The sequence below is a fragment of the Nicotiana tomentosiformis genome, chromosome 2 (assembly GCF_000390325.3).
Source record: "Nicotiana tomentosiformis chromosome 2, ASM39032v3, whole genome shotgun sequence".
In the NCBI taxonomy this organism is placed as follows: domain Eukaryota; kingdom Viridiplantae; phylum Streptophyta; class Magnoliopsida; order Solanales; family Solanaceae; genus Nicotiana; species Nicotiana tomentosiformis.
The window spans coordinates 109,858,329-109,930,417 of NC_090813.1; the positions used below are offsets into that span (position 1 = coordinate 109,858,329).

General features: G+C 38.1%; 2 protein-coding genes, 1 long non-coding RNA gene and 1 other non-coding gene across 5 annotated transcripts in view; 2 read left to right on the top strand and 2 right to left on the bottom strand.

The window, feature by feature from the left end:
* LOC104109215 (uncharacterized) overlaps positions 1-913 on the bottom strand; it is a 2,232-nt gene extending 1,319 nt beyond the window's left edge. Inside the window, exon 1 of the long non-coding RNA XR_011414153.1 lies at positions 439-913. This is a non-coding gene — a long non-coding RNA (uncharacterized lncRNA). The remainder of the gene's footprint in view (positions 1-438) is intronic.
* Positions 914-28,099: 27,186 nt separating this feature from the next.
* Positions 28,100-33,022, top strand: LOC104109216 (uncharacterized). The gene is made up of 7 exons (XM_009618441.4): positions 28,100-28,324; positions 28,598-28,741; positions 29,889-29,987; positions 30,830-30,906; positions 31,031-31,139; positions 31,235-31,563; positions 32,648-33,022. Exons 1-7 carry the CDS (start codon positions 28,255-28,257, stop codon positions 32,738-32,740), a joined length of 921 nt encoding a protein of 306 aa, XP_009616736.1. The 5' UTR covers positions 28,100-28,254; the 3' UTR covers positions 32,741-33,022.
* Positions 33,023-33,157: 135 nt separating this feature from the next.
* On the bottom strand, positions 33,158-37,382 carry LOC104109217 (uncharacterized). 2 transcript variants are annotated; one of them, XM_009618442.4, is made up of 7 exons: positions 36,883-37,382; positions 35,434-35,671; positions 35,157-35,347; positions 34,638-34,873; positions 34,023-34,266; positions 33,770-33,877; positions 33,158-33,496 (listed from the first exon to the last, which is right to left on the bottom strand). In XM_009618442.4, the coding sequence occupies exons 1-7, from the start codon at positions 37,099-37,101 to the stop codon at positions 33,377-33,379; spliced, it is 1,356 nt and encodes a 451-aa protein (XP_009616737.1). In that variant the 5' UTR covers positions 37,102-37,382; the 3' UTR covers positions 33,158-33,376. The 2 variants fall into 2 exon arrangements, with proteins under 2 accessions (XP_009616737.1, XP_009616738.1); XM_009618443.4 differs by lacking the exon at positions 36,883-37,382 and adding an exon at positions 35,809-36,860.
* Positions 37,383-63,229: 25,847 nt separating this feature from the next.
* On the top strand, positions 63,230-63,336 carry LOC117279829 (small nucleolar RNA R71). The gene has a single exon (XR_004510244.1). It is a non-coding gene; the product is annotated as a small nucleolar RNA R71 (small nucleolar RNA).
* Positions 63,337-72,089: the final 8,753 nt, after the last annotated feature.

Sequence of the window (72,089 nt, forward strand, 5' to 3'; positions counted from 1 at the left end):
ATAGCAAGAAAAGACATTGTTGTATAATACAAAAGGTCGAGCTTGATAAGTTTCATTTAAGTGGTACACCTCTGTCCTGATGTTGAAGGACTGCTCAAACTAAATCAGAAGGCAGTACTTGACGAGTAACGCTCACATAATTAGGCCAAAAACCATCTCAAATGATCTCTTCTATGTTCAATACCTTCTCTTTGTTCCTTGCACCAGTGGAACCTCCCATCTTCCACTGTCCCCTCATCTACCCCAGTGAGTTACTTATCCATAAACTGGAGGAAACAGCAATAAGAACAACTATTTCTCAATCTCAATAACACTAGAAAGAAACATACCTCAAAATTCATTTATAACAAATTTTAATTCTCTCTCTCTCTCTCTCTCACACACGCGCGCACATACACATACACACACAAAAAAAAACATATGTACAAGAATAGACACCTGGTCTCAGACTGCTGCCAAGGATAAATCCAGCACACAAGCTTATCTGAGTTAATAATTAAACAAACTTATCAATCTGTGGAAGCACAGTGTTTTCAACAATCCACCCCTCCAAAAAAAAAAAACAATTGTAGATCCTACAGTTGCAAAGCATGCCTCCTTCAATTTCCAGGAATGATTTTTCTCTGTTTATCCAGATGATGACTCCGAATGCAGATACTGCAGAGCTACAAGAAACCTAGGAACCAAATATGAAAGTAGAAGGACAAATATGTGGTCCATCCCATAAATTAAGGAAGAAAAGTTTCTTTCCTTTGATGGTCAATCATCTTCTCTTTGTAGGCTGCAACAAGTAAAATCAAATTGTTTGGCGGAAAAAAAAAATATTTCAACCAATCTTCCATTCTCATTTGTTGAAGAGGTAGGCTATTTTTTCTATAAAATAAGAGTTTCGGCTTCTTCATTTTAACACATAGAAAGAGAAGCAACACAATAGTTGTAGAGAGTATTTCTCAGGCATTGTGAGAAATAGACTGTGTAGAGGAAAAATAGAGAGTGAGCGATATTGTAGTGAGGTAGGAATATCAAAAGAGGGTTATTTCTTTTGATAGTTGTAGTGGACTTTGGAGTATTTTACTCGGACCTACAAAGTATAAAATTCCTTGTTATAGTGATATTAGTTGCTCGTCTCGGGGCCGTGGTTTTTTCTTATTCAAAAGGATTTTCCACGTAAAAATCTTGGTATCGTTGTCACTCTTTTATTCTTGTTAACTACCGTATCTCGATGCTACATTATTATTCCGCTTTTAGTACCGTGAATATTATTTCTATGGGGGTTTATTCCCAACAACTGGTATCAGAGCACAGGTTCTTCTCGTTCATAGAAATACTATTCATTGTCGGTAGTACTATACTCGGTGAAAAATAAAAATATCCGGAGTAAAGTACGAGGTAGCAAAATTTAACGGAGATAGCGGTTTCTCAACATGGCAAAGAATGATGAGAGATCTACTCATCCAACAAAGATTACACAAGGTACTAGATGCTGATACCAAAATGCCTGATACCATGAAAGCTGAGGATTAGGCTGACTTGGATGAAAGGGATACTAGTGCAATCAGGTTGTACTTATCAGTTAATGTGGTAAATAACACCATTGATGAAGACACCGCACGTGGCATTTGGGCAAGGTTGGAAAGCCTATACATGTCCAAAATGCTAACAAATAAATTGTACCTGAAGAAGCAGTTATACGCCCTACACATGGGTGAAGGTACGAATTTTTTGTCACATTTAAATGTGTTTAACGGACTAATCACACAGCTCGCCAATCTCGGAGTGAAAATCGAGGAAGAAGATAAAGCCATCTTGTTGTTGAACTCGCTGCCATCTTCGTATGATAATCTGGCAATAACCATCCTGCACGGTAAGACTACCATTGAGTTGAAAGATGTCACATCGGCTCTTTTACTCAATGAGAAGATGAGAAAGAAGCCTGAAAATCAAGGATATGCTCTCATCACAGAAGGTAGAGGCAAGAATTATCAAAGGAGTTCAAGCAACTATGGTATATCCGGAGCTCGTGGAAAGTCTAAGAACCGATCCAAATCAAAAGCTAGAAATTACTACAATTGTGATCAACCAGGTCACTTCAAAAGAGATTGCCCAAATTCAAGGAAGGGCAAAGGTGAAACCAGTGGCCAGAAGAATGACGATAACACAGCCGCCATGGTGCAAAACAATGATAATGTTGTCCTCTATATAAACGAGGAAGAGGAATGCATGCACTTATTAGGTACAGAGTCGGAATGGGTAGTTGATACAACAGCATTTTACCATGCCACACCGGTAAGAGATCTTTTTTGCAAATATGTAGCATGTGATTTCGGCCTTGTGAGAATGGGTAACACAAGTTACTCAAAGATTGCGGGGATTGGTGACATTTGTATCAAGACAAATGTCGGATGCACATTGGTTCTGAAGGACGTGCAATATGTACCTAATTTGCAGATGAACTTGATCTCGAGAATTGCTTTAGACCGAGATGGATACGAGAACTATTTTGCAAATCAAAAGTGGAGACTCACCAAGGGATCATTGGTGATTGCAAAGGGAGTTGCTCATGGCACGTTGTACAGGACAAATGCAGAAATATGCCAAGGTGAATTGAACGTGGCACAAGATGAGATTTCTGCAGATTTATGGCACAAAAGAATGGGTCATATGAGTGAGAAGGGATTGCAGATTCTTGCCAAGAAATCACTCATTTCTTATGCCAAAGGTACAACGATAAAACCCTGTGACTACTGTTTATTTGGTAAGCAGCATAGAGTCTCATTTCAGACATCGTCTGAAGAAAATTGAATATACTTGATTTGGTATATTCTGATATTTGTAGTCCAATGGAAATTGAATCGATGGGCGGTAACAAATATTTTGTTACTTTTATTGATGATGTTTCATGAAAATTATGGGTTCATATTTTGAAAACCAAAGATCACGTGTTTCAAGTTTTCCAGAAGTTTCATGCTATGGTAGAAAGGGAGACAGGTCAAAAGCTAAAGCGTCTCCGAAGTGACAATGGAGGTGAGTACACTTCAAGGGAATTTGAAGAGTACTGTTCGAACCATGGGATTAGACATGAAAAGACAGTTCCTGGAACCCCACAACACAATGGCGTAGCCGAAAGGATGAACCGCCCCATTGTGGAGAAGGTGAGAAGCATGCCCAGAATGGCTAAACTGCCTAAGTCATTCTGGGGTGAAGCAGTTCAGACAGCATGTTACATGATCAATAGGAGTCCATCAGTTCCGTTAGCGTTTGACATCCCAGAGAGAGTTTGGATCAACAAGGAGTTGTCCTACTCACATGTGAAGGTGTTCGGTTGCAAAGCTTTTGCACATGTACCAAAGGAGCAGAGAACAAAGCTGGATGATAAATTTGTTCCTTGCATATTCATCGAATATGGAGATGAAGAATTTGGATATAGATTGTGGGATCCCGCAAAGAAGAAGGTCATCAGAAGCAAAGATGAAGTCTTCCAAGAAAGTGAAGTTGGAACTGCTGATGATATGCTAGAGAAGGCCAAGAATGGTATTATTCCTAACCTTGTTACTATTCATTCTACTTCTAACAAACCCACAAGTGCAGAAAGTACGACCAACGAGGTTGCCGAGCAGGGGGAGCAACCTGGTGAGGGGGGAGAAACTTGATGATGATGTCGAGCAAGTGGATCACCCCACTTAGGGAGAAGAACAACCTCAACCTCTGAGGAGATCAGAAAGGCCAAGGTTAGAGTCATACAGGTACCCTTCCACGGAGTATGTCCTTATCAGTGATGAGGGGGAGCCAGAAAGTCTTAAGGAGGTGATGTCCCATCCAGAAAAGAACCAGTGGATGAAAGCCATGCAAGAGGAGATGGAATCTTTGCAGAAAAAATGGCGCGTACAAGCTGGTTGAACTTTCAAATGGTAAAAGACCACTCAAATGTAAGTGGGTCTTTAAACTCAAGAAAGATAGAAATGGCAAGCTGGTCAGATACAAAGCTCGATTGGTGGTAAAAGGCTTCGAGCAGAAGAAAGGTATTGATTATGATGAAATTTTCTCACGTGTGGTTAAAATGACTTCTATTCTAACAATCTTGAGCTTAGCAGCTAGCCTAGATCTTGAAGTGGAGCAGTTGGACATGAAAACTGCATTTCTTCACGGAGATTTGGTAGAGGAGATCTATATGGAGCAGCCAGAAGGATTTGAAGTAGCTGAAAGGAAACGCATGGTGTGAGAACTGAATAAGAGTCTTTATGGGTTGAAGCAGGTACCAGGGCAGTGGTACAAGAAGTTTGACTCATTCATGAAAAGTCAAACTTACACAAAGACATAATCTGATCCATATGTATACTTCAAAAGATTTTCTAAAATTAAGTTTATTATATTGTTGTTGTATGTAGATGACATGTTAATTGTAGGAAAAGACAAGGGGCTGATATCAAAGTTGAAGGGAGATTTGTCCAAGTCATTTGATATGAATGACTTGGGCCTAGCACAACAAATTCTGGGTATGAAGATAGTTCGAGAGCGAACAAGCAGAAAGTTGTGGCTGTCTCAGGAGAAGTACATTGAACGTGTACTGGAATGCTTCAACATGAAGAATGCTAAGCCAATCAGCACACCTCTTGCTATTAAGTTGAGCAAGAAGATGTGTCCTACAAGTGTGGAGGAGAAAGGGAACATGGCTAGAGTTCTTTATTCTTCAGCAGTCGAAAGCTTGATGTATGCAATGGTATGCACCAGACCTGATATTGCTAATGCAGTTGATGTTATTAGCATATTCCTTGAAAATCCTGGAAAGGAATATTGGGAAGCAGTCAAGTGGATACTCAGGTACTCGAGAGGTACCACGGGAGATTGTTTGTGCTTTGGAGGATCTCATCCAATCTTGAAGGGCTATACAGATGCTGATATGGTAGGTGACATTGATAACAGAAAATCCACTACTGGATATTTATTTACATTTTCAGGGAGAGCTATATCATGGCAGTCTAAATTGCAGAAGTGTGTTGAACTTTCAACAACTGAAGCAGAGTACATTGCCACTACAGAAGCTGGCAAGGAGATGGTATGGCTCAAGCGGTTTATTCAAGAGCTGGAATTGCATCAAAAGGAGTATGTCGTCTATTGTGATAGTGAAAGTGCAATAGACTTGAGCAAGAACTCCATGTACCATGCAAAAATAAAGCATATAGATGTGAGATATCATTGGATTCGTGAGCAGGTGGAGAACAAATCTTTACAGGTCAAAAAGATTCACACGAGTGAAAATCCTGCTGATATGTTGACCAAGGTGGTACCAAGAGACAAGTTTGAGCTATACAAAGAACTTGTTGGCATGCACTTAAACTAGAAGACAATGCTACCTCCTTTAGGTGAATGAAACTGGAGGGGGAGATTTGTGGGGTCCATCCCATAAATTAAGGAAGAAAAGTTTCTTCCTTTGATTGGCAACCATCTTCTCTTTTGTATTGTCAAAAATGGTAGGCTGCAGAAGGAAAATGTCAAATTGTTAGGCGGAAGAAAGAAAAAATTTGCATTGCAAATTTTCAACCAATCCTCCATTCTGATTGGTTGAAGAGGTAGGCTATTTCTCCTATAAAAGGAGAGCTTCGGCTTCTTCATTTTAACACACAGAAAGAGAAGCAACACAATAGTTGCAGAGAGTATTTCTCAGGCATTGTGAGAAATAGACTGTGTAGAGAAAAAATAGTGAGTGAGCGATATTATAATGAGGTGGGAATATCAAAAGAGGGTTATTTCTTTTGAGTGTTGTAGTGGTCTTTGGAATATTTTACTCGGACCTACAAAGTGTAAAATCCCATGCTATAGTGATATTAGTTGCTCGTCTCGGGGCCGTGGTTTTTTCCCTTATTCAAAAGGGTTTTCCACGTAAAAATCTTGGTGTCGTTGTCACTCTTTTATTCTTGTTAATTACCGTATCTCGGTGCTATATTATTATTCCGCTTTTAGTACCGTGAATATTATTTTTATGGGGATTTGTTCCCAGCAAAATATGCAGAACATCAGAGAGCAACGTAGGAACCACAAACATTATTCAGGTCCAGGATGATAAAATTATGCAAGTCCGCAACGTAGGAACCACAAACATTATATTCAGGTCCAGGATGATAAAATTATGCAAGTCCGCAATCTATAAACCAGAGTTTGCACTTTCCATGATCAATCATCACATCAAGGGGCCTTCACCATTTTTCAAAATAACAATGTACCATAAGCACCATAAACAGACTTGAATTGAGTGTGCAGAATCCCTCAGCAAAATATCCTAGGATGATCGGGCAAGCTCGATCCATATGTGGCTTAATCCTATACAGTCACCATTTTGCATCTGATTCTTTTATAATCCTGTATATACATATCTATAAAAATTTCATGTGTATAACTACATATCATACATTTACATGCACACAATATATTCTTACCTGCAAATTTTAAAAATAATCTGTATTAGTAAATATGCTAAGAAACCATTTTTTAAAAAACAAATAGTCAATATAAATTGGACCAGTCTATATCTAGATCAATTTCGAGCTAGATTATAAAATAAGATTTAATTAGATCCACTGGTAGAGTCAAAGTTAACAGACACATCCTTAAAGAGAAATTCTGAGTTAAGGAAGACTTATCAGCTAAATTTTTGAGATTATAACCATTATCTCTAGACTCGTAAAGTTCCTAATCAATAACTTACACAACCACTAAGTTAAAGCAAAATTGCATCACCCCACAAGGAAAAATATTATCGGCACAAGGCAATTCTGTAGCTAGCAATCTTCAGAGAGCACCCTAGAGGGAGAGATTCAAAGGAAGCCTCATGTATCATATTGATCTAACTGTCATAATATATTTTGAGTTTCAGTAGTATTCAGATAAATATAGAAGGTAAAATTCACAGCATTATTGCATTAGTATGAAAGACCATAAAATCTATATCTACAGAAAACTTGCCATTAGCATTTCTCAGATGTAATATCTGACATCAAAGAGAGGAAGAGTAGGATAAACCGCTTTAAAATCCGTGTGATTCAGATATTCAAAATGAAACGTGGGGTATTCAATTGCTGATCATTGATAATAATTAGCATGGTCCACCACAAAGATTTTGTGGTATCTTGATCTCCCACTTGATCTGCACGTAGTGATGACGGTGGCATAAGTTTTATAAAGAACGAAGGAGCAAAGAACTGTTAACAGTAAATGGAAGTGCATAATTCAAATGCTCAGAAAATAGAGAAAAGACAAACAAACGCATTAAAAGAATATATCTTGCGGATAATTAATAGCCCCGAACTTAGCAATAATCATAAGCAACTTCAGCTGGTGTAACAAATGACCCTTTCTCCTTTACTTTGTCTTTCCTTTTTCTTGTAAAAGAATAAAGCTCTATTAGCCCCCCGAGGGGGCACATGCCCATGTTATCCAACCAAAGGCCCAATGCCCTAATTCTATTCTCTTTTGGCTTCCATTCCTATTTGGAATTGGATTCGGTTTTTATTCCTATTTAGAGTTGGTTTTACTTTAAGAGAAAGCACCACTCATTATCTATAAATAGGACAACCTTGGAGAATTATTCTATGCTCATTGGTACAAGCCTTTGAAAGACTTAAGCACATAAGAGTGATTTTTGAGAGAGCCTTCATCAAGAGAGAAGAGAGAAGAAAAATATTCGTTTTGCTGCAGATTTTAATTCCGACCAGCCAACTTCAAATAACATTTTTTGATTCGTTAACCGTTGGATCGGGTTAAAATTTTGACCGAGTGTTCGTAACATCTTGGTCTTTGATTTGAACAGTGGAGATCGGATTTGGAGGCCCGTAGCATCTGATTTAGATCCTCGAACAATAGCTTCGTTTTGTGGATTCTCCTCTTTTTTCAATTGATTTGTTGTTGCTTTTGTTGCTATTGTTGCTCCGTGTTTGGCACTTGTTGTGTAGCCAATTTGAAGAAATTTTGTAACACTCTTATTATTATAGTGGAGATTTTTTGGATCTTTGTGATCCCGTGCTTTTTACCTTTGATTTGAAGGATTTTTCATGTTAAAATTTGCTGTTCTTTATCTTCTTTATTTTCGGGTTTGCCTCTTTCTCGACATAACAGTGGTATCAGAGCCTTGGTTATTTATCCAAGTTGCTACGGAATGGAGGCGAATATGAGTAAGATGGTATGTCTAAATGGGAGAAATTATAATGTTTGGAGAAGCAAGATGAAAGATTTATTGTTCGTGAAAAAGATGCATCTACCTGTTTTTGCAGCTCATAAACCCGAGAGTATATCTGATGAAGAATGGGATTTCGAGCACCAACAAGTATGTGGATATATACGACAATGAGTTGAAGATAATGTTCGCAACCATATTGTAAACGAGATACATGCGAGATCATTGCGGGAAAAGCTAGAGACTCTTTATGCTTCAAAAACTGGGAACAACAAGTTGTTCCTGCTAAAGCAATTGATGACCTTTAAATACAAGGAAGACAGCCCTATCCTTGATCACATAAATAATTTTCACGGCGTCCTTGATCAGCTGTTTGGAATGGGAGTTAATTTTGATGATGAGATACAAGGATTTTGGCTTCTTAATACTCTGCCAGACTCTTGGGAAACTCTTCATGTTTCTTTGACAAATTCAGCTCCTGGAGGTAAGGTGGCCATGGAATATGCCAAGAGTGGTGTGTTGAACGAGGAAGTAAGGAGGAAATCTCAGGTTTCATCCTCACAAGCAGATATCTTGGTTACAGAAGATCGGAAGAGAGATAGAACAAGAGGCTCGAGGAATAGAGGTAAAGGTAGAAGTAAGTCAAGGTCCAAATACCATAATATTATATGCAACCACTATGGCAAGAAAGGATACATCAAAAGGTTTTGCCACAAGTGGTTGCAAGATATTAGAGAAGGAAAGAAAGTTGAAAATAACGAGAACAATGTTGCTGCTATTGTCCGAGATGACCTTCTTTTTGCTTATGATGAAAATGTCATCAATTTGGTATCCCATGAGATGAGCTGGATAGTAGATTCTGGAGCTACCTCACATGTCACACCAAGAAAAGATTTTTTTCTCATCTTATACTCCTGTTGATTCTGGAGTGTTAAAGATGGGCAATGCCAGTGAAGTTAAGGTGTTTGGTGTTGGTACAGTTTATTTGAAAACTAATAATGGTTCAACGTTAGTTCTTCAAGATGTCAAGCATGCTCCAGACTTTCCTTTCAATTTGATCTCCGCGGGAAGATTAGACGATGAAGGTTACCATAATGCCCTCTTTAATGACCAATGGAAGCTCACCAAGGGCTCATTAGTAGTGGCTCAAGGAGTCAAGTCTGGTCATTTATATGTGACACAGGGCTCTATTCTTAATGACTCCATAAATCTGGTGGAAAGTGACACTTTATCAGAATTGTGGCACAGAAGATTGAGTCATATCGGCGAGAAGGGGATTACGTGTTTGGCTAAGAAAAGTTTGCTTTCTGGAGTGAAACAAGCAAAGCTGAAAAGGTGTATTCATTGTTTAGCAGGAAAACAGAAAAGGGTTTCCTTTCATAGCCATCCTTCCTCAAGAAAGGCCGATTTATTGGAGCTAGTGCACTCTGATTTGTGTGGTCCTTTTAAAGTAAAGTCAAAAGGTGGTGCACTTTACTTTGTGACATTCATTGATGATCATTCTCGTAAGCTCTGAGTGTATCCTTTGAAATCTAAAGATCAAGCACTTGGCGTGTTTAAGGAATTTCAGGCCTTAGCTGAGAGATAGACTGGGAAGAAATTAAAATGTATTCGCACTGAAAATGGTGGTGAATATTATGGTCCATTTGATAACTATTGCAAGGAACAAGGAATTCGCCATCTGAAAACTCCGCCCAAGACGCCTCAATTGAATGGTTTGGCAGAGAGGATGAATAGAACTCTAGTTGAGAGAGTTAGATGCTTGCTTTCAGAAGTTAAACTTCCAAATACGTTTTGGGCGGAAGCACTTAACACTGTTGCTTATGTTATCAATTTGTCTCCTGCTGTTGCTTTGGATGGTGATGTCCCAGACAGAGTTTGGTTTGCCAAATATGTTTCTTATGATCACCTGAGAGTTTTTGGGTGTAAAGCTTGTGTGCATGTTCCTAAAGATGAGAGTCGAAACTGGATGTGAAAACTAAGCAGTGCATCTTTACCGGTTATGGTCAAGATGAGTTTGGATATCGTTTTTACAATTCAGTTGATAGTAAACTTATTAGAAGTCGTGATGTAATATTCTTTGAAGACCAAACTATTGAAGATATTGACAAAGCTGAGAAGATAGATTCTCAAAGTAATAAGAGCTTAGTTGATATTGATTCAGTTTCTATTGCTAAGGCACCTATTGCACATGAAGGAACCCAAGACAATAATGAAGATAGTGATCAAGATCAAAATGATCATCATGGTATAGATGTTATGGATGCTCCAGTTGATGAAGTTGTGGTTGATCAGCAACCAATTCCTGCTTAGGTAACTACTTCGAATGCTCCTGAAACCTCTATTAGAAGATCTACAAGGGAGAAACAAAAATCCATGCGCTATCCTCATGATGAGTATGTACTTTTGACTGACATAGGAGAACCTGAGAATTATGATGAAGCCATGCAATATACTCACAAAGATTAGTGGATCGAAGCCATGGAAGATGAGATGAAGTCACTCCATGAGAATGGCACATATGAGTTAGTGAAATTGCCGAAAGGTAAGAGAGCTTTATCTAACAAATGGATATTCAGAATAAAGCAAGATAACCATACATTTGCGCCTAGATACAAGGCGAGGTTAGTTGTTAAAGGTTTTGGCCAGAAGAAGGGAGTTGACTTTGATGAAATTTGCTCCCCTGTTGTGAGGATGTCTTCTATTCGTGTGGTTCTAGGCTTAGCCGCAAATCTAGATTTAGAGGTTGAGAAGATACACACTGATGAAAATCCTTCGGATATGCTGACAAAGGCGATGGTTGCAGATAAACATGAATTTTGCAGAAAATTGGCAGGCATAAAGTCTGTCAATAGTTCCTCTACTTGAAGACACATTTGGCCCCTTGGCTGGAGGGGGAGTTTGTTGGGCACATGCCCATGTTGTCCAGCCAAAGGCCCAATGGCCTAATCCTATTCTCTTTTGGTTTCCATTCCTTTTTGAAATTGGATTCGATTTTTATTCCTATTTAGAGTTGGTTTTGCTTTAAGAGAAAGTACCACTCATTATCTATAAATAGGACAACCTTGGAGAATTATTCTATGCTCATTGGTACAAGCCTTTGAAAGACTTAAGCACATAAGAGTGGTTTTTGAGAGAGCCTTCATCAAGAGAGAAGAGAGAAGAAAAGTATTCGTTTTGCTGCAGATTTTAATTCCGACCAGCCTTCAAATCACGTTTTCCGATTCGTTAACCGTTGGATCAGGCTGAAATTTTGATTGAGTGTTCGTAACATCTTGTCTTTGATTTGAACGGTAAAGATCTGATTTGGAGGCCCGTAGTATCTGATTTTGAGCCTCGAACAGCAGCTTCGTTTTTGTGGATTCTCCTCTTTTTTCAATTGATTTGTTTGTTGCTCTTGTTGCTATTGCTGCTCCGTGTTTGGCACTTGTTGTATAGCCAATTTGGAGAAATTTTGTAACCCTCTTATTATTATAGTGGAGCTTTTTGGGATCTTTGTGATTCTGTGATTTTTACCTTCGATTTGAAGGATTTTTCACGTTAAAATTTGGTATTCTTTATCTTCTTTATTTTCGGGTTTGCCTCTTCCTCGACATAACAGGGGGTTCTGTGTTTAATAAGGTCAGTGAAAAGTGCACATTCATGTATTTGTAATATACTAACATAGATATTTTTTTTAATTTTTAATTTTTATTTTTGAAACCCCACCCCATAAACTCTTTAGCCATGAGCTAATAATGACGCTTTCTTACTTTGCTCTCTTGGTGACTCAAATCCTAAACATCATGGTCGGAGTTGGAGGAGTTTTTCCACTAGGCTATCCCTCACTTGTCTCAGTATTTGATACTTTTACTGAAGGGTGGTAATAGCAGACACCCATATATATTATCTTTTTACGTTGATGGAACTCCTGATTATTCAGCCAAAATAGAATTGTACAAGCTTCGAAGTAAGACGTTCCATGCATTTAGGCAAGGAAGTGATGTCAAGATTCCGAAGTTCGATATAGTGGCTTTTAACTTGCTCTTTCTTCTCTCTCCCCCCTGCTTCTTCACGGTTATTTCTATCTTCCTAGTTCCTACATCACTACCTCAGCAGTTCTCTCTTTTAAAATTCAATCAGCAATGCTCTTGATCAGGGTTGGTAATAAGGGAACAGGAAAGCCTCGAAGGAAGTTTCAAAAACTTAAATATACAAAATCTTTCCAGGAGATTAAAATTACTTTTGTCTTCCTTCTATTTCCGTGACACTTTTGGGGATGAATAAGTGTATTGTTGTCATTATTTGGACATTTATTTTGCATTCCAGTAGGATAAACTACTTAATTCACTGTAGAGAACAAGAGTCGCCTGTTACCTTTGGGATCTTCTATTTTAATTTAAACTTACCTCACATGTGAGGAACCGAATCAACTAAAAGCTTCCAGAGGAGATCAAGATTTACTTTTTGTCCTCTCTTTATATCAACATCGAAATTCATTGCAGAGAAAATAGTCACAATGTCATGCTCGGTACTTACCTTCATCAAATCAAAATTGCCTGATATATTTGAAACCAAATCAAAAGCAAAACCTATGAATCAAATGTAACAAGAGATCAGATTCTTTTCTATCTACACCAATTTGACATCTCTTGAAGGGTTACAATGCCTTTGCATACTTTTTCAGAAGCAAGGGACGCGGCAACGACCATATATATATAAGTAAATAGTGGATGATGTTAATAACCGGTACTTAGAGATTTATATCCACGCTAAAAAAGTTTTCACGCTAAGTTTTTTTCTTCATATTTCGCAAAGCATCAATTTACAATAGAGTAGCTAGCCAATAAAACTAACAAAACATGCATCGTTTTGCATTTTGATGCGTGATACTTATATTATGTTTGGCCAAACTTCTAAAATCAACTTATTTTGAAAAGTATTTTTCGAAAAAATAATTTTGCTAGTTTGTGTTTGGCTAATCATTTTGGAAAGCACTTTTAAGCAACAATTATAATTTGATTAAATTTTTAAAAAGTACTCCTAAGTATATTTTCTCAAAATTGCTTTACTTTTGGAGGACAAATCACTATTTTCAGCTTTTCAAAACAACTTATATTTCTATTCTTAAGCATGTCTTCCCTTTTAAAAGCAACATGGCCAGACACTTTAACTTTAGAAATAAAGTTGTTTGGCGGAAAAATACTTTTGGCAAACAAAAAATCTTTGGCCAAACATGCTATTAATATCATGAATAAAATAGAGGCTTATCACAAAGTAAAGTAGTAAAACGGTAAAACTAGATAATCGAACCACCAACCTGTACGGGCCAAAATCAACCCTAAGCGTATTTGGTCTAATAGGACATTAAGGAAAGAGTCGGTCGAGGTCGACCAGAAGACAGCAAAATTCGTGGCCGAGGTGTCAACCATGGTCAAGGTCAAGCACTGCGTAAAGGACAATAACGGCTAGTTTTCAGAATAGAATATTAGAGAGAATATTCTAGTAATATTTCCTACATTTGTGTTATTATGGTTTACTAGGGATATGTGTTGAATATATAAGGGTAAAGAAAAAGAAAGAAAGGCATGTAATATTCATTTGATAAGAACACTTTTGAGAAGAAGATTTTTTCTCTTTTGTAAAAATACAAAAATTACCTTTTGATAAAGATTCTTGCTCATATTATTCCCCACCTCTCCACCAAAATCGAGGATAGTTCATACGAATCTTGGACCTTTGTGTCACTTATCATTGTCATGAGAAATATTCGTCCAATCCATCCATTATTAAGTGAATCATTCTTTTTATTTATTTAAATATTATTTATTATTAGTAATATCTCCATTAATGTTCATGCTTTAAGAGTATTTTTAACTTATTATATCAATCATTTACGGAATCTAAATCTGCCCCTGCACGTTTTGGTCAAACACAACCTATTCTTTACAGTTTGATATCGCATTTTTCATTATCCGTATTGTGATATCCCTCAAAGACCACGGCAATTCCCTATCTCAACCTTCTTTACCACCTCTCAATCAAACTGTTCCCTAAACAGCCGATTAGCAAATAATAAAAAAATGTTTGCTTCATTTACAGAATAACTTACCCATTTTCAACGGCTAGGATTCGTAATCCTAATCCCCCTTGGGGCGGATCACATTGAGATGAGTGTAACCCGGGCTTTAGAGGACGGAACGGGACAGAAATGAGAAAATACATCTTCTGCGCCAGTCGACCAGTGTTTCCAACAAGACTCCGAGGAGCGGAACCGTAGTAGAGTTGACGGCGGTGAAGTCGAGCATGTACCTTCCGTTTTTAGCTATGGCTATGGCTGCGCCTGCGTATGAGAAAATGATGTTCCGGAGCCGGAAGAAAGATGACGACGCAGGCGCGTGAATTGAAACGATTTACGTAGGGGAGGAAGGTGGGGAGAGCGCACGAGAGAGGGGGAGGGAATACAGTTGTGGAGGCGGGAACGGGGGGCGGCTGTTCTTGTTAATTTTTAAGGGATGAGATTTTTTTATTTATTAATTTTCTATTATTATATTTAAAATTTCAATAATGGTAAAATTGATTTCTCCTATAGTCATTTAATTAATTTCTTGATATATAGGAATAGTCATATTATTATCCCTCTAATATTTATAAACTAGAAAAGTTTTTCATTCAACTCCATTTTATATTTAGGAGTACTAAATTTCTTCTTTTAGGTTTCGAAGGAGATTTCTTTAGTTAATAAAATTCTGCCTAAAAGTTTCATTTTTTTGAGTTCCCCTTATAGGCTTAGGAGGGGTTTTTCTTTAGTTAATAAAATTTTAACCTAAAAGTTTCGGGTTTTCTTTAGTTAATAAAGTTTTGACGTAGGAAAGTTAGAAAAGTTTCGGTACTAACTTTTTATACACTATATTAGGTGAAATTAGCCATTTGAACTAATTTATAGATTAGGAGTCTTTATCTTTTAATAATTTTTTTAATCTATTTGAACTATATACAATTTTACCTTTTATATATACCCATACTTTCAAAAGTGTATGTGTTAAGTAGTAAAAACCTAGAGATTATACCCAGCAAATTAAAATTCGTTCTAATTTAGTTTTTATGGATCCGCCTCTAACAATATGCTTTGACAAGGTTCGTTTAATCCAAATTTACTGATAATTCCAATAATAAGGCATCAAAGGACTATCGTAGGACAACATTTCTTTATTTACTGAGTTAGCTAAATAGGACATGTCAATATAAATAATTTTTAGGCACTTGCACTTTTATCTTTAGTTTTTCTTTTTAGTTTATAAAGAATATTCCATAATGCTAACGTTGTTTCTTATAGTTTTGTATGCAATGATATGGGATACACGCGCAACGCACGTACCATAAGACTAGTGTGTATATATATACACACACTATATTAAAAGCACGAAGGCCTTTAGTGAAATGTCATTCGCCTTTTTTACCCTTTAAAAATTAATTTTACATTAGATAAAATAGTCATTTAGTTATTTTCCTAATATTTAAGAATAAATATTAAATATTTCTTTAATATTTAGGATTTCAAATAAACTTTATTTGGGATACTAAATCCTTCCTTATTTGAACTACGTAATATTAAAAACTTATAAAAGAAAATAACATCACATAAAATTACATTAATAATTTCGTCTACTTTCATTTCTTTTTAGATTTAGACGTTAATTCTTTGTTAGTGAATTGGCAAAACATTAAGCATTCTTTGTATCGTAAAACTTTATGTTAGTAAATGTACACAGGTAAAAATCGTGCTCATGATACACTCCGACCTCCATTAGGGTAAAACGGGCTCAAAGATGATCGCGAAGGATCGGGATCAAAGTAAAGGTCTCATCGAGTCAGAATCCAATGGCATGTTGTCTGCCTTCGAAAATATCGGGGTCATGAGTCGATATCAATCCAAATCCTGAAAGATTTCGGGTAATCGAACACGATCAACAGAAAGTCGTAATATCCGCGACCGGCCGAATATCACGATGTGGATCTCGGCACGTATCGATGAAGTTTTTACATTTTATAGAGTTATACTTGGAGTATGATTCTCCTATTATATAAAGGGGTCTGATAATTCATTAGACACGTTGTAATACGCATTCTAAAGCAATATACTACTATTTAATTTTCACTATTATTGTAAGCTTTTTCTCTCGTTCATCAAAGTTGTCCACTGTGAGCCTGGATCGAGGGTGAATGTTTCACTGAGGCTGGAGTCATCCTCCTCGTGTGGTTTGAATTTACTATATCTTTACTTGTCCAATCTAACTCAATTTATCATTTTATATCAAATTAATCCGCATATCCTTAAAATCACTTATAAATTTAATTGTTATCCGATTTTAAGGGTAAACAATGAAAATTACCTATTCTTCAATATTAGTTTAGTCTTCAAAAAGCAATTACAATATATATAATTAGGTAACTACTTGACTTATTAAAATCTTAAAGTGGTGTTTCTTTTAATAAAAATAAAAAATAAATTAAAAAGACAAAATCAAATTATGAATGAGATGAGTACGTTCGCAAAAATTGAACAATTACTGATGCGAAACTTAGATATGAATATTTTCATAATAGAAAATCCAGCATTTAAAAAAAAGGAATTACATATACACCCCACCCCCCAAACACACACACGCGTAGAAATTTTCGAACAAATGCCATTTTTATAAATGATGATCTTTTTATTTTATTTTAAAAAAAATTTCGGTGTTTGTATATTGATTGATATTATCAATATATCGATGGTTGAGAACTTCTATGTGGTAATTTTCCCCCTTAATGAGTTGGTATATAGGAACAATATTTTTATTTTCAAAAACATATACTTTTATTTATAATAACTGAAAAATAATATTTAATAGAATATTTTTCTGATAATTTTTAATAAAAATATTAATTTAGACAAGGTACACGCGCAACGCGCGTATCGTAAGGCTATGTGTGTGTGTGTGTGTGTGTGTGTGTGTGTGTGTGTGTGTGTGTGTGTGTGTGTGTGACGACCCGACTGGTCGTTTTGAGTATTAGCGCTCTGTTAAGTGGCTTAAGGTCTCGAGCAACTCCGTATTATGTGTTATGACGTGTGTGCGTAGTCGAGTTCGAACTTCGGATGATTTGGGATTGATGTGGAAGAAGGATTCGTGTTTTAGAAGCTTAAGCGATATGAGTTGACCGAAATTTGACTTCTGTGTAGACGACTCCATAATGGAATATTTATGATTCCAATAGTTTCGTATGATGACTTTGGATTTAGGAGTGTATTCGGATTTGGATTTGGAGGTCCGTAGGGTAATTTGAAGCATTTCGGCGAAAATTGGAAAGTTGAAGTTTTTGGAAGGTTGAGAGGTTTGACCGAGAGTTGACTTTGACGATATCAAGGTCGTATTTCGATTCCGAGAGTTGGATTAGCTCTGTTATGTCATTTGAAACTCGCATGCAAAATTTGATGTCATTCCGGGTTGATTTGGTATGTTTCGGCACGAGTTTTGGAAGTTGGAAGATTTGAAATTTCATAAGTTCGATTCGAGGAGCGATTCATAATTTCGATGTTGTTTGGTGTGATTTGAGACCTCGACTAAGTTCGTATCGTGTTTTAGGATGTGTTGGTATATTTGGTTGAGGTCTCGGAGGCCTCAAGTGGATTTCGGATGGATAACGGACCGGATTTTTGGACTTAAGAAATGTTGAGGGGTTCTAGACTGGTGTCCTCGCACCTGCGATGGATTTGGTCGCAGGTGCGCGACCGCATAGGCGAGGCAGTGATCGCAAAAGCGAAAGGGGAAGGACCAGAAATTTATTATATTCTATGATTCCATCTTTATTTTTATTTTATAATTAGTGTTTTGAGTTGAGAAAAATGGGAATTTTTGAAGAAATCTTTCAAAATATAAAATGATGATTTGAAGGACGAATTAAGGTCGAAAATTGATAATTTTAATATAGTTAAACTCGATATCGAATGTGTGTTCAGTTTTTATAATTTTAGTCGTATTCCGAAATGCGGGTCCGGGTCGACTTAGTTGGAGCGATTTTTCAATTCTTAGCTAAGATCATTATTTCATTATTTAAATTAGTTTCATATAGTATGAAATTGTTTTAGCTAGATTCAAGTCGTTCGGAGTTGGAAATCGAGGGAAATGCCTTCTAATTAATTGATTGAGCGTGGTTTGAGGTAAGTATCTTGCCTAACTTCGTGTGGGAAAAACTACCCCTTAGGAAATTTAGTCTTTGGTGCTAATTGTGCCATATAAAGTCCGTGTACGCGAGGTGACGAGTACGTGCTTGGGCTTATTTATTAAAAGTTGACCTTTTAGGGCTCTTAGGTTCTTATGCTCATTAGATATGAAGTTGTTTTGTTATGTTAAATTCTTCATTTACTAGTTTCACCTCTACACGTCTTAATTGGAATTAATTACTTTCATGTTCCACTCTTATTGCCTATTTGACTCTTGTGTGTCTTAACTGAAGTTGTTGCCTCTTCGATTGTCATGCTATCATTTCCTAATTGTTTATCCTTAATAGAAATTATTATGATCACTTTTGTAATTGTCTATCTTTAATTGAGGTTATGATTATCTTTTTTGTTGATTATCCTTAATTGAATTTGTTGTACCTCTTTCGTAATTGCTCAACCCTAAATGAAGCTAATTATCCTTAATTGTAGTGGCCTCATCCTTTTTTGAAATCATTTGTTATATACCATTTCTCCCTTGTTGAGCTATTCTTACTGAAAACTAGTATTTTCTATTGTGTTTATTCTTTGTGAGCACGTTCTACCGCTTCTTTGTGATCCAAAGCTCTTGAGTTGATTTACTTATCGTATTCTCGTGCTATTATTATTGTTGTTGCTGTTGTACTCAGTTTGTTGAGCTGAGGGCTATGCACGGTTGTTGTATTGACACTGTTTAGATGAAATGTCGTGAAATATGGGCATATGTTGTGAAAGTCATTTTTATTATGATATTGTGTATTTGGCACGTGATATTGTTGGGAGGTTTTGTTCGGGTGTTTGCACGAGGTTTATGTCGCGCTGCTGTTAATATTGATATATGCATATGCGGCGTGACAAGGTGGGCTATATATGTGGGTTTGCGCATGTGGAGAGACAAGGTGGGAATATTATTATGTGCGTGCGGCGAGACAAGGCAAGCATTTACTTTATTATTGCGCACGTAGCGAGACAAAGTGGGCTATGTCGGGGATTGATTTGTGATGGCCTGGGGGCATTGTTGTTGTTGCTACTTGTGTAGTGGCGTGCCTAAACTGTGTGAGTTTTACTTGGTGCAAATTGTGGGGATCGTTCCTTATGTGCCGTTCATTTTTCTCTACTCTTATTCGTTGGCCCGAACTGTGATAGAACACTTGCACAAGCATGCACGTACTTTATCACCCTATCGGTTAAGAAGATGAACATTGATGCTACCGATCATTTGTACGTACTCCGTCTACTTGTCTTATATGTGAGATTGGTTCTATTGGCACGTGAGTCGTCCGTGCAGTTATCAGTTATAACGATGGCACAAGATGCCAAGTGATTAGGGTTCATGAATTGGGACCCGTGAATTGCGTGAGTTTTGAGGTTTGGTACCTCTTAGAGAATATTGAATAAACCTGGTGCGAAAGCGGTTATTCTTATCAAGTTGCTACTTGTCTTTCCTTTATTTGTTTTTCATCGGATTTAAACTTTGTCTAGCTTGCACTACTATGTTATTACATGTGGTGTCCCGCTGCAAATTATTGCTTCTATTTCCTACTGCAAGCACTGTATTATTATTGTCATTATGCGTAGTTTTGTAGAGATATCATACTCTGCTAGTTCTATACCTATACTTGTTCAGGTTATCTAGTCTAGTAGGTGTCTTGACTGTCCTTCGTCACTACTCCACTGAGGTTAGTCTTGATACTTACTGGGTACCGTTGTGGTGTACTCATACTACACTTCTGCATATTTTTGTGCAGATCCAGGTAATTCAGAGTCAGTCGATCGCTAGCTAGTTGTACGGATCTTGTTGTAGAGACTCAAGGTAAACCTGTTGTTGCGTTCACAGGCCTCGGAGTCACCTTCTGTTATTGTACTTGTATTGTTTATCTCTATTCCGAAATAGTTGTATTTAGAGGTTTTTGTAGCAAACTCAATAAAGCTTATGACTTGTACTATCGATTTTGGGAATTGTAAGTTGTGTAATAAGGTTCTATTTCATAATTATTAATTGTTGGTCAAATTTTTCTATTAATTCAATAAGTGTTAGGCTTACCTAGTCTTAGAGACTAGGTGCCGTCACGACATCCTACGGAGGGAAATTTGGGTCGTAACAAGTTGGTATCAGAGCTCTAGGTTCATAGGTGCTATGAGTCATAAGCGAGTTTAGTAGAGTCTTGCGGATCGGTACAGAGACATATGTACTTATCTTCGAGGGGCTACGAACTATTAGGACAGTTTCACTTCTTCATTCCTATCGTGCGGGTTTATTGATCCCAGAGTTTGAGTTTTTATCATTCTATTCTCTCACAGATGGTGAGGATACGATCTGTAGTTACTGATGATGCCGCCCCCGGAGCAAGTGTCACTAGAGGCAGCGGCAGAGGCAGAGGCCGAAGAGGAACATGTGTCGCAGCTAGGGCACCTACTAAAGCAACAGTTGAGGAACCGCCGGTAGATCCGGTTGGGGGATAGGTATCGGAGGCTCCTGTTGTTACCCCCGGACTCCAGGAGACTTTAGCATAGTTCTTGAGCATGTATGGTACATTGGCTCAGGCGAGGTTGATTCCGGTTGCACCAGCTACTTCGTAGATCGGGGGAGGGACTCAGACTCATGCCGCCCGAACTCCAGAGCAACGAGTCCACACTTGTCAGGTTTAAGGTGTCATGACGACTCAGCATGTGGTCCCAGTTCAGCCTATGGTTAGGGACGCAACATCTGAGGAAGAACAACTTAGGCTTGCAAGGTTCAAGAAGTATGACCCTCCTACTTTAAGTGGTTTGGCTTCTTCAGATGGTGCACATGATTTTCTAGAGGAGCGCCACCGCATTCTCCTCACTATGGGTATTGTGGAGACGAGTGGGGTTGCTTTTACTACGTTCTTGCTTAAGGGAGCGCCATATCAGTGGTGGCGAGCATATGAGTTGGGTAGCCCGGCCGATGCAACTTCACTTTCATGGGTTCAGTTTTTAGAGATGTTCCTGAGAGAGTTTGTTCCTCAGATCCTTTGGGATACATGGTGTGCGGAGTTTGAGCAGTTGCGATAGGGCTCTATGTCTGTGTCAGAGTATGCCGTTAGATTCAGTGATTTGTCCATACATGCACCTGCTTTAGTCGCTACAGTTAGAAAGTGAGTCCGTAGATTCATTGAGGGCTCAGACATGATATCCGGTTCAGCATGGATTGGAAGTTGGAGTCAGATGTTCCATTTCAGCAGGTAGTAAAGATCGCCCGCCGATTAAAGGCCATGTGGGACCAGGAGAGAGAGAGAGAGAGGACAGGCGGGCCAGGAGAGAGAGGACAGGCGGGGTCAGGAGAGAGAGGACAAGGAGGCTAAGAGGTCTCGCAGACCGGAGAGATCTAATGGTCTTTATTTTGGAGGCAGGGTACGACATGGTAGATGTTTTGTGGGTCAGCCAGTTCAGTTTGCACTTCAGGCTTCACACAATGTTTCAGGTACCCCTGGGTCTCAAAGGACCCATACCGCACAGTTTCCACAACCACGTTAGCAGAGAGGTTGCTTTGAGTGTGGACATACCAGCCACATAGTGAGGGATTGTCCCGACTCTGGATAGATATGTCACAGCGGGGTATTCAGGCTATGAGTTCGGTTCCAGCTGCTGATATCCCTGCACCGCCAACTTGGGGTACAGGCCAGGCAAGTAGAGGGCACCTAAGAGGGGGAGGCCCGACCCCTTGATGTGTTTTATACAGTAGACCTGAGGCCGTTGCACCAGATGATGTCGTACAGGTATGGTTTCGATTTGTCATTGAGGAGCATCATTCGTATTTTGATATGTTTGAGCCCGACTACGGGCCACTGCGGAGTAATATCAGGATGAGATCCTTGTGATTTATTCATATGCTTTGATTCTCCCTTTATGAAATTGATTCGTAGTTTGATATTGATAGGGAGTGGTGCCTGTCGGGCTTGTTTGATAGTTCTCTTATGTGTTTCTCCTTACATATTCAGTCATATTCGCGTCGTGCTTATTTGGTTTTAGCTTGCGAGGTGTGTGCCCATGTGGCGTTAGATGTAATTTGTTGATTCGACTGAATAATCGTGAGGTCTTCATGTTTATTGCATCCTTGTCAGTGTTGTGAAGGTTTGAAATAGGATTTTAATGGATGTGAGGCTAATTGCCGGTGCTGGATTTGATTATGGGCAACTGTTGTGGCTAGGGTTGTTGTTAAGGGCATATGTATGATGTGTTACATCGTGTGGTTGTGCCCTGTGGGCGTAGGCATAAGTTGTCACGGCTGGTTGAGGTTGGTACCGTGTGTTGATGCGGGAATCAGGTCTTTTGGGAACGATGGGATTATCGAAAATTTGGTTCTAAGGCTTATTAGTATTGGCAGAAGGGATAAATGTCAGTTGATATGGTGTCGTCGGGCCTATGTGGATTGAGGTGATATGGGATCACCCGCGGGTGTATGTAGGATAAATATATTCAGTGATTTGATGACTTCTGGACGATTCTTGGCAAGTTCGAGGACGAATGTTTGCTTAAAATGGGGAGAATGTAACGATCTGACCGGTCATTTTGAGTATTAGCACTCCATTCAGTGGCTTAAGGTCTCGAACAACTCCGTATTATGTGTTATGACGTACGTGCGTAGTCGAGTTCGGACTTCGGATGATTTGGGATTGATATGGAAGAAAGATTCGTGTTTTAGAAGCTTAAGCGGTAAGAGTTGACCGGAATTTGACTTCAGTATAGACGACTCCGGAATGGAATTATTATGGTTCCTATAGTTTTGTATGGTGATTTTGGACTTAGGCGTGCGTTCGGATTTGGAGGTCCGTAGGGTAATTTGAAGCATTTTGGCGAAAATTAAAAAGTTAAAGTTTTTGGAAGGTTGAAAGGTTTGATCGAGAGTTGACTTTAGCGATATCCAGGTCGGATTTTGATTTCGAAAGTTGGATTAGCTCCATTATGTCAGTTGGAACTCGCATGCAAAATTTGACGTCATTCCGGGCTGATTTGGTATGTTTCGGCACGAGTTTTGGAAGTTGGAAGATTTGGAATTTTATAAGTTCGATTTGAGGCACGATTCGTAATTTCGATGTTGTTTGGGGTGATTTGAGGCCTCGACTAAATTTGTATCGTGTTTTAGGACGTGTTGGTATATTTATTTAAGGTCTCGGGGGCCTCAGGTGGATTTCAGATGGATAACGGATTTGATTTTTTGACTTAAGAAATGCTGAGGGGTTCTGGACTGGTGTCCTCGCACCTGCGATGGATTTGGTCACATGTGCGTGACCGCATAGGAGAGGCAGTGATTGCAGAAACGAAAGGGGAAGGATTGGGCATTGGTCGCAGGTGCGAAGTATTTTCCGCACCTGCATGATTGCGGATGCAAAGTATTTTTCGCACCTGCGTGATCGCGGATGCGAAGATGAAGACGCAGGTGCGAGAAGGGATGAGCTTGAAAGTCTTCGCAAATGCGAAAAATTGGTGCGCATCTGCAGTTCCGCAGAAGCAGAATATTGGACGCAGAGGCGAGTTGGAGCGCAAAAGCGATATGGGCATGCGCACCTGCGGTTGCGCAGAAGCAGAAGGATGCTCGCAGGTGCGAGAGGGAAGCTGATTAGTGGGCTTCGTATGTGCAGTTCTTTTGTCGCAGAAACGGCTAATTATGTCGCAGGTGCGGTCATACCTGAGCAAAATCATTTAAGTCGAGGGTTTGGCCATTTTCAACATATTTTGAGTTATAAACCTCGGTTTTTGGGGATTTTTCGTGGAATTTTTAAATAAATCATTGGGGTAAGTGTTCTTCACCTGAAATTTATTATATTCACTGATTCCATCTTTATTTTTATTTTATAATTAGTGTTTTGAGTTGAGAAAAATCGGAATTTTTGAAGAAATCTTTTAAATTATAAAATGATGATTTAAAGGACGAATTGAGGTCGAAAATTGATAATTCTGGTATGGTTGAACTCAATATCAAATGGGTACTCGGTTTTTGTAACTTTGGTCGGGTTCTGAGACGCGGGCCTGGGTCTACTTTGTTTGAGCGATTTTTCAATTCTTAACTAGGATCATTATTTAAATTAGTCTCATATAGTTATAAATATAATACAAAATTATTTTGGCTAGATTCAAGTCGTTCGGAGTTAGAAATCGAGGGAAAGACCTTCTAATTAATTTATTGAGCGTGGTTTGAGGTAAGTATCTTGCCTAACTTCATGTGGGAAAAACTACCCCTTAGGAAATTGAGTCATTAGTGCTAATTGTGCCATGTGAAGTCCGTGTACGCGAGGTGACGTGTATGTGCTCGGGCTTATTTGTGAAAGCTGACCTTTTAGGTCTCTTAGGTTCTTATGCCCATTAGATATGAAGTTGTTTTGTTATGTTAAGTTCCCCATTTACTAGTTTCACCTCTATGTGTCTTAATTTGAATTAATTGCTTTCATGTTTCACTCTTATTGCCTATTTGACTCTTGTATGCCTTAACTGAAGTTGTTGCTTATTCGATTGCCATGCTATCCTTTCCTAATTGCCTATTCTTAATTGAAATTATTATTATCTCTTCTGTAATTGTCTATCCTTAATTAAGGTTATGATTATCTTTTCTGTTGCTTATCCTTAATTGAATTTGTTATACCTCTTTTGTAATTGCTCAACCCTAAATGAAGCTAGTTATCCTTGATCGTAGTGGCATCATCCTTATTTGGAATCATTTGTTACATATTATTTCTCCCTTGTTGAGATATTCTTACTGAAACTAGTATTTTCTATTATGTTTATTCTTTGTGAGCTCGTTCTACCGCTTCTTTGTGATCCAAAGCTCTTGAGTTGATTTACTTGTCGTATTCTTGTGCTATTGTTGTTGTTGTTGTTGTTGATGTTTTACTCAGTTTGTTGAGCCGATGGCTATGCGCGGTTGTGGTATTGACATTGTGTAGATGAAATATTGTAAAATGTGGCCACATGTTGTGAAAGTCATTTTATTGTGATGCTGTGTTTGGCACGTGATACTGTTGGGAGATTTTGTTCGGGTGTTTGCATGAGGTTTCTGCCGTGCTGTTGTTATTATTGATATATGCACATGCGGTGTGACAAGGCGGGATATATATGTGAGTTGCGCATGTGGCGAGACAAGGTGAGAATATTATTATGCGCATGCGGCGAGACAAGGCGGGTATTTACTTTATTATTGCGCACGTGGCTAGACAAGATGGGCTATATCGGGGATTGATTTGTGATGACTTGTGATGGGCTGGGGGCATTGTTGTTGTTGATATTTGTGTAGTGGCGTGCCTAACATGCGTGAGTTTTACTTGGTGCAAATTGTGGGGATCGTTCCTTATGTGCCGTTTATTTTTCTCTACTCTTATTCAATTGCCCGAACTGTGATATAACACTTACACAAGCATGCACGTACTTTATCACCCTATCGGTTAAGAAGATGAACATTGATGCTACCGATCATTTGTACGTACTCCGTCTACTTGTCTTATATGTGAGATTGGTTCTATTGGCACTTGAGTCGTCCGTGCAGTTATCAGTTGTAATGAGGGCACAAGATGCCAAGTGATTAGGGTTCATGAATTGGGACCCGTGAATTGTGTGAGTTTTGAGGTTTGGTACCTCGTGGAGATTATTGAATAAACCTGGTGCAAAATCGGTTATTCTTATCAAGTTGCTACTTGTCTTTCCTTTATTTATTTTTCACCGGATTTAAACTATGTCCAGCTTACAATATTGTGTTATTACTTGTGGTGTCCCGCTGCAAATTGTTGCTTCTATTTCTTAGTACAAGCACTGTATTATTGTTGTCACTATGAGTAGTTCTGTAGAGATATCATACTCTGTTAGTTCTATACCTATACTTGTTCAGGTTATCTAGTTCATTAGGTGTCTCGACTGTCCCTCGTCAATACTACACCGAGGTTAGTCTTGATACTTACTGAGTACCGCTGTGTTATATTCATACTATACTTTTGTATATTTTTGTGCAGATCTAGATAATTCAGAGTCAGTTGATCGCTAGGTAGCTGTACGGATCTTGCTGTGTAGACTCAAGGTAAACGTGCTGTTACGTTCACAGGCCTCAGAGTCACCTTCTGTTATTGTACTTGCACTGTTTATCTCTATTTCGAAACAGAGTTTGCTTCGAGTCATATATTTGATCTCTCTAATTTAAAAGGAGGGTAGAAACTAGTAACAAGGAAGCATAAGAAAATGCTTAAATCAATGAGGGATAATTTGAGAAATATAAATTTATGGTGAAGATAGTTTTGTCTTAGATAAATTAATTTTTCACTTCTGCTTCTTGAAAGAAATTAGAAATTTCTTGTTCTTCCCAAAAATAGAAAAACTATTTTGTTACTAGCCAAAAATACTTATCCAACTTGGTCAAACAACTAAAATTTCTAAATAAGTACTTTTCTGAAAAAAAATAAATTTACTTTTGGCCTACAAGCTTGGCAAAACAGGATAGTTGCTAAACATTTTTTTTTTTTTGTTTTCTAGTCTTTCGATAAGTATATTAAAATGGTAAAAAGAATGTGGACGTACCACGTAAAGTAGTCAATTATGTCAGCGTTCCACCTTCGGCCTAGTCGGTGACACAAAAAATAGTCAAATCTGGAATTAACTTTTTATGGAAAAACACACACAAAAGAAATCGGGAAAAGGGAGCTTTCATTGGGCCCAGTGACTGATGACTTAGAACCAGGTATTATAGATAGTTGATAAGCTTGAAGTGCTGAAAAATATTTTTAAGTATTAAAATTAATTTTTTAAATAATTATTCACGTATTTGAATAGATGTACTGAAACTAATAATAAGTAATTGATGTATTTGATAGAAAAATATTGACAAGCTGTTATTTTGTTAAAATGACAAAAATATCCTTAAAAACTTTATAAAAGATTATAAATTAAAAAGTTTCTTTGTAGAAAAAATAATGAACAACGAATATGGAATGAAGGGAAAGTTAGAAAATTTATTTTGGGAAAAATATTTTGTAAATTAAAAAATATTATTAAAGATAAACTAGTAAAAACTTTGATCAAACTAAAACTACTTATAAGCTAAAAAGTCATAAGTTGGAGGTGACCAACTTATGACTTATGACTGATTTTAGCTTATAAGCACTTGGTTTATAGAATATTTATCAAATGCGTAAATAAGCCAAAATATGTATTTGACCAACTTATAAGCTCAAAAAACACCCTCTTAGGACCCGTTTGACCATAGATTTTATCAAAATAAATTTGGATTTTATTTGGCAAACACATATTTGACCATAGATTTTGCTTATATTTTGACAAAATCCCAAAATCAGCGGCCAAAATATCACTATGATATTTTTTAAAAATTGCTCCAAACTTTTATATTTTATAAAAGAGCCCACCAATTATTATTTTATAACAATATTATTTCGTCTTCTCGGTCACATGATATCTTATCATATAGTTCATTATAAAAATGATAATTTTGTATCAAATTTATTTATATTCAGAACTATGATTTGCGATAATATAATGAATGTTATTGATAATGGTACTATTGAGTATTTGTGATAGTTTTTAGAGCTTGTGGGTATAAGTCATATTTTATATTTTTTAAAAATAAATTTGAAAAATATATTTTGAAAACTGATGTCCAAACACATTTTTATTCTTCAAATCAAGTTTCACCTAAATTAAATTTTTCGGAACAAATTTAGAAATTTATGGCAATCCTCGCTTAGATTGGTGCTCAAACTTTTTGGGCGACCAGTCAAATCTTCGGAAAGCGTTACGAATAGCACAAAAACGTTAGCGCGAAACTTCAGTTGGCGCAAAAACCAGTGGTTCTCATTTATCGTCTCCATTGTTAAGCTACTAGGGTTTTGATCTTCTGCGGTGAGGTTCTCGGGCCGCCATGGAAGAAGTTAGGTCCAGCACCGCTTGGGTCTCTACTCACTCCTCTCATGTTACCGTTGATTTCTCAGGTTCCTTTGCATTCTCTCTATGTTGTTATTTACTACATTACTCCAATGCATTATCTGTCTGCATTGAATTAATTTTCGGTCTCAAATCAGTTAGAGTCCGTTATAAGAATCCTCCGTGTTCATTACGCTTTGTTCCGGAGCGAGGGCCTAGAAATAACTTCAATGCTCTGTTTTTATTTATTTATTTTATATTTTTTAGAGTCACGTTTAATGGTTGTTTAAAGTGGCCTGTATTTGATAAATAAGATTACATTTAGCATGTGTTATGCGCAGGCATTGAGAAGGTTGCTGAAACTATGAAGAATACATTGCCGAAAGTGGAGTGGGATTTTGAAGGGATACACTATTTTGATAACGGCCCACTCACTGTTCAATACTTGTTGGTCTTGGATACATTGAATTTCTGCTTCTGGCCAGGTACTTTAACAAGTTTGAATAAAGTTGTAATTTGACAAAGGTTTAATCTGTTATAGTTGTCTGCAAATTATTTTCTTTAACTGGGTGTACAAAGAAAATCTATAAAATGCACCATATCGATAGTCCGCGTCAAATTGGATAAAAAAAACCCGATTGTGGTTTGGTTTTAACTAAAAAAAGTCAAACTGAAACCAAACCAATCCGACATTACATTTATATAGCTTTTAAAAATATTTTATACATAAAAATATTTCTTGTAATGTAATTTATAAATTTTTTTAAAACTTTTTCATGATTTTATTTTTTAACGTATTATTTTAAGGTTGGACTTAATGTAGCAACTCAAATAAAGTTCAAATCAATACTAATGCTAACAAAAGAAATTCAATTCAACACTAGGATGACAGTGGGTTGGATATATATTTTTTGGTTTTGCATTGGTTTGTAATAAAAATGCATAACTTAGTTCATTTTTTTTTTATTGTTTATTCATGTAATTTAACCGTACTTATTTTATCATGACTTATTACTTGTAGATTATATTCATTTTATTATGGCTTATTAATTAGCAATATTTATTTTATGTGATTTCATTATCTATATTATTGAATATTTTAGTACAATGCTATGTTATTTTCTTGGAAAATACATTATATAGTTGTATCCTACTAGGACTAAAGAAATATTTAGAGTACAAGTTATAAATTTTGTGCTATGAATACTTTACGCGAGAAACCCCCCCGGAAAACCTGAAAAATTCGAGAAAAAATGAAATTGAAAAACCCGACTTTGTTGGTTTGATTTGGTTTATAGATTTAAAAACTCGACACCATTGGTTTGGTTTGGCAACTGAAAAACCCAAACCAATTCGACCTATGTACACCCCTAACTGTAGTAATACAACTGAATTTGCTTTTATTTGATTCTCTGTCTGTGTCGGAGTACATGCCAGTATTTGGAACTGCATTGGTTTTTCCAAAGCATATAACTTGGACATTTATGTCAATCAAGAAAGTTTTTAGTACAGAACCCTATTCATGATGCTTGATGCTGGGGCTTCACTAAAAAATCGTATGGCTGTTTTTCATTTCAGTTGTTTGATAGTATACTCTGGCCTAATGACCTTTTTGCTTACTTCTAACTGCAGATGAGGACCTGAGTTATGATCATCTGGCATCTGGATTGAAGGCTACTCTTGAAAGTGACAAAACTGCATTTGATGCTGATCGTCTACAGAAATATACAGGTAAGCAGGTTTCTTTGGATTCTGTTCTGCTATGCTTCTGTTCCCCACCCCTCCCGTGGGAAAAGCATTCTTGTAGGGGCACGAGACTCCTAGGTGTCCACTGATGGCGCTCAGGGGAATAAGAAATTCCAGAAATTATATGGTGCATGGGTTCTGTATAAGAATGTCCAGTGAACAGTTTCTCGATGTGTATACACGTGTGGTCTCTTAAGAATGCCAATGACTTTCACTCTTGCTTTTGAATACCTAACTGACGATCCAATCACTTTCAACCCAAATAAACTACCCTCTGTGGAGAATGCCTTTGTGATCATTAAATTTGAGGTCCCTACACAACTATTAGAAGTGAGGTAATCCAAGATTCAAAAGAGAAGAATCGATTTTGATTCTTCAGTTTGAATCTTCTTTTCTTGTTGAAGTAGCTCATTATATGCATGGACAAAAAAATTGTGAGAAATCGTAGTCTTTCTCTGAAATGATACTCACTCTCTTAAATCTTTAGTACCAACCTACAATTGTAAATTTGTTCATCATTCTAAAGGTTAAATCGGGAAATGGAAAAGGATTTAGTTGATGCAGCAGTAGGACGCATAAGATTAATAAAGTATTAGATGGATCATAACTGATGCTACAATAGAGACGCCTAAGATCAATAAAATATTAGAGCTCAGCACTAAAGTAATTTTCTAGAAAGCATCTTCAATTCTGCTTGTGTTTGGAAAGTCATGTGAAGCAACTCACATTTGCTATATATATATATATATATATATATATATATATAAGTTTTCAAGTTCTGAAATCTTGTAGCCTTTCCCTGCTAAATTTCAAACACCTATTTTTAGGTCCTCAGTTAAGGAAAATGTTGAACTGGCCGAGACCACTGCCTTTGGAGGATGAACGGGTGCGCTTATTGCATGAGGTACACTTCTAATTTTTTCATTTGGTGTTCCATGCATTCTCTTAACGTTCCAGTAGTTTGCGGTGTGAATCAATTATGTGTTCTTCTAAGCTTGTTAACTAAGCTAATAGCTCTCATGGCTAAGGTTGGGCTTGAGCTTGAGAGGAGCTTTGGCGGAAAGGCATCTAAGCTTGTGGAGTCCTGCGACAAATCTGCTGCAAATCTTGTCGCTCTTATCGCTAGCCACTTTCCTGGTATCTTTGTTTTCTATAGTTTTCCTTTTACATGATACATTTGATCATTATTTCCAATGATAATATATTTATCTTTGCTTATTTTACTGTTGCAGGCTTCCGTGATCACACGGTGTACAAAGGCCACCAGATTTTCTTGTATAAAAGAGCTCAAATTTTTGCGGCTGATTTATGGGGTGCGTTTAAGGGTCAAGGATATGGTGATTTTGAAGACATAAGCTCAATAACCATATTTGCTGATTATATTGTTCCAGCTGTCCTTCAGCAGCTCGGAGTGCTGAGATATAGTTCATCCGTGGCCAGTATTATCAAGAAAAATACTGAAATTACCTCTGGCAGTGAGGAGGAGGTAGAACTCCGAGCCTGCTCTGTCTATGCTGTGGAGCAAATGAAGGAGTTGATCAGTAAAAAGACTGGGAAGCAGGTTGGTCTAGCTCATTGCTATTATATTGCTCTTCTCGTATCTTCAGTGGTCAGATTTGGTGATTCATAACTTATACTCGGCTGAAAGTCAAATTCTATAGAATGAGTATTTGTTTATTGCATGTGTAAAGCTTGGTGTCTCTTATTGAAGGGTTGAATGGAAAAATGCGTACTTCTTGTTTAAGTCTATTCCATTTACTTCACGTAGAAGACCAATAATTTCCTGGATTCACAGATAGATGACTTCATGAAATAGACTAATCTACAGAGAAAATCATTCTTTCAGCTTTAATGCAGCTAAGCAGCTGATGTTAATAGAAATCCTGCCATCTAAATTGTTCATTTCGGATCATTAATGTATTATCTTTGATTTAAAATTTTACAAAATGGAGTAAAATACAATCTACTTTATATGGGTCTTTTGACTCTCTAATATATAACTATTGCCTATTGGAACAAGAAACCATAAATATGAGATGGCATCTTTTGTGTTCCTCCAAATTTTTGTCTTGTTCAGATCTGTCTCCTAGAGTCTTAATAAAATAAAGAAAGAGAGGAGAAACTAAAAAAAGTGGCTCTCATCCTTTGGCAATGCCTTTGTCTGCGCTGCTTGATACTTCTGAATCTGAAACTGTTTATAGTCCAGTCAACAGTAGAGTACAGCTTAGGTGCATGTTGCTGAATCATGATGCTAGTAGTGCACTTGATTATCTCATTGTTCAAGACTATTTAGCTTTTATGCTTGGCAAGTTCCAGTTAAGTTACAATCCTTATGTCATGTTGACCTCTTAAGTGTTGTATATCTATATCTCCCATTTAAATACAAGAAAGGATAAAAGGGTGAGTTACATGTCCAATGGCCAATGTAAGTTGTACATGAGCTGTGGCTCTATACCTGATTTCATTGTACAAGAAATATATAAGTAAGGCTGTTAGTGGTGTAACAGTTAGTCTGACATGTCAGCTGTGTTCTTTACTTGTTTATTCCCGTTTTGTGTGTATTCGAAACCGAGTTCCCAATTTTCCAATTTTCATTGATTGAATTTCATTTTCACTAAAATGTGACATCTCGTTTTACTTTCCAGGTGTTGAGCGTGGAGCTGGATCTTTGGTTATGGGCTTTTGGCATAAAATGCCCGTCTCTTCAACACCACAGGACACTCTCTATCTATTATTGACTACAGGAATTAAGCTCCATCTCCATTGCAGTCTTGCATTCAAATGACTTTTTTGGTGTTCAAGGAATTTTGACATTTATGCATCTAGGTGTAAGAGTGCAGGATTTATACAGGATTCTTTTCCCTCCTAGTGGTGCATTCACTTTCTTTAAAGAGTATGGAGGTCGAATATCAGTTATTTAACCTCTTTCAATCTCGTTAGATTTCTGTAAATTGACCTACATACAGATTTTATTTTCTTTAATGGTAAATGATGGCTGGAATGCATGACTTTTTGCTTAATTGGCCATCTTTGTCCTGGATTTTTTATTGACTTCGACTGTTTCCATGATTCTTTATGGTGGAGACATTTCAACGAGGATATCTTCTTTAGACCTCATTAGAATGATTAGTCCCACTATGAAGTTTTCCATGATATGATCCACAAACTACTTATGATCTCATTCTTAATACTGTGCGTGCTATTACATTTAAGATGAACATGTCTACATCTTTACATGTTTAGAAGGTCTAGTAGGGCATTATTCATCTCAGTTTTGCTTCTTTCTTCAACTTCGTCATATCTTCCTGCAGTAGATTTACATGCACATCCCCTGCTCAAGAAAGAGCATCTATGTTGCAGCTGCTCCCTTGTAGTTAATGGAGCGAGGGATTTTTGGTGATTGGCAGGCTTCCATCATAAGTACATTGTGGAATTCCTGGATTCCTACCAAGTCTTGGCCCAAGAGGCACTTTGTTGACTTTTGGGCGAATATCCTGCATCAAACAACCTATTCTTTTGGAACAAACCAGAACTTCCTGCTTATGAATACTGAAAATAGAGGAACTGATTTCTTAGAATCAGGTTTTAGGTGGATTTTGGATCAAGACCAAAATTGCTGCTTTACAGTTTTACACTTCCATGCCTAGTAGCCCGGGAGATTTAGCAATATCAAGGTTTGGAGTCACTAAATGATGGTAACCTTTATTGGACTTGTAGGTTGCAACTTTTATAATTTATCATGATTGAACTCTGAAAACTTCTAGTACCTGGTCAAATATAGCAGTTGGAATGGCAAGTGTGGCAACAGCATTGGGGGCATCAACAATTCCTGAAATCCTTCCTTCACAGGGACAGCACGAAAGTAGAAGATACACCTGATAGCCACCAACATCATTGTGGTCACAATAATAATAAGTATTCATAGTTACTCAAATTGCTTTCTTCTTCTGGATGTTTATGTTATGTTGTCCTGAAAATCTTCTGTTACAAGAGTAATTTTCAGTGAGAGATTCTTAATACCTGTTCCTTTGTGTAGCCAAACTTTGACAGGTAATCAATTGCATTTAGTACTGCACGCTTGTAAGCAACACTTGCATCAAGATAGTGCTGTTGTCCACTTTCATCTACGCTGATGCCCTCAAACACCAACCACTCTGAGAATCTTGGTTCCATAGGCCCTATCTCAAATATTGGGTTCACATGTAGCGGTGTGGGTCCCATAGGAGTAAGATATTCTTTCATTCCATTTCTTATGATTTCACACCTGATCCAAGCAAAAAGAAATAGGTAAATCTAACATCTCCCACATCTGTACTGTTAGCTTATAAATGCAGAGGTGTAGCGCATAAGTTAGAAGAGCTCTTGATGCTATATGTGGGTACCTTAAGATGGCTAGCATAGACGTAGCATCAGCAGCAATGTGAAAGGGGGGTTGCAGAGTAAAATTAGCCCAGAGTTATAAATAGAACCTAGTTCCAAGTTACTTGATATTGCTTGTAGTAAAATGGTGCATATGATTTTATTTCCTGAGCTTACTGGTTGATGTAAAGGGTCGACTCTGGTGGCAGTCAACCCCAAGGCAGAAAAAGATTATTTATTCATAACCATTTGTTGTAAATGAGATGTGGGACATACTTGAGCTCTAGGAAGCCACTCATCTCTATTGCCCCACAAAATGCTACTTCGCCATCGCCTTGAGAAAAATGCATATCACCAGTACTGAGGTTTGCTCCTTCTACAAATACAGGAAGGTATATTTTTGAACCTCTGCTGAGATTTTTGATGTCACAATTTCCTCCATTTTCGCGTCCAGGTATTGTTCTTGCAGCCTCATTGGCAATCCTATTCCACTCAGGAGTTCCATCTTGAATCTACATATAATTATGACTTGTCAGAAAAACTTGATGTGCTTAGTTTGTTCATTCTTCTCTTTTTTCTTTCTTTTGCATTCTTTTATCAGTTTTCATATTGTTATGACTGGATTATATTCTGTTTCCTGGATGCACTAACTTCATGCTGCAATGCATTGATGCATAATTTGTTGTCTCTTTCTTTTATAGATTAGGTTTAGTTTAACAGGTAAATTACTGTTATGGAGTGAATGAGCCAATGAGGCCTCTCTTCAATTTCTGAAACAATTGCAAGTGATCATACCTTGCCAAGAATGCACCCCTTTGTTGAAGGTAGGTTAGCCAATGGTCTTGAATGCAAGACCTCACATAATTTGAGAGACTGGGGACCGGTTTCTTCAAGCTTCCTTTCTCTCTCATTCCAGATATTGAGTAGTTCCTTTGAAGGCGCTGTTCCAATTATTCCAGGATGAACTAAACCAGGAAATCTTACACCTGTCCTTGAGATGTCCAGTAAATCTAATTAGGATTTGATATGTATATTTGTCCAGGCTATATTAGGATAAGGTTTGCAGCTTTACCTGGAATATGAGGTGAGTAGGCATATATCCCTTCGAAATACCAAATGGCTTTAGTTGCACAAGGGAAATGGTCTGTTAGAAATCCTCCACCGTTATCTCTGTCAAATATGGCAGTAAAACCCCATTCATCTCCGGGGAGAGGCCCCAAGTTGCATATTTCAACAGCAAGAAGGTCACCTGGTTCAGCTGGCTTTCCATCCGTGTCTACAACTTTTATTGGTCCACTAAGATAATGGACCTGCATGAGAGAGTTATGTGATTTAGCCTGAACTGATTCCAATTTTCAACTATTTATTTTGACCAGGGAGTTTCTGAAACTTAGGACTCTTTTGTTGGTTAGATTCACTGGATGTGGATAAGTTTATGCATACTTACAGTGGATAGATCAATGGTTTTTACATCAATTGCAGAGTTATTATCTTGAATAGCACCTGCTGTCCAATCAACCATCTCAATTCGGAACATCTCCCCGGTTTTAATCTTTGTTACAGGAGGTATCTCTGGGTGCCAACGATTGTGGAGAGGTAGCTTTTGTTCCCATGGCTTCTTCTTTAGGTCTATGGGGATTACTAGTCTTGGAGTTGGAGGAGCCATGGCGACTTTAGTGTTTTATGAAATTTTGAGAATGTTTACTTTCTTTACATGGCACTCACAGGGAAGCAAGTGACTATTGCGACTAAGGTTTCTAGATGACAAATGGGAGTCACATCTCTGTAATGGTCAGGGTCTGCCCTCTTGAAAATGACTAAAGATATTGGACAGACTTCACAATTGTATTCATCGTTAAAGAAGCGTGACCAAAGGATGATTTAGTATTTTTTCCTGAGGCAAGAGATTTAGGATATATTTTTTATGATGAAAGATATGATTTATCTTCCTACTAAACCAACTAGTTTAATCCAACCCAATGAACTTAGAACATGAAATAGCTCTTTCTAGCTTCAATAGATTTTGAACTTATAAAGCAAACAAGAGAATTTTTAAGGCAAAAACTTAAAACTCTCTCACAAAGAATTGCTCAGTTGATATTGATAGCTCCAGTTGGAAATCTCGGTAGTCAAAGCAATTTACACTCGTATTTTGGGCGTTTTCCTACTTTACAGGGGAGGATTCGATGCTTAGGTTTTGCCTTTGGCAAAGGCAAAGTCCCTGTCCCCCTGTTTCTTCATGTCTGATTCTTAAATTTAAGTGAAATATAGAAACCGCATCATGGAAATTCCCTAGTTTGGATGCTACGCCTTGGAATCCTAGGCTAAGCTTCATCGGTAACAAATTTGTTGCTCATTCTTGTTTGTGTGGGCAGGATGATCACTTATCATCACCTAATAATCCTTCTATCTATTACTATCACTATTAACTTGGTGTTCAACTTTTTCCTTTCACGAAAGTACTAGTACTAGTTCTAAAGGGGAAGTAGTAACACATAATTGAGTGCTATCAGAAACTCACAACAGACTGATCAGCATACTTGATGTCCTCGGCAGTGTATTCTTGTGTTATGCCGCCTCCACTAAAATCCACCATCTCAACCCTGAACACCTCCCCAACTCGTACCTCTGCTACTGGAGGTATCTCCGGGTGCCACCGGTTGTGAAGAGGTGGATTTTGTTCCAATGGCTTCTTCTTTAAATCTACCTGCACTACCAACCTTGGACCTATTGAATTCATAGCCTCTTTGGAGAGAGATCAATTAACTCTTTTCAAGCTGCTTATTTGAAAACAGTAAGCTTTTTAGTGGACAGCTTATTTTTTCACTCTTGTTCTGCCATTACCTTAATTAGCTGCATGGCATTTAATTTGTTCAAAGGCCATGATAGGTTAACTTAAGGACAGGATTTTTCCTCCAATTGGACTATTTGCCTTTGTGTCCTCACAACACAGTTTCTTTCGAAGATACAAAATCAGTACAAATCATGTCTTATTATTAGCCTTTATATTCCAAGAATATGACTGTCACCCAGATAAAGGTTCTGCAAGCAACATTAGCCACTCATCAGGGAATAATGCAAAATGTTTTATCAAGATTGAATTCTAGTTTAATGGCTTGATTTAACCCACTACTAGTATTAGTCTTTAGTACTTTAAGACAGTACATATTTTCTTTTTTCTTGCCGTGTCTAGATAAAGAGTACTCCCTATATCTCATATTAATAGTTTCTAAAAATAGTTGCCTCAAATTGTTTATCATTTTAAAAGTTTTAGAGTAAATTAATTTTTTCCCCTATTTTACCCTTAATATTAATTGTTCTTGAATACTACAAATACCTTAATTATGAGTAAGTAATAAAGGAAAAGAAATTATATTTTAAGACATAAATAAGATTTAAATAATTTAAAATCTTTTATATTTAATATTTTTTAAAGAACGTGTAAAATAAAAATACGAAAGATAATATGGGACATAGGGAGTACATGTTCAGGATGAACAGAGGTACAGTACTTGTTTTCCATGAAACAAAGAGAAGAAAGTGGGTTTCATTCTATCATCATTTTGAGGGTAGAAATAATGGCACAAAAGCTAATCCTAGCCCCAATTGCCTTTTGTAGAGGACCCCACATATCAAAATCTTTAGGATTTGCCAATATCTTTTGATGGCTTCACTTCACTGCAAATTTTTGGTTTTTGTCTGCCCACAAAAAAATGGTCCCTCTATGGCTTAAACGTAGTCGTCCAGTACTTATCTTTGAGAGTACTTTTCCTTTTTCAGGATTACATATCTGATATGCGGTTGCTATGTCTTCAATCAAGAAGGAAATGACCTCACCATGTTCCTTAGTTTGGCTATAGATTGCATTTTGATTGGCACACCTTCATTTGTACAATGTTAGATATTTTCTACCTTGGTAACCGGCCCTATAAACCATATGTAACTAGGGATCTGCCCTCCTCTTAATGACAAGATAAATACATACGAAAAACTATGTCCTTACTTCATTTATACCATCTACCGACAAATACACGAATTGCACTGGTCATTGTGCGGAATGCCCTCTAAGTTGGTCAAAGGAGGGACCAGAGTGCTAGCTAGCCAATCAATACACCAAAAATAGTAAGGGCACTCTACTCCAACAAGATAGGGCAACACCAAAGCTCGGCTTCTGGAATTTATATAGTGATTTGTTTTTGTGCAGATTAAGAACAAATAAAAGGTCAATTTCGGTGCACAAAATATCTCATATTTATGCAGGATCGGGGTTAGAATCGTACCTTAAGAGATGTGATGTAGATAGCCTATCGTAATTCAAGCATTAGTGATTGCTTCCATTACTCGAATTTGTAACCTAAAGGATCACATGGAAACAACTCTATCGTTGCTCCAAGGCTCCCCTCGTTAAGGCAAATCTACTTGAAAGTTTCTTTACTATCAACTATGCATGTTAACCAGTTGGAAATCACTCCAAAATAGGTGCTTCCTTTCCTCTCTAATCAGCAGGGAGATTTGCTACTTGCAAAAATTGACAATTCGATAGATGTCAATTGGCAACTTTCCTTTGCACTATGATTTACACAGATTTCCTTAGTTACCAACATCAATAACAGCTGGACTGATAAATCATGTGTTTATCAGATTGTTGGGACCCTTCCACCTTTGAGAAGGTGCCCCTTTCCTACATCTTCATAAAATAATCTCTCCTTGAATACGTTACATACTTCCTTTATCTTTACAACCTTGTCATAAAATTGTGTTAATTTTAAGTAACTTCATTAATGGAAAAGTACACTAAGAATGAAACTATTATTAGTTTATTACCTTTCTCTAAGCTAGAGATTTTTTCTTCTTTTGCTCGAGTGGTCAAGAGCATTGGGCCAGCTTGAAATTGACACAACTCCCTCCCACCCAGTTCGGGCGAAATTGCAAGTCACCAACTGTGCAATCATGTGATCCATGAGAAAAAATCTCATGTTCTTGATTCCAAACGTATTTGAATACTGGATTGTGACGTATATATAAAAGTGAAACTATCATCTATATCCACTTATAGGTAGCTTATTATAAAAATTAAGGTAGCTTATTATAAAAATTGATAAATTCATAAAATATTCATAATATTAGCTAACTATTACCAATATTAGCTAATTAGCTATTTGTAGCAAAAAAAAGTCAAAATTTTACTTTCTTTTGAGTGAGTATTATTAGAATAGATTGAGTACATCTTAATGAGCTTGAATCTCAGTTTTGGGATAATTTGGTGGTTTAAATTGAAAAATTAAAATAGAAGATGAACACGAAAAAAAATATGTTTGACATACTGTGTATCATTTGTGTATCACATATATATCATATTTATATCAAATGTGTATCACATGTATATCCATGTACTAGTCTCTGCACGTGCTGCCTACTCATGTGGGAACTTTTGAGTATTGAACTCATAACTTTTCTTAGTAAAACAAAGAACTCGGTCAATGTTTTCCGAAAGCGCTTGCATACACAATCTAATTAAGCCACAACTCTTTCCATCATTCTTAATTAACTCGATACTTGGATCAAATGAAGTAGTGGCCTTTTTATATTTAATTGACTAAATTTACTTAGCACTTACTCGAAGAATGAGATATTGACTCAATATATATAACCCAATTATTTCTTTTAATCTTATATCTAATAAGGTATCACTTTTCCGAGATCCTTTCTTTAATATGCGGAAGATACAAACCCATCGTTTCTATCTTGTCATTCATATCATTGCTTAAATCAACAAATCAAAAATAATACAAAACGATCATATATTCACCAAGAATTTTGTGAGAGTTGAGATACAAAATTTAAATAAATATTTTATATTTCAAGTACTTCTCATTATATTACATACTAATAGCCTGTTTGGCCATTTTGTTTCTTGACCAAAAGTATTTTTTTTTTTGATCAAAAGTGCTTTTTTCTTCAAAGTTAAGGAGTTTGGCCAAGCTTTTTGAAGGAAAAAAGTATTTTTGAGTAGAAACAAAAGCAGTTTTTGAGAAGCAAAAATACATAGCTTCTCCCCAAAAGTACTTTTTTGAAAAGTCCTTTTGAGAAAAATACACTTAGAAGCACCTTTTAACAGCTTGGCCAAATACTAATTGCTGCTCAAAAGTGCTTTTCAAATTGATTAGCAAAACACAACTGCTTCTCACCAAAAGTAATTTTCTTAAAAGCGCCTTTGAAAAAAACACTTCTCAAAATAAGTAGATTTTTCCATCTTGGCCAAACATGCTATAAGTCTAGTATTGACTTTTAATTATAAATCAAACACCCTACAATTTTGATTATTCTAAGTTGCTTTTTCATAAAATTTATGTATCAAACTTTGCTCACTACATTTCATCGTCAAGTTAAAGACATTGCGATAATACACATTTCTTCTAAAAAGACAATGCTTTCATATAATGTCTTTACTCTTTAATTATAAATATCATTTTTTATGATTTAATTATGGCACAACAGTTTTAATGTTTAGATATCTTCCTTGCAGATAAAGTATTTCATATTATCTCATAACTTGAATGCCAATCCATACGTAACATAGTTATTTGTTAATTTAAAATTTATTTTATTTGTTACGGAGTAAGTAATTACAATGAGCATATATATCAAAGAGGTTGCTTTTAAATTTAAGATGCATTTTAATATCGTAACAGGTGTGGCATGTATTCTAATATTTTTGATAAATTGTTTTACAAAATTTACAAAGAGTAGAAATTCATAAATAAATACAAGTAGAATTAAGAAAGTAGAACCTGTTATTTTATCTCTTTCTTCTCAATTTACTACTTTGAAATTGTGTCGAATCATCACAAAATGAAAGTTAGATAGAACAAGCTTTTAATTTTTGAATTTATTTTAGGCTTGTGTCACCTCATAAAGAGTTGTGTTTGCCTTTGGCATGATGCATAACTTGAAAACCTTTTACCAACATGAATCATGAGAGGGACGTATTTTTTATTAAAATTGTATAGGTTCGGCTTTGTAACATATGCACCAAAAACTTTTGAGAAACTGCCTCCTTGCTTACCCTCTCTTTCCTTGAGGCATCAAAACAATAAAAAGATGGACAAAATCTTATTCGGTAGTTTACTGTTAATCTCAGACCATTTTTTTCATAGAGTGATCTGCTGAAAATTCTTGTGGAGGAGCAAGTGGTCTAAAAGAATTTCTGACCATTGTTAAAATTTATTGTAAACTGTGTAAGTTGTGAATTGAATGGTTATGACTGTTACTAAAGGGTACGAAGAGTTAGTATTATTTGCAGGCGTCTGTTTTTATAAATAGGGTAATTAGGTTTTAAGAAGGGTAATTTAGTAATTTAATCTTTTAATTAAGAGCTTCCCACTTTTAATATAATTAGTATCTATATTCGTGCGTTGCACGAATATCTTGTGTCAAATATTATAAAATCCGTAAAAAAAAATAGTATACTTTCAATCTCATAGTATATAAATAGAACTAAATATTATGGAATCACTTTGTTATATACAAAAAGTTACACAATTATATTTGCTCTTGCTTGAAATGGTTCATACAATCTTTAGATAAAAAGCACACAGCAGTCTTATTGTGCATCATCGATTACTCGTGAGTAATAAACTAACAAGGTTACAACTACTTTGTCGATCCTTTCCCACGTTATTTTCCAGCATAAGCGTAATACTTGATAGAGTTATACGAATTTATTTCTACAAGATATCATAATTAGTGATTCCTAGTTGACTTGGATTCTACATTTTGACATGGACTCTACAACTCATGAATATTTTTACATTTTTGTAGATTAATATTTTAGAGAAATCTAATAAATAAAGGATATCAAAATCGACCAACATATTTTGGTCAATCGATATTTAGCTATATGTTGATCTATCAACATTTAGCTTTTTAAACCTAGTACCTCTCGTCTTTTCTCCTTCATCTTTCCCTATAGAATTTTTATAAAAAGTTATTAGCTTGAAATTAGAATAGTAGTTCAGTGAAGAGAGAGAGAAAAAAAAAAGATCAAAGCGACTTATGCAAATTATATGTGAGCCGAAAAAAAAAATTAGAATAAAGCCCAGCTAAAAGGAAAAATTAAAAAGATATACTAAGAGATAACAACAATAATTTAAATCGTAAAAAATATCTGAAATCATGGATGGATCGGATATTCGGATGTATTAGTACATAACTACATAACTGGTGTTTGCAACATACGACCATTGCTTTAGTTAATATGTCTGTATTGATATGCACCTTTATTATTATACCCACCACAAACTTACTCTAAATTTTGGATATGTTGGAAGTTTACGTAAAATACAGAGTATTCCATCCAATAACATTTAAAAAGTAGTAGTAGAAAAGAAGATACTCCTTGCATTAGGCTCTAACATCATGAACCATATGTGATAATTAACAAATAAATAATTAAATTAATTAACACCTGAAAAGAGAAGCAAGTTCGAGAGACGACTTGCAAGATAGTGAAACCTAGCTTCACAATTGTCCTCGGAAAACTTAATCAAGTGAAGCAACTGATTTTGTGAAGGGCATGGCAATCAAAACAAACTAAAACCGACATGAACAATAGAAAAAAATAGTAAGAGAAAGCAGTGGATAAACAAAAATCAAAAGAGGGAATTAACATTACGTGAGAAAGGAGAAGCAAGTAGTTGTCTTTCCTTAGTCTTCTATGGAATATATAGACGCCCGTAACCCTTTATCTAGCTAGTTGTGGGACGTGGATAGAAGTATTTTAATCTATATAGGATTGGTATAACTTTTGGAACATTAACGTATTGGCAGGACTTTGGTTAGTATTAGAATTCAATGCAAATTTCTATTCGAAATATGTTCTCAAATTTACAATTATATCCAATAGTTATTTAGCCTTTGAATATATATTTTAGCTATTGAAGGGCATAAAAGTCGATTAATATTTTAGGGGTATTTTTGTCGTTCGACATTTAACGTAAATTATTCGTGCTTTTATAATAATATAGATATAGATGTGTGTGAGATACATGCGTGATACATGTTTGATACATGTGTCACAGAAGAATTTTTTGAACTCGATTTTAACTACGAATTTTGATACCAAATTAGTCTAAATCACTTCCAATCTTCCTCAAATTTTGTATCGTGACTCATCTATATATTTTAAATGAATTTCAACCATACCCATTGAAAAAAGTCCTTTTTTCTTAGATTATTGGAATCTTGTATATATATTTTTTTGTATTTCATCACTATATTTGCTACCTTATCCATGAATTTTCCTTTCCGTCTTGCATCTAATGTTGCTAATCACGCTTAAAAATATGGAAGGAGATCTTTGCGTGTAATTCTTGGAGAGAAATAACCTTATTTATTTGGATTTTTAATTTTTATATGTGTTTGACTAGTTTTGGTAAGTCTATGATTAATGACTAGATGTTGGTAAGTTTGGACTTATTTGGGAAATTTATGTAAGATCCCCTTCGATTATTCTCTTTTGACACCAAAATATGATGTGCCGGTGATGGTAGGCTATAAACCCGTATTTTAGTCGCTTATTGCACTCTAATTTACTGCACTTTACTTATGTTGAACTTTAATTAGTAGTGTTTTATACTTATTGTGTGTTTTATACCGTGTAGGAGTGATCCCGAGTTATTCAGATGTTACGGAGCAAATTTGAGCTATTTGGAGCTTTGAAGTCTGAGTAGAAGTCCAAGGGATTAAATCGGGATCGCGTTCGGGGTCGAGAACCAAGTCCGGATGTCAGAAATTGGAGAAACGAACTACTCTGCGAAAAATACACTGTCGCGTCGCATGGGGCGACGCAGCTATGTAATATATGCCCAGAAAATAATTTTGCAAATGTTTTGGAATTCTCCACTACCGCGTCGCGTGGTGCGACACGACATGCGGCGCGGTAATACAAAATCTTAGAGTATCCTCCCATTTCCTCTAAAAAGGGTATTTTCGTCCGGGATTTATTTGGGGGATAGTTAAATACACGGAAAAAAATACCATTTCTGGACTTTTGACATACCTTAGACCTAAGGAAGCTAAGGAGAAGAGAGAGAAGCAAGAGCACAAGGATTTCATCCTTCCTTCCTCACTCAAGATCCAGGTTTGGATTGTATTTATGTTTTCCTATATTTTTATTTCATTTGTGAAGAACTTCTCCATGTCTATGGAGTGGAACCTTTTGGGGTTTGATGGATTTGGTGTATTGATGGTTGTTTATGGATTATAACTCTAATTTTATGTATTTAAATCGTTTTGGGAAGATTAAATTGTTGCATCTATGTTCACTTGTTCTTATAATCGAGAGAGGCATAACTTGTAATATATTTACACTATTTTGTTGGTTGAGTTCATAGATTCTTCTAAATAATCGAAAGAGGCTAGTTGAATCCTTGATAAACCTAGTTAGGAGGATAATCGAAAGAGGTTCTCCTAAAGACCAATCCATTACGAATTCTTGCATATCTTCACCAAGCTTAAATTGGTTCATATTGTGAGGTTGAGACTTAATCGAGAGAGGAGTTTTTATTAAACAATTGTACTGATAATTAAGTGAATTCGAGAGACTCACTTGAATATTAGAAGTGAATTATCTAGAGTTAGATCCCGAACAATTATCTTGTACCTATCCTATCAACCCATATTTTCTCCTATTGATAACTTTCTTGCTTACCTTTGTTGTGATTGTCATTAGTCAATAACTTTAGATTCTTTGTTATTTGTAGTTAGAATTCATATATATATATATATATATATATATATATATATATATATATATATATATATATATATATATATATATATATATATATATATATATATATATATATATATCTCCATTGTTGATCCTTCTGGATAGCAATCTATGTACAAACTACGATAATATTATTTAAATCCAATCCCTGTGGACACGATATTATACTATATTATCTTTGACTAGCAAGCACAATTTAAGTGTGTGTTTTGCGCTCGTCAGCCGGCTGAAGGGCCAAGTAACTAAAGCAATAAAGGCTATAGGCTCAAAAATTTTAAGGCCTCATTATTTATTCATAGTAGATTCTTTAGTTAATTTTCTGCAAAAATTGTTTAAGATAATAAGTACAAAATCTTCATAAAAATGAAAGAAAACTATTTAGTCATGTGATTGATTGGCTATATTATCAATGCAAAAGAATTATTAGAAGATAGACTTTTAAATAAATATATATATATATGAACGCTTAAGAATTCTTAATAAAATTTAACTTTAGGTCCCAAATTTACTGAGCCGACCTAGATTACCATGCTAAAATGGCTTCATTGTAGCTCTGAGGATAAGAACAAAATGTCGCCGAGGCAGGACGCTGACAATGACCTTTTAATCTATCTTCTCCTTCTTCCACATCAACTGCACTTCGCAGTCGACTGTAGTCCATGTTTCTCCTTAACGTGCTGAAGTTGTTTCTTGAAGGTAGTTCTGTTTTTGGATACGTCCAGTCTTAGTCTCTCAGCATGTAAATCCTTTTTCGTCATCTTTGTCATTTCTAGTTTTCGGGAGAAACACACAGTGGAACAAGCAGGATTTCACGAAGAGATTCAAAAAATAAGAAAAGTAAACACACGAAAAAATCAAGGGGATTCAACAGCTAATATATATACACAAAAACACTTTTAGCCTTATATACATATTGTAATTTTTTGGGAAGTTCGAACCCGCTTCTGCTACTCTCTCCGCCCATGCTAACCGGTTACACTACTTGGACAATAGAAAATATAGCGCGTGAGCTGCTATAACCTTACAATTAACCATAGTTGTGAAAAGTCTATACATAGTCGGTGGTATATGTATGAGTCAAAATTTATCTCTAGAATACTTAAGTTATGATAGCATTAGCGAGACATTCACAGGCCGCCATGTGTCGAAGTGGTTCAAGGAACAATGAAGTCTGTGACCGAAGAGTCAGCAAGGATTAAGGTTGAGGAGTCATAAAAGATCAAGGCCGAGGTCGTACACCCTTGACAGAGTTATAATAGTTAGTTCCAAGATAGGACATTAAAGAGAATATTCTAGTAGATATTCTCTGCACTTATACTATTAGGGTTGCTAGGAACATGTTCCCTATCAATAGAAAGAGACACAATGATAGGGGATATGAGATATTCATTTGTAAAGAACACATTGAGTTTATACGAGAGAATCTGATCTAATCACATATATACAAAAACAACATTTATACCAAGATTCTTGTCTAGCATTTCCACCAGATCCAAGAACGACCCAAGTGTTCAAAGGCTTATCAATCATTCATCATTGTCAGAAGGAATAATCACCGATCTCATCCATTTTCGGGTGATTCACACGTTTTATTTACCTAAATGCCATTTATTGCTATTTATTACTATTTAATGCCATATTCTATTTTTGGATCATTGAATATTACTATCATTGCTCATATTCACTACCATCCGGACATACCATATTAGTTAATTGGTCTCGACACACGTAGCTTTATATTTTGGATATTAGTTTTAATGAAGATTAACTCTTCTTTATACAAATCTAATTGGTTGAGCCAAAATCAGTAATATTTGGTCAAACAATTTGGCGCCGTATGTGGAAATTTCTTAGTTAATGTTTTAGTTTCCTTTAGATCTATAGCTATCGTGAGTCACTAATCTCACAAACCCCAAGATTTCCTCCTTTTTTTGCACATACAAATACCTACGTAACCAAGAAGAAAGAACTAAAGTAACATGTAACCATACCAAAGACCTTCAAAATGCCGCCCTACCTCAAGATATACGATGGAACGACTGATCCCGAAGATCATGTGACTCATTACATCACCGCCGTGAAAGGCAATGACATCACCAAGGAACAAATGTCCACTATTTTGCTGAAGAAGTTTGGCGAAACCCTCACAGGAGGGGCATTAACATGGTATTCATATCTACTAGCCCGCTCCATAGATACTTTCGAGGAAATGGCCGATAAGTTTGTAACAACACATGTCGGAGCCAAGAAGGCTAAAACAAGGGTAAACGATATATTCTCCATCAAGTAGTCCTTGGGAGAAGGACTGAGGGAATTCCTCGCCTGATTCAACAAGGTAATGATGACTCTGCCGAACGTGTCCGAGGGGATGGCGGTCACGGACTTTCAGAACAGATTGACTAGAGATGGTTCGAGAGCAACTAGAAAACTGTTGAGCCAATTGATTAAATATCCTCCAACCACTTGGGAGGAGATCCATTATGCTTACTACGCTGAAGTCTGAGCAGATGAGGACGACCTCAACGGACCAACCCATCGGCTCATCTCAGTAAAAGCCGAGTCCCGGAAAGAATGGAGAGACAACATCAGCAGAGATCACCCGGTCTCACGAACCAATAGGGAACGAGACCAGCCGTATGTCAAAGCCCATGAACCACCTTCCCTCTACTACGAAGAAGGCCCATTAAGACCGGGGACAGGGACTCACCGGAACGAGAGAGGTATGTCCCCTTATTTTCTACTCATAATTTTTGCATATCACCTACAGAAATAGTCTATGCTCTGGAGAAGCTCAGAACTAAGGTAAAGTGATTGCCAAAGATGAAGTTCGATCCGAGCAGTAGAAAATCCGATGCCCTCTTTGAGTTCCACTAGGAACGTGGGCACAAAATAGAAGCTTGCCTCGCCCTCAGGCAAGAAGTTGTAAACATGTTGCGGTAGGGACACCTCAAAGAGCTGCTAAGCGACAATGGGAGAAATAATTTTGCCAGAGGACGTGAACATCAAGTTCCGCCAAAGCCTTCAGCACTAGCTCGTACTATCAACATGATCATCGGCGGCAACGATGACACCTCTATTAACGGTGTTAAATTCACCATCGCTCACAAGCTCAAGCAATCTATCACCCGCGAATGGTATGACGAACTCGAAAAATGTATCATCTTCGACGATTCAGATGCCGGCAGTTTGACTTTCTCTCATAATGATGCCCTTGTCATTACTTTACGCATTTTAGATACTTATGTCAAACATAGCATGATGGACGATGGAAGTGGAGCATGTATTATCCAACTACGAGTCCTCACCCAAATGAGACTCAAGGACAAGATAGTGTCACGCTGCATCACGCTAACTTGTTTTAATAATGCAGTTGAGCGGACATCGGGAGAAATTACACTCCCCATCTTGGTCGGTGGCGTGACACTGGAGATGACATTCCATATCATGGACCAAGCCACCGCGTAAAACACCATAGTCGGATGACAATGGATACATCCCATGAGATCCATCCCCTCCAGCCTATTCAAAGTACTCAAATTACCAACACCTTGGGGATACTCAGCATACGCGGAGAACAACGTACATCCCGGGAGTGCTACCGCATTGCCTTGGACAACACGACAACCCAACAGAAAAAGGACAAGAAAACAGAGGCATAGCAATCAGTAGAGCCGAGGTCGACACAAGAAGAGACCAGGGACGTCATCATGGATCCCGAAATGGTCGAGGCTGCAGACTTGACCATAAAAGACCCCAATAACTGTAGCAAAAAGGCATATATCGGCTGCAAACTATGAGAACCAGGTCAGTCAATTCTTAATAACTAATGCAGATTTGTTTTCCTTTAGCCATGCATACATTCCGAGCAACCCTAGGGAGATCGCCACACACAAATTAAACGTCGACCCATTCTATCCCCCAGTAAGGCAGGTCAGGCGTAAATTCAACCCCGCCATCAACCATCAACGATGCCATCCATGAGAAAGTGGAGAACTATTAAAAAATGGATCCATCAGGGAGTCGAATTACCCCAAATGGATCTCCAACATAGTGATGGTAAAAACGAAAAAATGGGAAATGGCGGATGTGTGTGGATTTCACGGACTTGAACAAAGCATGTCCGAAGGATTCATTCCCGTTACCACATATCGACCAACTTATCAAAGCAATGACAATGCATGGGTTATTGAGTTTCTTGGACGCGTACTCGGGCTATAACCAGATACTTACGGAAGAAGAGGACCAGGAAAAAACCACGTTCATCGCCCACCAAGGAATGTATTGTTATAGGATCATGTCATTTGGGCTGAAGAACGCGAGGCTACATATCAAAGGTTGGCCATGAAGATGTTCAAAGATCAGCTCGGCAAGACCATGTAAGTATATATCGATGACATACTGGTCAAATCCGTAAAAGAAGAGGACCGTATCGGCTATTTGAAGGAAGCTTTCGACACTTAGGCAGTACCGAATGAAACTAAACCCGGAGAAATACACGTTTGGCTTAGCCTTTGGGAAGTTCTTGGGCTTCTTAGTGTCACAACGGGGGATCAAGGTCAACCCAAACCAAATCAAAGCTATCAAAGGGATACCAGAGCTCCTGACTACCAAGAAGCAAGTCCAAAGGTTGACTGGTCGAATCAACGCCTTATCGAGGTTCATCTCGTAGTCGTCCGATATATGTCACAAATTTTTTGGTGTGCTAAAAAAGTACAATGGCCTCTAGTGGACACCCGAGTGCATACAAGATTTGCTAGAACTAAAGGCAAAATCTGTTATCACCACCCCTGCTTTCAAAGACCGAACCCGGGGAACGTCTCCTCGTCTACCTGGCCGTCTCCGAACTAGCAGTAAGTGCAGTCCTGATTCGAGAAAGCAAAGGTATGCAATCTCCCATCTATTACATTATCAAAACACTCGTCGACGCCGAGACAAGGTACTCGCACCTCGAGAAATTGGCGTTGGCACTAGTCATAGCTTTACGAAAGTTTAGACCATATTTCCAGTGCCACCCTATCTCGATCGTTACCACCTTCCCCCCTGAGAGGTATTTTGCATAAACCCGGGCTATCAGGGAGGATGGCCAAGTGGGCCATCGAGCTAAGCGAGCACGATATCACATATCAGCCGTGAACGACAATAAAGTTGCAAGTGCTCACCGACATTATCGCAGACTTCAGCGCAAAGATAATGCCTGAAGTCGAGAAGGATGTTATCTAAGTATCTCTCCAAACACAAGACCACTGGGTCCTATATACCGACGGTGCATCTAATGCTTCCAGATTTGGACTGAGACTCGTGCTCGAGGTCCCTACAGGCGAAGTAATTCTCCAGTCCATTAGATGCCCAGATATGACTAACAATGAGGTCGAGTATGAGGCTGTAATTGCAGGATTGAGGCTAACACTCAAGTACGGGACGAAGAAGTTGAAACTCCGCTGTGATTCCTAACTCTAGGTTAACCAAGTTACAGGGACTTTCCAAATCAAAGAACAAAGATTGCAAAAATATAACACTGAGATCTGTAAGCTGCTTGCCGAGTTCGACGAATGCCAGCTCGAACAGATCTTGCGGGCGCAGAATGCTGAAGCAGACGGCCTCGCCAAATTGGTCGTAGCTACCAAAAGCATCATGATCGGAGATAAAGGTATGGTCCACCTCCTCAACTCATCACTAGACCAAATCGAGGTAAGATGTAACACCCCAAAAAATTTCAAGTACTTAAGTATAAAGACTGGTAAAATTTACAAAGAAAATAATGTTTCATGGTGCCGGACTAGGCTTACGTGTTTGAGGATTATAGCGGCTCAGACCTTTTGGGTTGAACAATGCACCGAAAAGTAAAGGAAAATTTTTTGGCGGAAAAGTTCATTTCTGCGGTCCATTATGCGACCGCAGAATCACTCTGCGGATCTCATAATGGCCGTAGAGTGAGGCAGTTAATTGGGTCAGTTGGAAGCAATTATGCGGTCGATTATGCGACCGCATAACTGTTATGCGGTGCACTATGCGTCCGCAGAACGGTTATGCGGACCGCACAGTGACCGCAGACTCAGGCAGATTTTTGGTCATTTTGGACACCAATTATGCGACCGATATTCGGTCCGCATAAACATTATGCGGTCGCATATGCGACCGCAGAACCGTTCCGGAGCTCCATTTTGAGTTTTTAAAACCCGACCCTATTTCGTTAAATACACTCTTTGGGTCATTTTTGAGCTATTATCTGACATTTTAGAGTGAGAGAAGGTGCCTTAGAGTGAGAAGGTGTTCTCCAATATTTGTACTTCAATTCTTGCCCAAGTTTTGGAAGATTAAGAAGGGAAACTCACTATGTCTTCATCCTAGAGGTAAGATTCTACACCCTAACCCTCAATTTCAAATTTTGTGTAGAAATGGATAATAAGCAAGATAATTTCTAGGCAAGAGGATTGGTTATTTTACATGCATGTATTATCAAAGGATGTAGGAAGATTCTTGAGCTAAAAATGATAAAGATTGGGTTGTGGGATGATGGAATCCTCCATAAAAGGGCCTTGAAACCTTAATGCACACCTAGTGTTTAATAAAATGCTCAAATGAACTAGAACCATAATCATCTTCCTAATTGTGGTTCAATTTGTTATATTTCTAAAATAGATTGAAGTTGCTAAGAATTCCGGAACGTTTTAGAGTTTAAGGAAGCTCAATTGAGGTATGTTGGCTAAATTCTTCTTTAAGAATAGGAATTCTCATTATCCTTGTAAGTTCCGAGATGTTGATTATAAATCGAGTATTCTGATAAGTTTTGCGATGAAGATATATGTTCAATTCGTATTTCAAATGCTCTTATCATATTATATTATAAATTGAGGATGTGTCCCAAACTATGGATTACGTATCCACATGTTATAATTTCTAGTCGTGATTTATGTGAAAGTTATTATGCTAAGTTGTATAGAGATTGTGATTGTGAAACACCTCCACCCGCATACATTGGGGTGAGGCGGCATGACCACTTTGTGTGGGGATTATGGTATAGAGATTGTGATTGTGATACACCTCCACCCACATATATATTGGGGTGAGGCGGCATGACCGCTTTGTGTATGGATTATGATATTGTGGGACTGTACCTCCACCCACTTACATTGGGGTGAGGCGGTAGGACCGCTTTGTGTATGGTTTTGGTATTGTTGTGGCACCACCACCCGCATACATTGGGGTGAGGCGGCATAGCCGCTTTGTGTTGGTATTGGTATCATTGATGCATTTCCACCCGCATACATTGGGGTGAGGCGGCATAGCCGCTTTATGTAGGTTCTTGGTACTGTGGTTATACATCTACCCATATACATTGAGGTGAGGCGGCAGGGCCACTTGATTAGAGTTGCGGTATTATACGTACACCTCCACCTGCATACATCGGGTGAGGCGGCGGGGCCGCTTTGTGTGAAGATGGTTATAGAGGATCTCATCTTAAATCCTATCAATGTTGTTGATAGCTTTTAATAAGCTTGCTATGGTTGAGACAATTATCTATATTATTCTATTGTCGCACTGGTTCATCATAATTATCTTGTATTTATAAATTCTTAAATTGGTGTTTAGTTTTCATACTAGTACTATTCGACGGTACTAACGTCCCTTTTGTCGGGGGCGCTGCATCTTTAAATGGATGCAGGTGGTTCCACAGCAGGAGACATTGATTAGTGATAGCAGTACACCTTCTTCCCAGCTGACTTGGTGAGCCCCACTTCATCCCGAGGTCATGTATCTTTTGTTCTTTATGTATTATGGTTGAGGTATAGCCGGGGCCTCATTGCCGGCATTGTCATTGTACTCTTCTTTATCTATAGAGGCTCCGTAGACATAGTGTGGGTTGTGTATTGGTACTAGGAAAGACAAACTATGCTATGTAGTGGTTGTATTACTTGTCAATTTGAGACTTTAAAAATGGTAAAACTTATGGTAAGAAATTGGTAATTGCAGACATGACCACTTTATTGTTTAATTAGGGAAAACATATATTCTTCTTATTCATGGATGAGTTTGGATAGAAGGAATCTAACTGGCTTGCTCGGTCGGGTTCACTCGGTTGAGCGCCGGTCATGCTCCTTGGTTTTGGGGCATGACATAAGATCTATAAGCTTAACTTGGGATTGGCGCAATCATATTATCGCTTACTTGCAGGACGACACACTCCCAAATGACAAAAAAGAAGCCAAGAAACTAAGAATGCAAGCAGCCAGATACAGTCTCCTCCACAACGACCTGTACAAAAGGACTTACGGTGGCCCTCTGGCGAAATTCTTAGCCCCAAACAAGACCCAGCGCGTCCTTGAAGAAGTCCATGAAGGTCATTGCAGTGCTCACTCCGGTAATCGAGCACTCGTCAGATGCCTCATACGAGCAGGATACTATTGGCCCACCATGAAAAAGGATGCCTCAAAATTTGTGAAGAGATGCGAACAATGCCAGAAGTACGCCCCAATGATCAACAAAGCATGCGAACACCTCCACTCATTCACCTCTCCATGGCCGTTCATCAAATGGGGAATGGATATCGTAGGCCCTGTCCTAGTAGGGCGAGGTAATGTACGATTCCTTTTGGTTTTAACCGACTATTTCTCCAAATGGGTAGAAGCAGGAGAGCACCTAAATATGCAAACAAGAGGTAATTACCTTCATACAGAGAAACATCATCTACCAATTCGGCCTACCCAAAGAGATTAGCTGCGACAACGGACCCAATTCGCGGGAAAGAAAATCGCTGAATTCTTCAAGAAATGGCATATTAAGAGAATACTCTCAACCCTGTATCACCCGACAGGTAATGGGCTTCTACTCAGACTTCAAAGCTCTAACTTTTTTTCGATTTATCTCCAAATTACCTCTATAGCTCGGGATTATTTCCTGCAAGGCATAAAACACGTAATAAGTATAATTTACTATCATTTGAGCTCAAACAATCGTAAAATGCGTAATTAGAGTGTAATACTACGCCTAAAATACGAGTTTCTATCCTACCATCAATACCCCACACTTACACCATTGCTCGTCCTTGAGCAATCAAACTACACTTCACATAGGGACGACCTTTTAATCAAACAACTTCCCTAACACATCATGCCAAAATATTTAAAATAGACTAAGCACCATATCATAATATCCTAGCCCCAAGACTCGACTCAAAAGCACCACACAACCTGCTCACTTACTCTAAACAGAGGTTAAAGACTTTACCTTACCTTCACAAGTCATGTGCCCTCACACAAAAAATAGATAGTAGTTCCACACACAATAAATTTCAAGAACAAATAGGAACTCAAGGTAGAAAGAATTCACTTACTCTCATAAATAAAATTCATATGCCACCGAGAATGTACCATAGGCTTGCCCTTAGTGTAATACTCTACTAATTGAGCTCATCCAGTCAAGGATCAAGTAGGACTTAATTTTGGTTGTAATGTAGGCTGCGGGACGGGTAGGATACATATGGATATGGTGGCTACACCTCCCTGAGCACTTTAATACTTACAATTTCTCAATTTAAACCCCACACTTGTGTTGAACCAAACCCCAACCTTCACATCATATTAACACCAAGCTCCCAATTTCTTTAAGCACAAACAAAGAAAGATTTACCACTAGTAAAGAATAATTTTCGTTATAATATATACAAACACCAACATTTTTTTTCTTTCTCTTTGTTTTCTTAATTCTCTACATGTGGCTCTCACAATAATTTCAAATAGTGCACCTTTCTCCTTTTCTATAGTTCCACTCAAAAACCTAACCATACCTCCACTTAGCTTTTAACAAGCTCATAAATATATCAAGTGCTCATGAGTGGTAAAAGGTTCAAACAAATAGTCAATTCAAGTAAAGGGGTCAGGCTTGCAGTGTGTTTGCCAAAGAAAATAGGATTACAGGCTCAAAAGGGCTAACTAGGATATGCAACACTTAGGCGGGTCACATACGTATAATTGGCTCAACAAAGAATTGCTTATATTACTTCCTAGACTGAGCAAGACTTCTATTTCGCTTTGCAAACATACAGGGCAAGTTCTAGACATCACTGACATGCACATAATATCAATAAAAACGTCACTCACACATTGGCACATAACTCACTTAGGAACGGATCTGTCCCGACTCTCTAGTCAAAGTAGTTAAGCAAAGTCACAAATAAATAATTTACGGTACTTATTTAAGAGTCAAGAACTGAGCCTAGGTGTCACAACTAAGGCACTCACCACTCTCAAGGCATATGCAGTCAAGGAAAATTGCTTCAAAATTAGCACTATGACTCAAGATTCTTTATTCCTATAAAACAAAAACTAACTACACTCGGTTCAAGTAAGACTCTTGGAAAAGAACCGTGACATAAAGAAAAACTAAGGGGGAATTGTTACACTACCTAAGAAAGTAAAATAAAATACAATAAAATAAATAAAAGACATATTTTTGGATTTTCAAGATTTGTTTTGTATTTTTCACATTCGACTTCAAATCCCTCAAGAAGCCAGTCGACGAAATCCATTGTCGGAAAGAGTTGAAACTAAACAATTATGATTACTAACTATTATAGGCTGATAGAATTCAAAAATATGATTACAAACCATATTTTGTAAGAAAGCCAGAAACAAATCAAACAAAACCAACTGGAAAATAGAAAACAAGTACAAATACAACCAAATTGGAGCACCCCACCCCACACTTCAGAAATTGCATTTCCCCCAATGCAAAACAGTAAAAACAAGAGTGAAAATGTAACTCCTTGAGGCCCTTGGCCTACTCCTCATCAACACCCTCAAAGGTGCGTAGGTACTCCTCATCATCGGAGGGAACAAAGTTTACATCCTCATTTGGTGGCATCTGTGCTCCATCTGCCAAGCCCAACCACTGCTGAGTGACCACGGAGAGGGGTGGTCCTCCTGTAGCTCTCCCAAGTCAGTCTCCCCCCAAGCCGCGCGAAGGCGCATATCAGCAAATAGCAACTGTAGTGTCTCCTCGACACGAAGTAATCTCTGATCCACAGGAACAACAACAAAAAGGGGGGGTCTGTCACAGCTGTGACATCAAAGGCCTTAAGAGGCCGCATCACCGAAATCATCCGGGCATGATGGAACTCCTCCTCTATATGGTGCGTCCTTAGAAGCCGCGTGGTCATGCTCGGGAAATACATGCGTCAGGCCCCAAGTGGTCGTACTCGAGCCATATGCTCAAGCATAATCTTACCCAGATCAAACTTCATCCGAGTCAAGATAGCATAAATGAGACACACCTTCAACCGGGAGACATCAATGTTGTTCTAGGTAGGCATGATCTTTGCATTAATCAACCGGAGAACGACCCTGGCGGGATGCTGGAAATTTCACTTCTTCATGTCTTTGTGGAACTCATTAGCATCCCGCATCCACGTGGCATAAGAACCAGCACCACACAGCTGGCGCCTAATATCAGGATAGGGGTCCAATGCAGTAACCTCTAGAACAACATATGAGAGTGCTTCGTGAACCCCATGATTTGATTTATTACTCGTAAGGAGAAGGGAATCATCTTGCCTCTCACCTCCACTTCATACCCCGCATATAAACTGGCCTCAGGTTTCCAGTTAGCATATAACTCCTTGACCATGTTCACGTTCACCGACTCATCGGGACGGAACAAAGTTTCAAAACACAAGTATCTGATGTTGTTGTAAATCCCTGAGTACTTCTTGGCTAGCTTGTCATCATCAATACTAATTTATGTATCAAGGCTCACCGCTAGAACAAAGGTCCGGTACCACATCCTAGCATGAGCTGGTATAACCCGAATGCCATACTTGGAGCCCGGTACTACATCCGCATCAGGATCAATATTCTCATCTTCCTTCTCCACTGGGGCGGTGGGAGGTGCCCGCCTACCTCCTCAATGGCTGTAGAGTCAACCTCAAAAGAACCTGTGTTAGAATGTTTGCTAGGACGACGAGACATTATACCTAAACAAAACGGACATAATTAGCCCCAACACTTAAAACAAAAAAACAAGACCACACAGGGTAACCACCCCACACTTATGTTATTGGCATGTTCACAAGTACAATGTATGTCGGGGACTCAAACTACTCCTTTGAAAGCACCCACTAGTAATCAACAACTCACCTAACCACCAACATAATATTACAACATAAACACGAACTACACTAGTATAAAATACAAAATTAAGAAGCTAAAATGGTTACTACGAAAAGAAGAATAAGAATTTATTCTAATTTACCACTAACAAAATAAAGAAGTTACAATACAACAGGACACAAGTACTTAGCATGAATCGAACACCCCAATTAGCACCTAGCAACACATGAGTATGGGATGGTCAATCGATTAGCACTCGGGACTAACACATTAAAGTTTCACAACATAAGAACATGACCTCCCACCCCACACTTATCATAAGCATCGCATTATCTCCTAACAAATTTTCTCTAATTAAGCACAACTTCACCTTCTATGTCATTGGGGCATTTTATCAAACACATTATATTCATCAAGTTCAACTCATAATTTCAACTTCAATGGGTCTAGACCACTACACAACAACACCAATCAACCTCCCAACAATAACCACAATGTAACAATAACACAAAGTGCTCCAATTTTTCACAAATCACCCTCCAATTTTCGGCCATATTGGCACCCCCACCAAACTCCATCACAAAATAATTTCAACACCATCAAAACACACCAAAAATCACCCACAATCATAAGTACAATGAAAACCCCACTAGTTTATGCATATTTTCAAACAAAATAGAAGAAAAATATCTAAAAGATTAGCAAACATAACTACCTAGGGTTAGGGGAATTAAATTAACGTTAACTAAAACAATAAAAAAAAACTAAGAGAAAAAATAAAATAAAATAGAATACTTACCTTGATGATGAATGAAGATGAGAGGATGAAGGATTTGAGGAAGAATAGGGATATGGACTGAGAGAGAGAATAGTTGGAGATGAGTTAAAGTGAAAGAATGGGGAAAAGAGGAGTCAGGTGTTAGAGCATTAAAACGTGTATCCCTTATATTTTATTTTCAAAAACCTTTTTTATAAATAAACTGGCCGACAAAAATTGTACAGCCGCATCACGGGGTGCGACGCCCCATGCGGCGCGGCAGTGAGAAGCTCAGAGACCCATGCTCTGATAGATTTGCCCGTTTGGCCTAGCGCGGTGCCCCATGCGGCGCTAGGCCACTTTTCATAAAGTTCCATTTTTTTTCACTTATTAGCCTACGGGTCGCACCCAACTCTATTATTTACTTATTTTGTGTCCGATTCATGCTCATACATGTTCAAATAATTATCAAAACTATTAAACTCTAAAAATCCTACACTACAATTATCCAACTATTCTACAAAAGCGTGAAAAAGTGTTAGAAGTAGTTCTGAGTTATAGTCGTCAGCTTGACTCCGTCACTTAGGCTTATTTTATCACGATGCTAGAGGATTGCTTGTCAAATTCTCCAACAAGGTATGGTTTCAACCTGTACCTATTCACTTTAAAACTCTCATTCCCTTCCTCATCCTGTATTTCAATGGCGCCATACAGGGAGACATGCTTCTCACGTCATATGGACCTGTCCAACTTGACTTAAATTTTTCGGGGAACAACCTAAGTCTACTATTGTATAGTAAGACTTTGTCCCCTTCATGAAACTCTTTTGGCTTAATTAGATGAGCATGTCACCTCTTTGCCTTCTCCTTAAAAATTCGCGCATTTTCATACGTGTCCAGTCTAAATTCCTCCAATTTGTTCATCTGCGCCAACCTGTATTCACCTGCAAAACTAAGATCAAGATTTAGCATCTTAATTGCTTAATAAGCTTTATGTGCTATCTCAACACGTAGGTGACACAATTTTTCATACACTAGTTTGAATGGTGAAGTCCCTACGATTGTTTTGAACGTGGTTCTGTATGCCCATAGAGCTTCATCTAAATTTACAGACCAATCCTTACGAGAAGCACTAACCGTCTTTTCAAGAATTCATTTAAGTTCACGATTAAACTTGTGTGTGACCCCATACTTAGATAACAATGCAACAAACTGCTTGTTCACAAAATGCGACCCATTGTCACTGATAATCACTCGAGGTGTCCCAAAGCGGGTAAAGATGTTCTTCCGTAAGAACTTACATACCACCGAGCATCATTGGCACTAGAAGGGATTGCTTCGACCAATTTAGAGACGTAGTCAACGACTACTAGAATATACTCATAAGAATGAGACGATAGGAATGTGCCCAAGAAGTCAATGCGCCAAACGTCAAAAATTTCACATACTAGAATGGAGTTTAGTGGCATCTCATCCCTCTTTCTAATGTTATCTCCCCTTTGACACTTGTCACATGCAGCTACATACGCCCATGCGTCTTTGTATAAAGAAGGCCAATAGAAACCGACTTAAATGACCTTTGATGCAGTGCAATTTCCACCATAATGTCCTCTAGCTGCTCCATCATGGCAATGAGACAGAATGCTTTTCATCTCTCCTTCAAGCACACACCTTCGAATCACACCATATGCGCACAGTTTAAACAAGAAAGGGTCATTCCAAAATAACTTTTTACCTCACCTTGAAGCTTTCTTCTTTGATCACGAGAGAGGTCACGAGGCAACCATCCACTAGCCAAGTTGGCTACATTAGCATACCAAGATGGCCTTTCAGAGACCGCAACAATGGAGAAAATCTGGTCATCAGGAAACTCTTTCCTTATTTTAACTGTTTCAACCGGAGGTCTCTCAAGTCGAGATAGATGATCTGCGACTTGATTTTCTGTGCCTTTCCTATCCTTGATCTCCAAGTCAAACTCTTGGAGCAACAATACCCACTGCATCAGACGCGACTTGGACTCCTTCTTACTCAACATGCATTTCAAGGCTGAGTGATTAGTGTGTACAATCACTTTACTCCCCACCGGATATGATCTAAACTTTTCAAAAGCAAAAACCACAACAAATAACTCTTTCTCAGTAGTGGCATAGTTGACTTAAGCAACATTCAATGTCTTGCTTGCATAGTAGATGGGCCTAAACATCTTGTCTTTTCTTTGCCCCATAACTGCTCCCACAGCTACATCACTAGCATCACACATTATCTCAAATGGCTGGCTCCAATCAGGTGCCACCATAATAGGAACACTCACAAGCTTTTCCTTTATCAATTCGAATGCTCTTAAGCACTCCACAGTTAAAATAAACTTGACATCTTTCGCTAGCAATGAAATTAACGGCTTGGTAATTCTAGAATTTTTTTTGATGAACCTCCTATAGAGCATGTCTCAAGAAACTCCTTATGCTTTTTACGGAAGTTGATGGAGGGAGCCTAGCAATTACATCAGCCTTAGATCTATCAACTTCAATGCCATGTGCATTCAATTTGTAGCCCAGGACAATTTCCTCTTTCACCATGAAATGGCACTTCTCCCAATTAAGAACCAAGTGAGTGGCTTAACAACGTTTAAGCACAAGATCCAAACTCTTCAAGCAATTCTCAAAGTCATCACCAAAGAGGGTGAAATCATCCATGAATACCTCTAAACACTTCCCGTTTAGATCGGAGAATATAGACATCATGCACCTCTAAAAAGTGGCAGGTGCATTACACAACCCAAATGACATCCTCTTATAAGCAAAAATACCTGGCGGACAAGTAAATATGGTCTTCTGAACATCTTCTAGGGCAATGGGTATCTGATTGTAGCTTGAGTACCCATCCAAGAAGTAGTAGCATCCATGTCCAGCCACTTTCTCGAGCATTTGATCAATAAAGGAAAGTGGGAAGTGGTCTTTCCTTGTTGCATCATTCAACCTTCTATAATCAATACATATTCTCTACCCAGTGACTATTCTTGTGGAATCAGTTCATTATTTTCATTCTTTACCACTGTCATGCCCCCAGTCTTAGGTACAACTTGCACTGGACTAATCCACTGGCTATCAGAGATGGGGAAAATAACTCCCGCATCTAGTAATTTGATGATCTCTTTGTGCACTACCTCCTCCAATATTTTGTTCAACTTGCGTTGGGGTTGCACCACTGGCTTGCTATTTTCTTTCAACTGAATTTTGTGCATGCAAATGGCTGGACTGATTCCTTGAATATCAGCTATACTCCAACCAATGGCCTTCTTGTGCTTTTTCAGCAGCTCCACCAGTTTTTGCTCCTCTTTACCTGTCAAGTCAGCTGAAATAATCACAGGAAAAATGTTAGTTTCAAGAAAAGCACATTTCAAGTGAGTGGGGAGGACGTTCAATTCCACATTAGGCTTAGAAGCATCCTCTTTTAGTTCCTCCTCATCAATCACTTGATCCTCAGTATCAAGATCTTCAGCCTCTTTCGTCATTTTAGGATGTTCATCCTCCACTGTGCTACACTGAGTAATACACCTCTTTAGAGTATCCCCCAACACATTGTCAAAATTGTATTTTCCAGCCAATTCCCCAACAACATCTAGCTTGAAACACGAGTAGGCGGACGCCTCATCACTGGAGTATTTCATCATCCTCTTCATCTGGAACACCACTTTTTCATTGCCCACTCTGAGCATAAGCTGCTCCTCATAGATATCAAGGATAACTCTACCTGTAAATAAAAATGGTCTCCCTAAAATTAGATGCACCTCCTTGTACTCCTCCATATCCACCACAATAAAGTCTACGAGGAACACAAACTTGTCCACCCGTACTAAAATATCCTCAATGATTCCCTCAGGCAAAATGGTGGTCTGGTCATCCAGTTGTAGGGACATTGGTATTGATTTAATCACTCCAAGCTCACATTTCAGTTTCCTGAATACAGACAGAGACATTATATTAATAGATGCACCTGAATCACAGAGGGCCTTGTCGAATTTCTCACTCCCTAACGAGCATGGTATGGTGAAGCTTGTTGGTCCCCACACTTTTGGGGTATTTTGTTTTGCAATATGGCACTGCAGTGGGCATTCAGCTTGACCACTGTTGTCTCCTCCAATTTTCTCTTACTAGACAAGATTTCCTTCAAGAACTTTGTATAAGCAGGCATCTGAGTGAGTATCTCTGTGAAGGGAATGCTCGCATAAAGTTGTTTGGGCATCTCCAAGAACCGGCCAAAATATTTTTCAAGTTTTTTTCGCTTCATATTTTGAGGGAATGGTAGAGCTGGCATATGTCTACTTTCTTCAATCTTCTTTTGTACCCCGCCACTATGGCCTTTCTTCTCTTCACTTTGTTTCTCTTCCAGTGTCCTAGTCTGCTTGTTCACCACCTCGGGTCTAGCCTTCATCACTGGGTCAACCAATATTTTGCCACTTCTCAGAGATACATCTTTGATTGTTTCCTTTGGGTTCTTTTCAGTGCTAGAGGGTAGAGTCCAAGAGCCCTCTCAGATAACAAATTTGCAATTTATCCCATTTGCCTTTCTAAATTCCGGATAGCCGTGCCCTGAGTCTCAAATATTTCATCTATTTTGTTGATGCATGCCTTCATGAGATCTTCCTACTAGACTGATTTGGCTATTATGGCTGGTATTATTGCCTCTTCTGGTTCTGAAATCCTGGTGGTCCTTTACCCTGGGGTTTGGGATTATTTTCCTGCCATGAGTTCAAACTCCTATTAGGTGAACTCCACGAAAAACCTGGATGTCTTTGCCCCATAGAATTATAGTTGTTCCCACCTTGGTAGTTTCCTCTATTAAAGTTCCCCACAACGTTGACTTCCTCAGCTGGTGTTTGACATTCATATTTAGGGTGTCCCATTCCACAAAAGTCACATTCTGCTTACGGCTCACTTTGTACCTTGGCCAATGTCAGCTTTCTTATTTCATTGGCCATGGTGTCTAGCTGGGCTTGCATGGATGTGTTAGAGTCCACCTGGTGAACCCCAACTAATTTTATTCTGTCATTACTCTCAGCAAGCCACTTGTTATCATCCTCAGATAATTCATCTAGGATTAAGACAACATGTTCCAGAGTTTTCTTCATTAGTGGACCTCCACATGCAGTATTCAGAGTTCGTCGCGAGGAAGGTGTCAGTCCATCCCAAAAATCCTGGAGTTTCATCCACAAATCAATTCCATTGTGCTGACACTTTCTGACTATCTCCTTGAATCTTTCCCAAGCTTCAAAAACCATTTCTGTCTCCTTCTGGAAGAAATTATGGATTTCCCTTATGAATTTCTCTATTTTTGCTGCTGAGAAGTACTTATCAAAAAATGCTTTGATCATCTCTTCCCATGTCCTGATCGACCCTGTGGGTAAGCTACAAAGCAGTGCTTCACACTATCTTTCAATGAAAAGGGGAATGCCCTCAAGTATACCGCATCTTTTGATACTCCATTGTATTGGAAGGTGTTCATGATTTCTTCAAAGTCCATCAAGTGAGTGTTTGGATCTTCATTCACCTTTCCTCTGAAGATGCAGTTGTTTTGGATGGTTTGAAGCAAGTCTTGCTTCAACTCAAAGTTGTTTGCCGCTATGGGTAGAGGTCTGGCACTTGACAGTCCTTGATTGTAGACTAGTCTGGCATAGTCACCCAATGATCTTCCAGGTTTGGGTGCTGCATTCTCGAACTGGTCTTCAACCAAGGGTCGATTTAGATTGAATCTTCAACCCCCATTATCTTCGACAGTCTCCTCAGCAATTCTCCGGGCTACTTCAGCTGCTATCCGTGTAGCTTTTTGTTGTGCTGCCTCTCTTGCAGCTAAGTCTACTCCATCATTCTCTTTTTTTGCCATGTTATCTTGAATCGAAGTATGACTCAAGAAATTTTCTGTTAATTCTCTTTCTTTTCTCAGTTGTCGCAGGTGTTTCTCTAACTCTAGTTCGTAAGGTATCACTTCCTTTGAAGAAGATCGAGTCATCCATTAGAGAAATCAAACCTGTATCCTGCACACAAGTGAGAAAATGTGAATACACTAAAGTAAAATTTGGTTCATGAATTAGTACTAAAAACTATTTTAAACATTATTGATTGCCAATCCCCGGCAACGACACCAAAATTTGACGAGCGTAAAACACAACCCAAAATTATTGCTCGCTAGTCAAAAATAGTATAGTTTAATTATCGTCTCCACAAGGATTGAATTTAAACAGTGTTCGAATAATCTTCAGTTGATTACTATCCAGGAAAATTAACACTTGATTTGATGACTATTACTATGATTAACTAATAAAAATTAAGCAATTAATAGTTGATCACAAAAGGAAGCAGATGAGCAACGAAGAAATATCAATGAGAGAAATCAGAGTATTTGACTAGATAGGTGTAAGATAATTGACCCGAGATCCAATTCTTGAGTTAATTCACCCTATAAACCTTTGATTCTCAAGAATTCAATAAAGAATCAGATTACGTTTGAAGTTAATGTTCCTCTTTTGATTAAACATTAATTTTAATAATTAATCCAATTGAAGCACAGTAAACAATTGCTATAATAAAATGATGGTTATGATCTAAAGGGTAACTTCTCATGAATATTTTCCTATTTTCTAGTTCGATTAAAAATTCATGAGGCTCTTTCGATTACCTATTTGAATCACTAATTTAAACTAAAGCATAAGATGTAAAGCAATTCAATATCATGGTCCTCTTTCGATTAAGCAAAATAAGAAATAACTCCACAATACGAATTAAAACTCCATCAATTAATTCTATCAATTATCAAGAATCTAATCCCTAATAAAGTTATTAAAATACTGTATCTGTCAACACCCAAATGGAATTTACTCCATAGCTATGGAATAAGTTATCTCAATAAGGTTCAAAAACAAAGAAAACATCAATACTAATGATTCGATACAAATTCCCGTATTGCACCGATTATAGGTTGACTACTCCAAAATTTGATGAGCGCAAAACACAATACAAAATTATTGCTCGCTAGTCAAAAATAATATAGTTTAATTATCGTATCCATAAGGATTGGATTTAAACAGTGTTCGAATAATCTTCAGTTGATTACTATCCATGAAAATTAACACTTGATTTGATGACTATTACTACGATTAACTATTAAAAATTAAGCAATTAACAATTGATCACAAAAGATGGCAAATGGGCAGCGAATAAATATCAATGAGATAAATAAGGGTATTTGATTAGATAGGTGCAAGATAATTGACCCGGGATCCAATTCTTGAGTTAATTCACTCAATAATTGTAATGACCTGACCAGTTGTTTTGAGTATTACAACCCCGATAACCCATTTACTGCTCAATTTATACTTTGCAGTTATTATGTGACTTGCCGGGGTGATTGGTTCGGGTCCGGTGGGGTTTTAGAATGAATTGGAATACTTAGTTCCAAGGTTTAAAGCTTAAGTTAAAATAGTGACTGGATGTCGACTTATGTGTAAACGACCTCGGATTTGAATTTTGATGGTTCTGTTACCTCCGTTTGTGATTTAGGACTTAGGAGCGTGTCCAGATTGTGATTTGGAGGTCCGTAGTGGAATTAGGCTTGAAATGGCGAACGTTGAATTTTTGAGAAGTTTGACCGCGGAGTTGACTTTTTGATATCGGGGTCGAAATCAGATTCTGCAAATTGGAACAAGTATGTTATGTCATTTATAAATTGTGTGCAAAATTTGAGGTCAATCGAACTTGATTTGATAGGTTTTAGCGTTGAATGTAGAAGTTAAAAGTTCTTAGTTTCATTAGGCTTGAATTGGGGTATGATTTGTGGTTTTAGCATTGTTTGAGGTGATTTGAGGGTTCGACTAAGTTCGTATGATGTGTTGGACTTGATGGTATGTTTGGTTGAGGTCCGAGAGGTCTCACGTGAGTTTCGGATGGTTAACAGAATGAATTTTGAACTTGGAACTTGGCTGGAATTTTCTGATGCCTGTGCCTGGTTTCCTTCTTCACGTTCGTGAGTGGGTTCTCGCGTTCGCAAAGGGGAACTTGAGGTAGGTAAGACTTGATCTTTGCATTCGCGAGTGGGCTCTCACGTTGCGAAGAGGAGCTAGGGGCAGGCGAGGATGTTCATCGCGTTCCCGATTAGGTATCGCGTTCGCGAAAGGGAAAATAGCTGGTGAAGATTTTTGCCTTCGCGTTCGTGAAGGGAAGCTCGTGTTCGCAATGGTTCACCCGGTAAATCATCGCGTTCGCGATGGTTCGCCCGGTAAATCATCGCGTTCGCGAGCTGTGACTCACGTTCGCGAAGGGCAATGTTTGGACAACACAATTTTGTGTTTCGCGAATGCGAGGGACCTGTCGCATTCGCGGAGAAGGAATGCCTCGACAAAATGTTTAAGTTCTGATTTGGAGGATTGGAGCTAGGGAAGAGGCGATTTTGGGAGATTTTCAAGGAAAACAACGGGGAAAGTGTTCTTAACTCATTATTGGTCAAAGTACCCGAATCCATGATTGTTTTTAACATTTAATGGGTGAATTAAGTTGGAAAGTTTAGAAAACCCTCTTAGTTTAATTTGAAGATTTGAGGGTCGAGTTGATGCCGGAATTAGGTAAAATTAATATGGTTAGACTCGTGGTTGAATGGGCTTTCGAATTTTGTAACTTTTGTCGGGTTCCGAGACGTGGGCCCCATGGGCGATTTTTGGATGAAATTATGGATTTTGATGAAAAGTTTGTATATTCATATGGAATTAATTCGTATAATTTTTATTGACTGAATTAGATTATTTGTGGCTAGATGCGAGGCGTTTGGAGGCCGATTCGCGATGCAAAGGCATTACAAAATAAAGAATTACACGGTTTGAGGTAAGTAACAATTTTAAATTTGGTCATGAGGGTATGAAACCCCTGATTTATGTGTTATGTGATTGGTTTTCAGGTGACGCACATGCTAGGTGACGAGCGTGTGGGTGTGCACCATAGGAATTATGACTTAGTCAATTCCATAGAACTATGTAGTTGGATAATCTGTTGATATCCGGACATTTTATACGTATTAGAGAAATCGAACTATAAATCATGTTTAAACCATGTGTTGACAATGTAGGAACCCACAAAGGTCGTGTACATGTTGAATTATCTGCTAAATTGCTATTTTATACTCATTCACAGTTTTACTTGCACATTACATCTCAGTCTCTATAGTTCATTATTGATGCATCATATCATTGCTGTTTGGGCTGCTTATCATGATTTCTGAGAGCCCGAGAGATTGGAGAGATTGATGACTGAGTGAGGCCGAGGGTCTAATTGTGAGAATATTTATGGGATCGGGTTGCACGCCGCATCATGTTTCATTGATTTATGCCACGATTGGCTTGTTATAGCGCTTGGGTTGAAGGAGCCCCCCGAAGTCTGTACACACCCCTAGTGAGCGCATGCACCTACTGAGTGCGAGTGCCGAGTACCGAGTGCCTAGTGCTGAGTGATTGAGAGAAATGAGTGACTGTGAGGAAAGAGTGACTGTGAGGTTGGAGTGCATGAGAGGACTGCGTGACTGTTATTTTGAGATGATGCATTGATTTCATTATTGCTGCATTTCGACTATCATATATCACTATTTTGGAAATTTCTAAAAGACATTATCTTCTATTTCAGTCAAAGTTGATATGAAATTACTGTGGAATTTTAAATGTTGAACTTGAGAGCATGCCTACCCCTTTTTGTTTTTTGAAAATTACTGTTTTTGGACTTAGTTGTGAATCTCGTCACTACTTTCAGTTCTTATTTATTATTGTTACTTACTGAGTTGATTGTATTCATACTACACCCTACATTTTGTGTGTAGATCTAGGTGATCCCGGACACAGTGGGTGTTGATTCTTTCACACAATTGATTTTTCGGAGATTTAGAGGTAGCTGCCGTGTTTTGTAGACCTTGTCTCTCCTTCCCTATCTCCTTGTTTACTGTATTTAGTCTCAGACTATTATAGACTGTGTTTTCCAGACTTGTATTGTATAAATGCTCATGTACTCAGTGACACCGGATTTTGGGAGTGTATTTATATCCAGTATTTGTGGGATATTCTCTTAAACTTAATTATTATGTTTTTTGTATTTAAAAGAAATTATGGGTTATTGATGTTGTCGGCTTGCCTAGTATTGAGATAGGCACCATCAAGACGGGTGAGATTTTGGATCGTGACAAGTTGGTATTAGAACCTAGGTTACATAGGTCTCACGAGTCTTGAGCAGGTTTAGTACTGTCTTGCGGATTGGTACAGAGACGTCTGTACTTATCTTCGAGAGGTTGCTGAACCCTTAGGAAAATTTCACTTTCTTGTATTCGGTCGTGCTAACTTGTTGATTCCGAAAACTAAAATTCTGTTATTCTATTCTCTCATAGATGGTGAGAGCATGTACTACCGGATCAGACAGTCAGCCACCAGTGCCACTAGTTAGGGCCGCGAGAGGCCGGGGCTATGGTAGACATCGGGGCTGAGGTAGAGGTCGAGGTGTAGCTCGTACAACAGTTGGAGCAGCACCTGTAACACCGCAAGTTGCTCCAACTCAGGAGCAGATTCCGGATATAGTTGAGCCAGCGAGACCAACTCAGGCACCAGCTACACCTATTGTGATTCCAAGCAGTTGAACAAAGTTACAATTAACAATAAGTATCCTTTACTGCGTATTGATGATTACCAATTTCAGGGAGCGAAGGTATTCTCCAAATTGATCTGAGATCCGAGTATCACCAGTTGAAAATTCAGGATTCAAATATTCTAAAAACGACATTCAGGACCTGTTATGGTCACTATGAATTTCTCGTGATGTCTTTTGGGCTGACCAATGCCCCAGCATCATTTATGCACTTGATGAATAACGTATTCCAGCCGTATCTTGATTCATTTGTCTTGGTATTTATTAATGATATCCTGGTGTACTTACGTAGCCAGTAGAAGCATGCACAATACTTGGGTATTGTATTACAGAGGCTGAGAGATGAGAGACTGTATGCCAAATTCTCTAAGTGTGAGTTCTGGCTTAGTTCGGTGGCATTCTTGGGACACATAGTGTCCAATGAAGGAATTAAGGTGGATCCGAAGAAGATAAAGGCAGTTCAGAGTTGGCCCAGGCCATCTTCAGCTATGGAGATTCGGAGTTTTCTCGGTTTGGCTGGTTATTATCGACGCTTTGTGGAGGGTTTCTTGTCTATTGCTTCGCCTATGACTAAATTGACCAGAAAGGTATTTCGGTCAGGTGGTCAGATGAGTGTGAAGAGAGCTTTCAGAAGCTGAAGACATCTTTGACTATAGCCCCAGTATTGGTATTTCCTATAAGTTCAAGGTCTTATACTGTGTATTATGACGCGTCGCGTATTAGTCTCAGTGTAGTGCTGATGCAAGACAGTAGGGTGATTGCCTATGCGTCCAGACAGTAAAAAGGTACATGAGAAGAATTATCCGGTCCACGACCTTGAGTTAGCATCTATTGTCCATGCCTTGAAGATTTGGCGGCATTATTTATACGGTGTCCATTGTGAGGTTTATACAGATCACCAGAGTCTACAACATCTGTTTAAATAGAAGGATATTAATTTGCGGCAGCAGAGGTGATTGGAGATGCTTAAGGATTATGATATCACAATTCTCTATCATCCCGGAAAGGCCAATATGGTGGTCAATGCCTTGAGTCGTAAGGCAGAGAGTTTGGGCAGCTTAGCATACTTACCGGTAGCAGAGAGGCCTTTAGCCTTGGATGTTTAGGCCTTGGCCAACCAGTTTGTCAGATTGGATATTTCCGAGCCTAGTCGAGTTTTGGCTTGTGTGATTTCTCAGTCTTCCTTTTATGATCGTATCAGTATGATGACCCCCATCTGTTTGTCCTTAAGGACACAGTTCAGCACGGTGATGCCAAGGAAGTCACTATTGGAGATGACGGTTTATTACAGATGCAGGGCAGGCTATGTGTGCCTAATGTAGATAGTTTGCGTGAGTTGATTCTCTAGGTAGCTCACAGTTCGCGGTACTCCATTCATCCAAGTGTCGCGAAGATGTATCAGGATTTGAGGCAGCACTATTGGTGGAGGTGAATGAAGAAAGATATAGTTGGGTTTGTAGCTTGGTGTTTAAATTGGCAACATGTAAAGTACGAGCATCAAAGATTGGGAGGATTTCTTCAGATACTTGAAATTTCAAACTGGAAATGGGAGCGTATTACCATAGATTTTGTAGTTGGGCTCCCACGGACCTTGATGAAGTTTAATGTTGTTTGGGTGATTGTAGATCGATTGACCAAATCCGTGCATTTTATTCGAGTTGGTACTGATTATTCTTTGGAGCGGTTGGCTGAGATATATATCCGTGAGATTGTTCGCCTACACGGTGTCCCAATTTCCATCATTTCAGATCGGGGCACGCAGTTTACATTACAGTTTTGGAGAGCAGTGCAGTGCAGCGAGAATTAGGTACACAGGTTTAGCTGAGTACAATATTTCACCCTCAGACGGACGGACATTTCGAGCGCACTATTCAGATATTGGAAAATATGCTACGCGCTTGTATTATAGATTTTGGGGGTTCTTGGGATCAATTTATGCCACTGTTAGAGTTTGCTTACAATAATAACTACCAATCGAGCATTCAGATGGCTCTGTATGAGGCTTTATATGGGAGACAATGTCAGTCTTTGGTAGGTTGGTTTGAGCCGGGTGACACTAGGCTATTGGGTACTGATTTGGTTCAAGATGCTTTGGAGAAGGTTAAATTGATTCAGGAGCGGCTTCGCACGTCGCAGTCTAGACCGAAGAGTTATGCCGACCGGAAGGTTCATGATGTTGCTTACATGGTTGGGGAGAAGGTTCTGCTCAAGATTTCACCCATGAAAGGTGTGTTGAGGTTCGGGAAGAAGGGCAAGTTGAGCCCTCGGTATATTGGGCCTTTTGAGATACTTAAGAAGATTGGAGAAATGGCTTATGAACTTGCTTTGCCACCTAGTCTATCGAGTGTTCATCCAGTGTTTCATGTATCTATGCTCCGGAAGTATGTCGGGGATCCGTCTCATGTTTTGGATTTCAGCACAGTGCAGTTGAATGGTAATTTGACTTATGATGTGGAGCCGGTGACCATTTTAGACCGGCAGGTTCAAAAGTCGAGATCAAAGAATATAGCTTCAGTGAAAGTATAGTGGAGGGGCCAGCCAGTCGGAGAAGCTACTTGGGAGACTGAGCGGTGGATGCAGAGCAAATATCCACACCTATTTGAGACTCCAGGTATAATTCTAAACCCGTTCGAAGACGAACATTTGTTTAAGAGGGGGAGAATGTAACGACCCGGCCGATCGTTTTGAGTATTACAACCCCGATCCCCCATTTACTTTTCAATTTATGCTTTACAGTTGTTATGTGACTTGCCAGGGTGATTGGTTTCGGTCCGGTGGGGTTTTGGAATGAATTGGAACATTTAGTTCCAAGGTTTAAAGCTTAAGTTAAAATAGTGATCAGATGTCGATTTATGTATAAACGACCCCTGATTTGAATTTTGATGGTTCCGTTAGCTCCGTTGGGTAATTTCGGACTTAGGAGCGTGTTCGGATTGTGATTTGGAGGTCCGTAGTAGAATTAGGCTTGAAATGGCAAAAGTTAAATTTTTAGAAAGTTTGATCGGGGAGTTGACTTTTTGATATCGGGGTTGAAATCCAATTTTGTAAATTGGAACAGGCCCGTTATGTCATTTATGACTTGTGTGCAAAATTTGAGGTCAATCGGACTTGATTTGATAGGTTTCGGCGTTGAATGTAGAAGTTGAAAGTTCTTAGTTTCATTAAGCTTGAATTGGGGTATGATTCATAGTTTTAGCGTTGTTTGAGGTGATTTGAGGGTTTGACTAAGTTTGTATGATGTTTTGGGACTTGATGGTACGTTTGGTTGAGGTCCCGGGGGTCTCGGGTGAGTTTCAGATGGTTAACGGAATGAATTTCGAACATGGAACTTGGTTGGAATTTTCTGATGCATGTGTCTGGTTTCCTTCTTCGCGTTCGTGAGTGGGTTCTCGTGTTCGCGAAGGGGAACTTGAGG

What these genes read in the sequence shown, in the direction of transcription:
- LOC104109216 (XM_009618441.4), top strand. Translation starts at nt 28,255, where the DNA reads ATGGAAGAAGTTAGGTCCAGCACCGCTTGGGTCTCTACTCACTCCTCT. An exon ending in GGGTGCGCTTATTGCATGAG is followed by an intron (nt 30,907 to 31,030) that starts GTACACTTCTAA and finishes CTCATGGCTAAG; the next exon opens with GTTGGGCTTGAGCTTGAGAG. An exon ending in GTAAAAAGACTGGGAAGCAG is followed by an intron (nt 31,564 to 32,647) that starts GTTGGTCTAGCT and finishes TTTACTTTCCAG; the next exon opens with GTGTTGAGCGTGGAGCTGGA.
- LOC104109217 (XM_009618442.4), bottom strand. Translation starts at nt 37,101, where the DNA reads ATGAATTCAATAGGTCCAAGGTTGGTAGTGCAGGTAGATTTAAAGAAG. An exon ending in AGTATGCTGATCAGTCTGTT is followed by an intron (nt 35,672 to 36,882) that starts GTGAGTTTCTGA and finishes TCTCTCATGCAG; the next exon opens with GTCCATTATCTTAGTGGACC. An exon ending in AGGGGTGCATTCTTGGCAAG is followed by an intron (nt 34,874 to 35,156) that starts GTATGATCACTT and finishes AATTATATGTAG; the next exon opens with ATTCAAGATGGAACTCCTGA.